Source organism: Mirounga leonina, unplaced genomic scaffold (genome assembly GCF_011800145.1).
Source record: "Mirounga leonina isolate KUSES-001 unplaced genomic scaffold, KU_Mleo_1.0 Mir_168, whole genome shotgun sequence".
NCBI lineage: Eukaryota > Metazoa > Chordata > Mammalia > Carnivora > Phocidae > Mirounga > Mirounga leonina.
The window spans coordinates 27,831,520-27,903,608 of NW_023270426.1; the positions used below are offsets into that span (position 1 = coordinate 27,831,520).

Genomic DNA, 72,089 nt, shown 5'->3' on the forward strand with positions numbered 1-72,089 from the left:
ACCGTATAAAACAAATGATGAGTTTCCCCCCAAACTTCCCAATTCTCATACATACTTTTAGTAACTACAATTTTAAAAGTGTTCTGTGTGGATTCAGCTCTCAGTTATGCTCTACAGAGGTGGTCTGCCTTGTGGATTATGGATGCCAGTTTTGTCTTCATGGCTAGCATGCTAGGCTTAGCTGGCTTGCCCCCGCTCTGGGGAAAGCATGTGTTTACCCAGGAAACAGTCACTCAATTTTCACATTGGCCTCAGTCAGCAAAACCTATTAGAAGGCAAATCCAGTGATCCTGAAAAATTAAAATCCGACTTGCACACCTTCCAAAAGCAAGCTGAAAAGGCTTTTGGATTATCCATGGTAGTGGATTATTCACACCACTGCTCTTCTATTAAGAAGCAGTTACTGAGAGTTTGCCATGTAGACCATCTCAGAACTGTCAATGGGCACTGTTGAAAGTCAGCTGGATACAAGTCAGAACATGCCCACCACATAAGTTGTGTGAGGAACTGTGGTTAGACTCCTGGATCCATGGTTCTCGAAGGCTGGTGTCTGACCAGCAGCAGCAACCTCACTTGGGAACTTGTTAAAACTCAAGAAGAAGGTCCTTTGCTTTTTTAAATAATCAGATAGGCATAATGAAAAAAAATTGTAATACATAAAATGAACTGCTTTATGAGGTGGTAAGTCGCCAACTTCTGGAAGTATTTAAACAGAGACTGGAGAAATTGTCAGATTCTTAGATTCCTGCTTTAGGTGAGGCATTAGATGAGGAAGTTGCTATTGTTTGCCACACTAACATTATTTGCTCCTATCCTCAGGAAGTGGGTGGTCAGTGAGTCTTACCTCGGTGTTGTAGTTTGGCTCTCCTAGATGGTTCATGCAACCATACCATTACTCCTTGCTTTCATGCCACTGCAAATCTTTTCCAGAGTTTTGCTGCAGTAGCTACATGTACTCCAAAAACGTGATTAGGAAATAATTTTACAAATGAGTCTTACCTGTGATCAGAATTTCTGAAGTTTAAAGACTTAAAAAAGTAACGAAAACCCCAAAAACGAACCTGTCTTGGGGATGAGATAAAAATGTTTTACTTGATGATTTAAATCCATGTATTTTTATGACAGGAAAGTAGTTATTACTGGCATAGTTAATGAAATTTTAGTCTAAATTGTCATGAATAGTAAGGAAATCACCTTTGTGAGTATTGTGAAGTTTGCACGGTACCTCCACACACCTCAGCACACTTTCTCCTTCTAGTGACCCTGTGAGCATTTAGGATTATTCTCATTTTTTCAAAGAAGAACCTGGTATTGGGGAGTGCAGTTGCTTATCTAGGATCACTTTTCTTTCCCCTGTGTCAGTGGTTCTTAAATGTTTTTGCCTCAGGTCCCCAGTTACTGAGAACCCTAAAGATCTTTTGTTCATGGGGTTTATCTATAGACACTAACCACTTTGTAATTTAAGACTGAGAAAATTTTAAGATAGTATTTCATTTCAAGTAACATTAATAGGGGTGTCTCGGTGCCTCAGTGGGTTAAGCATCTGACTCTTGATTTTGGCTCAGGTCATGATCTCAGGGTCATGAGATCAAGCCCCTTGTCATGCTCTGCACTCAATGGGAAGTCTGCTGGAGATTCTCTTTCCGTACTTCTGCCCCTTCCCCTGCGTGCACGCTCTCTTAAATAAATCATTAAAGTAACATTAAGAAATCAATCACACTGTAATTCAAATATGTATTTGTTAAAATAATTTCTAAAACAACAACAAAATGAGAAGTTATGTTTTAGCTCTCATCCTATACACAAGTCCTTTTTGAGCATAGTGCTATTTTCCCCCCTCGGTTTTGCTCTTTTTACTATGTTGCTGTTTAAAATGGACCCCAGGGGTGGTGGGTGACTCAGTCAGTTAAGCGTTTGCCTTTGGCTCAGGTTATGATCTCAGGGTCCTGGGATCTAGCCCCCATCTAGCCCCCCAGCTCCCTGCTCAGCGGGGAGTCTGCTTTTCCCTCTTCCTCTCTTCCTCCCCCCTGCTTGTGCTTTCTCTCTCCCTAGCTCTCTCAAATAAATAATAAAAAAATTAAAAAATAAATTGGACCCCAAGCGCAGTGTTGTCTAGTGTTCCTCATTTCAAGAAGGCTGTGATGTGCCTTATTGAGAAAAATGCCATGTGTTAGAAAAGCCTCATTCAGTTACGGGTTACACTGTTGTTGGCTATGGGTTCAGTGTTAGTGAATTAGCAGTATGCATGAAATAAGATTTCTTTAAACAAAGACATACAAAACAAGGTTACATATAGTGGATCAAAATGGTGTGACCAGGGGCTCACAAGAACCTAATCCTGTATTTCTCCTAGGAGAAATGGTTTAATATTTGCTGGTTCTAGATTTGTAACTATTTGAGAAAACATTAACTACCCTGAATAATGAGAATTTACTGTGTCATTATCCTAGGACCTTCTGTGGTCACTGAGTATGCATTCATGACCCTGAATTCTGGTGCTAGCTCTCCTACATACTCCTTGTATGTAAGACCAGGAGACCTTCCAAAGAAACCTAAGTATCAAATGGATCTCTGGCCAATCTTCTTTACTTCTACCCTGTGGTGGTTTGAATTGTGTTCCCCAAAACAATACATTGAAGTTCTATCTCCCCGGACCTGTGAAGGGGACTTTATTTGGAAATAGTCTTTCAAGATGTAATAAAATTAAGATGAGGCTATATTGGATTCAGGTGGGTCCTAAATCTAATAACTGGTGTCCATACGTAGAGAAAAAGAGGGTGATCTCGAGATACAAAAAGGCCCTACAGGAAAGAAGGCCATGTGCAAGTGGAGGCAGAGACTGGACTTGAGGATGCTACAAGCCAAAGAGCACCAAGAATTGCTGGTAAGCACCAAAAGCTAGGGTGGAGGCATGAAACACCTTCTTCCCCAGAAGGAACCAACCCTGTAGACCCCCTTAATTTTGGACGTCAGTCTTCCAGAACTTTGAGATAATAAATTCCTATTTTAAGCCACCCTGTTTGTGGTACTTTGTTACAGTAACCCTATGAAGTGAACACCCTTTCACCTGGAAGGTAGTTGAGATTCCGCAGAAAAGAACTGCAAACAGATCTCTGAGAAAAGGATATTTGATCAAATGCATCATGGTAGTTCACAATTAGCAAGTCCTCTGCTAATGAACTGGAAAATCTAGCCTCCGATTTTTAGGTAGCGGGTGTCCCTGAGAAGTAGGACGCTGGGGAATGAGCTCATGGGAAAGTTTCTGTGCGTGGCATTTCACACAGATCAAATGCTGTTTAAAGGAGGAATGATAAATATTAATGTGGCACCTGCTTCAATTACTTTCAACTAGCAGGAGCTGACAGAGTGCGGCGCACACAGCGAGACCCTGAGGAAGCAGCTCTTGACAATGGCAAACTCACTCTAGTGATCTTTCCTCAGCCAGACCCGGGGTGCCTTTCCTAATTGGCCCTCTGAGGTGGGAGGTTGCACAACAGCACGAAGGCCCTCGGCAACTGGAGGGCCCTTTGCTGGCTCTCGTGAGGCATGGGGGTTCTATCCATTGCCTCTTAGGTAGGCTCCTGGGGCAGGGAGCTGCAGACCAGATTTCTCTTTCCCACTCAGGGTCCTGAAAGATGGGCCTATGGAAGGTTAGCTGCTTTGGAAGCTCCTTTGTTAGTTTCTTTGGAAGTAGAACCGCCACATTTCCCGAGGATTTTCCCTGCGGTGGGGTTTGACTCGTTTGCCTCCACTTCCGGCTGCAGCTGGGGTCACGGGCTCCCAGGAAACTGGCAGGGTAGCTTCGAGGGGAGGTAGCTTCCCCATGCTCTGAGTTATTTATGGGGGCATCAGGGCTTCAGAATCCTGCATAGGAATGCAATAAACTCGGGCAGGCAGCAGTAAGTCCCTGTGCCCATGTCTGGGCCTGCTTCTGGCCACGTGAATTATTTAGAAATTGCTCAAAGTCGCCCTCAGTGACAAGCTTCACCGAGATGGTGGGAGGACTGACCGTCTAGTCTCCAGAAGCTGCATGGAAAAAAGAGTATCTCCAAGTAAAAGGTTTCAGCCATAATTTATAGAGGATTCTAGGTGTGCCAGCTGCTTCATGAAATGCTTAATAAGATTTAATTCTTTAAATTCTAGCAGCGCTAAGATGGAGCAACTATTGTTACCCTGACTGTACATAGAAAGACTCCTAAGGATAGTAGAAACGGGGTAAATTGCCCAGCTGACAGCTATTAAGTGATAGAGCCTGCTTACAAATACTGGTCTACTTGACTCCGTTTCTTTTTTTAAATTTTATTTTATTATGTTAATTACCATACATTACATCATTAGTTTTTGATGTAGTGTTCCATGATTCACTGTTTGCATATAACACCCAGTGCTCCATGCAGAACGTGCCCTCTTTAATACCCATCACCAGGCTAACCCATCCCTCCAGCCCCCTCCTCTCTAGAATCCTCAGTTTGTTTCTCAGGGTCCATAGTCTCTCATGGTTCATCTCCCTCTCCTATTCCCCTCCTTCATTTTTCCCTTCCTACTTTTTTTTTTTTTATCATGTATTATTTGTTTCAGAGGTACAGGTCTGTGATTCAACAGTCTTACACAATTCCCAGCACTCATCATAGCACATACCCTCCCCAATGTCTATCACCCAGGCACCCTATCCCTCCCACCCCCCACAACTCCAGCAACCCTCAGTTTGTTTCCGGAGATTAAGAATTCCTCATATCAGTGAGGTCATATGATACTTGTCTTTCTCTCATTGACTTATTTTGCTCAGCATAATATCCTCTAGACTCCATTTCTAATCTTACTTCCCAAGTGAATAACCCCTGATCAGAACTCAAAAAAATACATATGCCTATACACACACATACATTGTGTCAGAGCTTGAAATATACATACACATGTATATATACACATACAGCTATTCATATGTTGGATTCTTAGGTTAGGATGAAGTCTGTGCATGACAATACCGATTCTGATACCTCATGTAGATAGACCAGTAGGTGGACAGGTCTGTAAGGACAGGGACGATTTCTGTTTTACCCGTCAGTGCGTACCCTGAGAATAGGATGGTGCCTAACACAAACGTATACTCAGTAAATATTTGTTGAACGGATAAGTGAAAAGAATAGGTGGGCAGATACAACTCTTCTGTTTATTGCAGTTTTGTATCCTCTGTCAACTTTTTTCTTTTTTTTTAAAGATTTTTTATTTGACAGCACAAGTAGGCAGAGGGGCAGGCAGAGGGAGAGGGAGAAGCAGACTCCCCGCAGAACGGGCAGCCCGATGTGGGGCTCGATCCCAGGACCCTGAGATCATGACCTGAGCCGAAGGCAGACGCTTAACCGACTGAGACACCCAGGTGCCCCCTCTGTCAACTTTTTAATTCCCAGAACAGCCCCAGGAAATAGGCAGAATAAAACCCATCATTCCCACCTTGCAGATATGGAACTGGGACTTGCGTTCTCTGATTGCTGGGTTTTTCTCTCTCCACTCCATCTCTCTGATGTGGCAGAAGAAGGGTAGGGGACCTGTCAACCTTGGGGTCAGCTTTTACGCCATGCATTCTTGTTGCTCTCATAGACCTAATGTGAGGTACTAGACAGATGTCGCTGACTGCCAAAGAACAGGCCAAGAATGCCATGAAAATCCTCAAAGTTTCTACTTTTATACCTTAAAACAACTGTAAACATGCTGAGATCTCCTCTTAACTGGGGGAAGGGTAGCTGCTCCCATTTGAACAGTTAAGTTTGGAGCTGGCTACTGAGAACCACAGACATCATTTTATTTCTGGAACCAGAGACCCTGAGGTGAATCCTAAAACACAGTCAGGCCATACTTACCATTTTGTTGTGTCCTTGGTGACGCAGGGATCTTTCCATGGTTTGACAAATTCAAATGACTCAAGCACTTTAAGGAGTAAATCCCTGTTCAGTATTCTGGAAGAAGAATAAAGACCTAGAAGCACATCTCAAGTGATGAATAGAGAAAGATATATGGAAGCTCAAATGCCTCATGATTTTTAACTATACTCTGTTGTCAATGATACTGGAAATCAGTATTGTGTGAAAATTAAAATGTTAAATATATATGTTATTGCTCCTAGCTTTTCCTCTGTCTGCTCCACGTTGTCCACAGGCAGGACAGATAATTCTCAACCCCTCCTATGGGGATTTTCCCCTGTAGCTACATGTAAAGGGGCATGGCTGTGCATAACCTTCAGGCAACCAGATACCAAGAAGCTAAGCTTGGTCTTGTATACTTGCCAAATACTATAATGAACAGCCCAGAGATGGTAATGACGTACCAGAAACCACAGTGACTATTTTGGACCTGTTATCATTTTTTGCTTTCTCTGAAAAGCTAATAGATGCATATTAATTATATTAATAGATAATAGAAAAGCCTAATAAACCTATTTCCCCACTTTCCAGAGCAGAGTTTCATCTCTTGAAAGATGCTGTTTGGGTCCACCACAAATTTTTGAAGTCCACTAGCAGTCCTCAGAATCTAGCTAATTTTTTGACGTATGTATTGATCCTATAGACTCTTGTCATTGCCTTTAGTTTTGGTTCCAAATCACAATCAGGTTTTTTTGTTTGTTTTGTTTTTTTAAGATTTTATTTATTGATTTGAGAGAGAGAGAGAGGGAGAGAGAGAGAGAGAGAGAATGAGAGAGCACATGAGAAGGGGGAGGGTCAGAGGGAGAAGCAGACTCCCTGCCGAGCAGGGAGCCTGATGCGGGACTCGATCCAGGGACTCCAGGATCATGACCTGAGCCGAAGGCAGTCGCTTAACCAACTGCGCCACCCAGGCACCCTTGTTTTTGTCCTCTTAATGGTAATGACCTCTTCTTTGTGTTTGTCGGTTTGTTTTTTTCTTTGTCTTTATTTTAGTTTGAAGTTCTTAAATCTTTATTATCAATAGTCCTTCTTTCTCTTTATATACCATATCTGATGAGCTACTAAAACTGATAGATTTAGCTTCATAGATTCTCTTCTTTCTGTTTCTACTACAACCCCACCCTTTCATTCTCCTAGAGTGCATTTGTTCCCTATTTACAACTATTAAAATAAAAACTTCTCTTCAAACTCATCTGAGAAGCCATCACCTTGAAGAACCTTCTGGTAGTGCATCTTGCTCAGTAAAGTTTGATAGTGCCTTCTCTTTTTTTAAAGATTTTATTTATTTATTTGACAGAGAGACAACAAGAGCAGGAACACAAGCAGGGGGAGTGGGAGAGGGAGAAGCAGGTTCCCCGTCGAGCAGGGAGCCCAGTGCAGGGCTCGATCCCAGGACCCTGGGACCATGACCTGAGCTGAAGGCAGATGCTTAACGACTGAGCCATCCAGGCGCCCCTGATAGTGCCTTCTCTTGAATTACTACAGCATACCTATATCTTGTTAGGCATGTATTTTGTGTACATAGTATGACAGTTATCTGGGTCCTGTTTTGTTCTTTTTATTGAAATATGAGAAGCATCAGGCTTAGTTGCAGCCCTTCGAAACTGGCAGTATACAACACCTATTAGCTTTGCTTGTAATGGATAGTCTGATAGAGAAATTTATGGGTTCTGTAGTCAGAGTGGCTAGACTTGAATTCCAGCTTAGACACTGTCATGTATGACCTTAGACAAGTCCCTTAACTGCTTTGAACTTCAGTTCTTTCATCTAACAAAGAACAAGAACTATCTTTGAAGTGTGTGTTTTAATGTAAAGCTTTTATCAGTGTTGCCTGGCACATAGTGTTTTTCATTCAGTTCACTCACCTGATGTTTTTTGAGTACATACTCTGTGCTTAGCTATTGTTTTTGGTTCAAAAGATACAGTGGTGAATGAGACAGACAAGTGCCTTGCTTTCACAGGGTATAGATTCTAGTGGGAGGAGCCAGAGGGCTGATGTTAATCTGTTATGCAATATCATGGCTATACCAGCTCCTGTTTTCAGTGAGGTTTCCCTTCTGATGTAGAGGTTCCCATGCCCTATTGTTCGTTAAAGATAGTGAATGCAATTCTGGATACAGATACCTGATAAATTCTGTTGAAATGGAACTTTCGTTTGAAGCACCAGGATAGTAAAGACCATACTCCAAAGTGAAATGAGAGGTCACAATATACACAACTTAAAAGTGGTGGTGAGGGGCACTTGGGTGGCTCAGATGGTTAAGCGTCTGCCTTCGGCTCAGGTTGTGATCCTCAGGGTCCTGGGATGGAGCCCCGCTTCGGGCTCCCCGCTCAGCTGGGAGCCTGCTTCTCCCTCTCCCTCTACTGTTTCCCCTGCTTGTGCTCTCTCGACCTCTCTGCCAAATAAATAAATAAAATCTTAAAAAAAAAAAAGTGGTGTTGAAATCCACTTCCGTATCTGTTAAAACCCTCTTTTGGAATAAGCATAACAAAGTCAGCCTTGAAGATAAGAGAACAAAATTTCTTTTTAAATTTTTTTTAAATTTTTGCTGTTCAAATTCTATTAGTTTCTGGGGAAGATATATCTCATGAAATTGTATCACTTTCTTGTATTTAAATGGATTTAATTTTTTTAATTTTTATTTTTTTTAATATGTTCAGTTAGCCACTGTATAGTACATCATTCATTTTTGATGTAGTGTTCAATGATTCATTAGTTACGTAAAACACCCAGTGCTCATCACAACTTGTGCCTTGAGTGTCATTTACATAATTGACATTACTGATAGTTACTTGTCCTAGAATAAGTTAATTTTGAAAATGAATGCATGAACCATGTATATACGCTGTATTTTCTTTATTTAAATTCACTCAGCCAACATATAGTACATCTTGTTTTTGATATAGTGTTCAGTGATTCATTAGCTGCGTACATTTAATAGATACATGCTTCATTTTAGTCCTTTTCTCACTCTACTCAAATATATATATTGCTTTCTTTGCAATTTTGGGATGTAGTGTCTTCTAACAAAATTTCTTTGGAGAGCATTTGGGATTCTTTGAGTGCTACCCTAAGCATGGGAAGGGTGGGTTTGCCTCCTTCTTCCTTTTAAATTAAGAAAGAGGTATTTTAAGGAGACCATTCAGAGTTTAATAAGATCTCTTCTTAGTTTGGAGAACACTGTACCCTTGAGTCTGACTCCTTCTGGAAAATCCAGAAAGTGAAAGAGGTTGGCTGGTTGCTGTAGTAGTGGAGTGATGGAGTATTGAGTGGCCCACAGCCCTCAACTTTGTTGAGGAATATAATACTTAAATGTTCCTTGTGGATGTAGTATGCATGGAAACACAGGGGAGGGGTGTGTCTGAGAGGGCTACAGGAAGATTGAACAGACATCAGAAGAAAGAACTTGAGGTATCAGTGGAAACCTATGTCCAAGAAAGGAGTAAGTAGACAGCTGTAGTTGAGATGTGTTCATACTTGGCAGTAATCAGGATTGCCTGGGAAGTTGAGATACTTAAGAGTCTCTCTTTATACCTATATGTAAACAGAACAATTTGTGTGCTAAAAGCCATGAGAAAATAAGTTAGGACAATTTAATAGAGACTGACTAGGGTAAAGAAGAAGTAACTTGGGAGTGGGTGCTCAAGGGAGGTCTCTCAGAGCAGGTAATAACAGATTGGCCTGAAGTAGGCAGGTGGGCTCTGTTCTGAATACTGAGACTGTTCTATAGGAAAAGGGAACCGCAAATGCCAGGGCCACCGGGTAGGAATGAGGTTGACATATTTTAGAAACCCAAAGAAAGCCAGTGTGCAGAAGCTCTGTGAGTGGGGTGGTGGAAAAGTACTGGATGTCATCAGAGAGAACTGTAGAGACAGATCAAGTAGGGCCTTGCAGGGCATGGTAATGACCTTGGGTTTTATCTTCAAGAGAAAAGAAAGCCCCTAGAGAGTTTTAAGCAGGGCGTGATATGAAGTGATTCACAGTTGTGTGTGTGTGTGTGTGTGTGTGTGTGATTTACATTTTAAGACTATCCCTTTTACTTCTAAATTGACAGAAACTATGTACAGTATAGGAGTAATGTAGTGATCAGAAACCTCCTGGGGGAGATCAGACTTGAACTAGACCTGGAGTGTTTGGATTTAATTTAGAGAAGCTGGGGAGAAAGGATGGAAGCTGTTTGGAGGAGCATATACAGGTACAGAGGTGGGAAAGTATGACACACAGTCTCCCTCTAGCACAAACAAAAAAAACCAGTCATTGGGATTCTAAGCTATAGGTTGGTTGCTGGGATGGATGAATACTCGCCCAGAGGAGGGCAACAAGATACAGCGTCCAACAAAACCAAGTCAAGTGTCCAACTGTGATATCCAAACAAAGGGAGCAAGTGAAAAGACAGATTTCAGGAGTAAGGGAGCTGGATAAGAAGATTCCAAAGGATGGTTGGCTATAGAGTCTGGAAGAGTGTCTAACTGGATCGGATGTGGTAACAGGTGCTGTCTTGTCTGTGGCCATGGATGGAGAGGAAGCTATTAATAGCTATTAATAATATGGAGACAAAGCAAAGCTTTTATTGCTTGGCTGTGGGCAGCTGTTGTCACCTTTATTGGCAGTCCTGTGTGTAGAGCTCCTAAAATCTAAATGAGCCACTATCCAGCAACTTCTTGGCATTAGTCTGAGATGTCCTTTTCTATTTGTGGGATTATTTAACTAGCATCTGGTTCCACAACCAGACAGCTCAGTAAAACCAAGGCCTTTTCTAAGTTTGCTCACTAATCTATCCCCAGTATGGTGCCAAGCACGTCATAGTTTCTCAAACATTTGCTGAATGAATGGTTAATGCTTCACCTTCTAAACATTTCATGAGTTTGTCTTGCCTCTTCCAAATCCAAACAGACAACTACCCTTCTAGATTGTGAATGACACAAAGACACAGACTTTAATTTCTTTATTTATACATCCAAAAGATTTGATTGGCACCTACTATTTGTTACCCACTGTGAAATGTACATTCATTTAATGATAAGCAGGACCAACGTGCCTCCTATTTCTAAGGAACTTAACATTTAGTGGAGGATATTAAATATGCACAAGGTTATTAATTACAGTTAAAATATGTGCTAAGGAGGAAAAATACACGTTTCTATGATAGCATAAAACACATTTTCTACCCTCACAGAGGCAAAAAATATTATATTGAAGGAAGAAAGGAACCATAATTTTGGTTTTTACTTGTAATCTGTATGGTACTTAGAACAGGCTCATTCATAGTAATGAAATGCTTGTCAGAGTAGAAAATCAAAGCTGAGATATTGACAATACATGCTAACCATGCTAAGCAGTGTGTTCTATCAAAATAGTACTGAGATCATGCAATCCTTTTTCTTGTTGTCCCATGGGTATGGTGGTCAGGGAACGACAGAAGAGATTTTCTGTGGGGTAGGATATTAGACATTTCTCTTCCATCTGTCTATGCACCTAGAGATGCTGGTTCTTTCCCTGTGTCAGAAATGAGACTGGTTAAGTATAGAAGTGCTGGAACTAAATGTGTGCAGAGAATACCTCTGGTGATTATTAAAAGACTAGAGTCCCCTTAGAGATTTTAAATCGGGCCAGATGGTCATCTACTTAAAAGCACTGGAGAAATTCAGGGGGGGGGGAAAGAAAATTTAGAAACTAAGCAGATAAAAGTAGGAAAATAGAAATACCTGGGTGAAGATTTGGTGAGTCCAGAGGAAAATCATTTTGTTGGTTAGCTGACCAAGAAGCCATACTCCTTAGCGATATAAGCCAGTTCTTCACTTGCATTTGCTGTTCCTTCTTCTTAGAATGCTTTATTCCTGCCCCTGTCCCTATTTACCCTATATATGCACATGAGATCTAGCTGAAGAGACTTTCCTTGATGACATCTTATATATTGGAACCTCCCATTTACTATCTCATTGTCCTCTTATGTCCTTCATAGCATCATGAAGTGCATTTATTTTGTTAATTAGTATACTTTTAAGTTTGTATTTTTAATTACAATCTTTTTTAGGGAGAACCTCACTAAAATGTAAGCTTCATGAAGTCATCTATCTATTTGGTGTTAACTTTAAACTCACAAAACAGATAGGCAGGTCAAAAGCGCTACATAAACATTTATGAAGGAAGGAATGAATATTGTTTGGCTGTGGTGGGAATTATAAGGATGTCATTTTGTTGGTGAAAATCACTTGATTTTCCAGGCTTACAGAGAAAGAAACTCTTGAACTCTTTTCCTTATTTATTCCCTTATTTAAGTACTCTTAGTAGGAGGTTTTGTGTGTGTGTGTGTGTGTATCTCAGAGTGTACTTGTATTTTCTTCCCCAGAGCTTAATTAAGGTATAATTGACAAATAAAAGTTGTATGTATTTAAGAATAACATGATATCTTAGTACACATAAACATTGTGATAGGATTATCGCAATCAAGCCAGTTAACATATCCATCACCTCATAGTTAAAATTCTGTGTGCATGATAATACTTGAGGTCAACCATATTAAGTAGATTTTTAAGTCTGTAGTCCAGTATTACTAACTTTACTCACCATGCTGTTCTTTAGCACTCAGTCATCTCACACAACTGGATTTTTAAAACATTTTTTCCTATTTGAAATCCTCCAATGCTTAAACTGAAGCTGGCTGCCTATTTTTCTCCTCTACTGATAAGAAGCTTCATGTATTTCTTTCATCCTCTCAGTTTGCTCCTCCTTAAACAACTCATCTTCCCATCCCTCTTTTTTGAGGAAGTAGAAAGAGCCCTGGACTGTGTATCAGGGGAAAAAAAAAAAAAGGTTAATTTGCTATTGAAATTTTGGTCACAAAACATCCTTTGATTTATCATTTACAAATGAGCAAGTTGGAGTAGATGATAATGTAAAGTGCTTTCTAAGTCTAAGATGTTATGATTCATAGGTATTATTTTTAAATCTTTTATTCCTGCTTCCAACTAATCTTTCTAGAATTCAGGATTGGACAACAGATGCTAAAAAAGGGCTTGGCTGAAGCTCAAGTTAAGTGGAAGGTAATGTCAGTGTTAATTTAAGCCTTGACTTTGCTGACCTGCTCATACGGGGAGTTCCAAATTCTCTAAATCATATGGAAACCTTAATTACTAAAATTTGCTCATCACCATTGAAATGCTTAGACATAGTTTTCACAAGAAGTCATGACTTTGGCTGAAGAGAAAATGCTAAGGAATGACTTTTTCAAAAAGGAGAACTTTTGAAGAAGGAAAAAAATCCAGATCTTTCATGGTTTTTACCAGAATCCAACTTCTACTAGAAGCCTTTTTCTTTTTAACAAAACATTTTTGCCATTGATCTAGAAGGCAGAGAAAAGCAGAAGGGACATAGTGAAGACAGAGGTATGTAGTAGTTAAGAACTTATACTCTACTCTGGACTTAGATCAGTGTTTGGACCACTTAACTCATCTAAAACCTTGGGCAAGTCCTGTTAACATTCCCGAGTCTTGTGTTCCTTATCTGTAAAATGTTGATAACAATAGTACTGTTATTCTAGTTCTTGTGTTTTAAATGAATTAACACATAAAAAGTGTTGATCACGTTGCCTGTTTCATTATCAGTGCTCCATAAATACTAGCCATGACTCTATTAATATAATACTTACAATACCAAACCAGTATTTTTGAACAGCCTAAGTAATGAGTTGGAGTAGAGTCTCTCCCTACTATTCCAAATCCTTTCCTCAGCTTTACACACAGTTTGTTGAAACTGCAAATACTTTGAAAAGAAGGCATACTTAGCAACGTAACACTACACCAGCAATTTCCAACCTATTATGAATTATTTTTAAACTGGGAAGAGAGAGAACTTTTCACTAGTGGAATTCCCTCACCCAGTCTATTACCTAAAACTGTCTCCTTTACTTCTGGCATTAAAATGTATTCATTCATTATATTTAAATCATGCTGAATAAAATATGGACTTAATATTTTTATCAGTTCACTGGAGGTATGATAAGAATATAAGGTCCCATGTTACCCTCAAAGAGCCTACAATAGAGTGGTTCAGAGCACAGACTTCACATTATACAAACCTAGTGTAAAATCCTGGCTTCCTTGACTCCTACCTATATGAACATGGGGAAATTATTAATTGTGAGCTTCATTCCTTGTGTATAAAATGGAATACCTTCTTAGTTTTTATGAGTTCATGTAACGAACATAAGGTAATTGTTATAAAACAATAAGCAGAATTACACATAATAAGCACCTAATAAAGGGCCATTGATTCTAAAACATGCTATGGTGTACAATTCAAAAACATCCCATTTTGATGATCCCATACTTAGAATTATTGACATTTCTGCCCCCTTACTGAGTTAATTTAGGCTTGTAGGCAAGTCACAACAACAGACTTCAAATGTCAGTGGTATAATATAACAAAATGCTCTATCCTGTTGACCCAAAGTCTCTGCGGTTCCACTTGATCTTAGCCCAAAGGCCGAGAAGCGATGAAGTCTCTGTGGTTCCAGTGAGGCGTCAGAATTTTCCGTGGGTCCTAAGTGAAATGCGTATCAGGGAGTTCTAGTAATGTCTTTTACAACCTCCTTCTTTCTAGTAGCCTTGTAGGCATACGTATTAAAAGTCTCATGAAAGAGTTAGAGAAAATGCTGGCTCATAAAGAAAGAAAATAAAATGGAAGAGGAGGACATTCGTGGAGATGTTTTATCTTTCATGTTACTGTCAATTCATTATTTTGTAATTGTCCAGATGGTTTAGCTCAGAAAGTTAATCTTGATGAGTAGTCAAAATGCCTTCATCGTTTACCAATGTCTTCTGTAGGCACAGAATGCAGGAGTAGTGACACATAAACCACATTTTGACTATTCCTGGCTGAAGTAAGTATCTTGAGTCCAATTCTCCTATAGTTGTTATTTTGAACTATGTTTAATAAAAAATGTAAATGTGATTCCAATGCTATTTCATATTTTTCAGTCCCCACCTATTTTTCCTATTAAATTTTATTTTACTTATTTATTTTTTAAGGATTATTATTTATTTATTTGACAAAGAGAGACACAGCGAGAGAGGGAACACAAGCAGGGGGAGTGGGAGGGAGAAGCAGGCTCCCGGCCAAACAGGAAGCCCGATGAGGGACCCGATCCCAGGACCCTGGGATCATGAACTGAGCAGACGGCAGATGCTTAACGACTGAGCCACCCAGGCAGCCCTTTCCTATTAAATTTTAAAAGATTACAGATGTGACATTTTACTAGTAAATATTTCAGGACACGTCTGTAACTGATAAAGTTATGCTGACATCACCATCATGCCATTGTTGTGTATAAAGATAACAATAATTCCCTAACATTATCTAATTTCCAGTCCATGTTAAAATTTCTCTAATTATCTCATAAATATTCTCTTACAGGTTTTAAAATCAAACTGTAAACTGGGACCATTTGCAACATTTTCTTGTTAACGGTCTTTAGCCTGTTTTATCTGATAGGTTCTCATTCCCTTTTTATGCCACTGATACCTTAGAGAAAAAAGATCACTTGTCATGTAGAATGTTGCACATGATGTATTTACCTATTCCCTCATAGCTGGCTTATTTTCCTTTCTTCCTATAAGCTTGTAGGTGGATAGAGAGGTTTGATTATATTTAATGCTTATTCATTTGTGGTGTGTGTGTCTTTTATTTTTACTTTGCTCAGGTATGTTTAATAAAAGTTTCTTAATTTGAATAATGGTGATGTGTACCTAGACTAATATTTCTGCTATTAACAATAATAGATGTCAAACAAGATGTATATAAGAGTTATTTAAAAACAGCCGAGTGACACTGTGCTGGCAGAAATTTGAGTAAATATTTGAAAAAAGGGACATAATAGTTGGACTCCACATTTAAATGGTTTTTCCCTAGTTGCAAGAATGGCTGAAAATTGAAAGAGGAATCCAGTGAAAGAGAAAAGTCACGGGGCGCCTGGGTGGCTCAGTCGGTTAAGCGACTGCCTTCGGCTCAGGTCATGATCCTGGAGTCCCGGGATCGAGTCCCGCATCGGGCTCCCTGCTCGGCGGGGAGTCTGCTTCTCCCTCTGACCCTCCTCCCTCTCATGCTCTCTGTCTCTCATTCTCTCTCTCTCAAATAAAATAAATAAAATCTTTAAAAAAAAAAAAAAAAGAAAAGAAAAGTCACAGAGGGTGGAAGCTCCAAAACCTGCATATATATTCTCAAAATTTTGATAGATTTCTAAATTGGACGTGAATGGGGTGAGGCTTCAAGAAATTAAGAAATTGCAAGGGTGAAAGAAATGAAAACTGAACAGTTTGCTGGGGTTGGAAAGAGTTTGAGGTGCAATCCTCCTTGAGTTAGAGTAGTAAACACCTTGGGCTTTTGAGTAAAATCCCCAAAGGATCATGTTTTAGGATTAAGAACTACATGATAAAACTAAAGTCTATGCTCTAGGACTAAGGAAAAATCCAAAGCAGACCTTCACCAATAAAGCCCAATACCACACTTGTTAGAGGATAAAGGTAACCTATCATTAATTACCTCCTGGAACAAAACTCCACATGGTTCAAATGAGTCTGGAGTACCTACAATGCATCACTTATAATGTGTAGCACACGCGTGTGCGTGCGCACGCACACAATTCCTAGACAGAATAAAAGTCAACAGTGGACTATGGGAGAAATAAACTATCAATAGAAGCAAATCCACAGATTGTCTAGTAATTTCAACATCTGGGGTAAGACTTCAAAATAACAATATGTAACAATATCCATATTAAAGTAAGGTATGTGGGGCACCTGGGTGGCTCAGTTGGTTAAGCAACCTACTCTTGATCTAATCTCAAGTCTCGATCCCCTCTCAGGTCTTGATCTCGGGGTTGTGAGTTCAAACCCCATGTTGGGCTCCACACTGTGTGTGGAGTCTACTTAAAATGAAAAACAAATGTATGTGAATGTTAAGAGAGACAGAGAAATTCTAAAAGAGAACCAAGCAGAAATCCTAGAAGTAAGAAAATTCTGTGATTGGGTTTAAGTGCAGATTATGAAATTAAGAAGAAAGGATCAGTGAGTTTATAGGGCAGTAGAAATTGTTAAAGTAAAGAAGAAAATGTTGGCAGAAAAAACTCACAAAATAGTGTCAGTGATCCTGGAACATTGTTAAGTGATTGAACATACATGTAATTGGACTTGAAAAAGAAAAGGAAAAAGGGAGAATGGAACAGAAAAAAAAAATTTTTAAAATCTTTTAAACTTAATTGAAAATGTAATGAACAGATCCAAAAAGCTCAAAGAAAAAGCAGAATAAATCCAAAGAGAACGGAAATTGAATACATCATAAACAGCTGAAAACCTAATAAAGAACATTTTAATAATAAAAAAGGGGGTGGGAGTGCACTGACCTCTTGCCTAGTAGAAAATCTGTGTATGACTTTTGACCCCTCCAAAATCTAATGTCTAATAGTCCATTTTTCTCTTACCAATAACATAACAATTGATGGACACATTTTGTATGTTGTATGTATATATGCTGTATTATGATTAATGTAAGCTAGAGAAAAGATTATTAACAAAAGTATATGGAAGACAAAATACATTAATTGTGTATGGTGCTGTATTGATGGAAAAAAAAATGCATATAAATGGATTTGTGCAATTCAGACTTGCATTGTTTAAGGCTCAACTGTATGTCCTAAACTTTCCAGAGATGTGGAGTGAGCTTTCTGTTTAAATTTTTAGTATTTTTTAGAACTCTATTAGTTTTGGAAAATTGGGCTAGGATGCTGTAAAATGAAACTGACAAAGGACTTCCAATTCAGATATAAATTTATACCTTAATTCGTCTTTTTATTTCATTTAAGACATTAAATGAGCACTACTACATGAACTTGATTGTGGTATTTATGCAATTAATCATTTAAGGGAAATTGAAATGGGCTAGTACGTAACCAGTTTTATTGAATACCTACTATATGCACACACTAAGCTGGGCCCTGAGGATAAAGCAGTGGATGATGCAAGCATGGTTCCTATGCCCATAAAGCCACAGCCCATAATCTTCTAAAGGGACATCCTATTGAGGAAACTCTAGAAGAGCACCGAGAGAACTTTTATCCATTTTTTGCAAAAAAAAAAAAAAAATCCTGGTTATCAGCATAAGAAAAATGATAGTATCAAATGTGTCTTATTGAGACTTAATCTACTAACCATTTTAAAAACACATCATGACATGATGAATTTGGTACTTGAATTTTGGCAGAAAGACTACAATGGTAAATAGCAATAGAAAAAATCTAGAGCAAATACTTTGGAAAACAGCTGAAAAAGAACACTGTTCACAACAAGTAATCTCCTGGGATGACAGATGGGCATTTAGTTTCCTGGGACATTCAGAGATTGTCTGAAAAAAATATGGTGGGGATGCACTCATCATTCTACTGCAAATAGACTGAATTCTCTGTTCATCTGATTCCAATTTCTATCCTAAATATGAACTAATTAGTCTAGCTTTTTAAAAAATATATTTCCCCAGTGCCCTGGATTGTTTTTAAAAAGGTATGGACTTTTAAATTTGATACCTGGTGATTTTTACAATGGGAGAGAAGAATTTTAGAGGGAAGCTGTGATGAATGAGTGGTAGGAATCAGAATCTGGCTTTGCTTGTAATAATTTTACTCTGTGTATCTGTGTATCACACACTGAAACTGAAATGATACATGTTGTTTAGAGAGGATAACTTCTAAATGTAGCTGAGAAAAAATTGTAAATGCTTATACAAGCTGCATTTATGTGAGAAAATTACATTTAAAAAAAGAGACTTAAAGTCAAATATACCATCTAACATGTTAAGTTAGGGTAGATAGTCAAAATCAGCTGTAAAGTCTCAGTGGTCAAGCATGGTAAAGTTTGTCTCTCATGCACAGCGAACTGAGGGATCAGGATGATTCTCCAGAATAAGCGTTCTCTGAGAGATGACTTTGAAACTCAGACCTCTTGAGATACGACCATCTCAAAATATATTCCGTTAAGCATGGAAAACAAGAGAAGAGAGTGTCTTTTCTACTGAAAATGAAATGTTTTGGCTCAGAAGGAGCACGTATCAGTTGTGCTTACAAAGTGTTAGCAAGATTTGGTCAGAACTGTGGCTCTTTCTGCTATGGGTACCAATATATGTTTGGCTAGAAAGAGAATTGTGTATATGTGAGCCCTAGAAGTGCTAACCATGTATGGTCTGTTTTCCTCTACTAGAATGTAAATTCCATGAGGTCAGGCATGTTTGCCTGTTGAGTACACAGCTGCTGTATCCCCCAGAGCCTTGAATATTTTCTGGCGTAGAACAGATGGTCAGTGTGTTAAATTAACATAGGGAAAAAAAATCACCCGGAAGTTATTTCCTCTAGAAGGGGCTTTTGATATGACCGGCAGTTGGACTTCCTTCAAATGTGCTTCAGGAAGTAAACTGTGCAATCATAATATTAAACAGTAAGGAAGCTGGTTTGGCTAGTTCACAGGGTCTAATTAATCATATGACAACCTATAATCTAGGTTGCTTTTAGTATAACTGACAGACTAACCAAGTGAAAGAGACTTAAATATGATTTAATATTCCATTATATAATAAAAAAATTGGTTGAACAGTGATCCTAGATTGCTATATTGGCTCAGTAATCATCAAAGACCCAGGGGGTCCCCATCTTTCTAGTCCATTATCCTCCGTGTGCTGGCGAGGATCACATAATAGTGGTCATCCCATCCTTACCTAATGTGAAAGTAAGCATGAGGTTGTCGATAAAGTTGTCCTCATAGATCTCTCTTTATAAGAATAGAAATGACTTTGAAGAATTCCCCCTGAAAGACTTTGTTCTCTTTCTCAGGGATGATACCTCCATCACATGCTATCATCACCCAGCTGTGAGGGAGAATGTGGGCTGGAAGGTCAACATTCAAAATCCTCACAGAAATGACATTTAGTCGTGAGACTGGATGAGATCACCGATGAACTGGTGAAGTGCTGTTGATAGAAAATGGAAATCATCAGGATTCTTCATTATTAAGTATTGGGTGAAATGAGGTGCCAGTTAGTAGCTTGGTAACTTCAGGCAAGTTACCTAACATTTCCTAGCTTCCATCCTTTCAACTCCAAAGTGGGGCTAATAGTTAGATGGCCAGATAATTAACCCACAACTCCTGAAGTTACCTAGGCTTGTCTTTTCAATGTAACATCAAGGTTATAAGGATTAAATAAAATAATGCATATGGTACACATTGTAAGTACTTGATACATGTTAATTCCTTTTACTGTATAAATGAGAGTTGCCAAGAATAATTATTTTCTCCTGCTTAATACCTTCAATGACTTCCTGCTGCACTTGGAGTGAAGTCAACCTTCCTGTCACTACCATGGAACTCAGTGGTATCCCATTGTCTGTATATCCTCCCTTCATTTCACTCTTCCCTTGGTTCTCCACTGACCAAGATGGCTTCACATTCTTCTCAGCTTGACTAAACTTTAAATAGCCTTCTTCCTCACTCTAGGGCCTGACCTCCCTTTTCCTAAAACAGCTTCTTTAGAGAACTTGTGAATTCTTCTCTGATCCTTTGAGATGTAAGTTTTTTAAAATGTCTCTTGTTAGTTTGAAAACTGGACGGCCTTTCTCGGGGACCTTGAAGCTATTCCTTTGAAATAAAATCCAGGAAGATGCCATTGCTATCTCTCAGTTTCTGTGGGAGGGTAAGAGCACTTCGTCCAAGTTGTAAAACTACCTCCTCTTGTGAAAATAGCTGAAAGTTTATTGTTACCATGGGTAAGGCCAATTAGCAAACACAGATGATGTACAACTCCCCAACCCCAGCTTTTAAAAAATTCTTCTGCCCTTTGAGTGGATTTGAGTTTAGACCACCTAGTGGTCTCTCTTATCTTCTCTCTTTTCTCGTCATGTGCCATGGCCTTGAATCACGTCTGTCTTACCTATTTAACTCTGACCAGGGCAATTTTTGCTTTGACACTGCTATTCTGGCCTTTGTGATCCTGGAACACACAGAACTTCTTCCCATTGCAAGGTGTTCACACATTCTGTCCCCTTTACCAGGAATTTTCCTAACAGTGGTCCATGGGCATCTCCTTCTGCTCAGTAACATAACATCTCAGGTGTCTCCCCCTTAGAGACCTTATACACTGTATATCCTGTTTCCACTCCATGCAAAGTCACTCAGTCGTAACACCCTGTTTTATTATCTCCATATTTCTCTTTATCTGAAAGCTTCTTAATTACATGTTACTTATTGGCATAGTTTTTTCTCATCACCAGAATATGAGTTCCATGCAGCAGAGATCTTGTCTGTCTTGTCTGTCTGGCTCCATGCCCAGTACCTAGTAGAGTACCTATTTAAAATAAAATCTTTAAAAAAAAAAAAAAAAGAAAGCAGTATATACCATCATCTGAATAGGTCTGTTCTTCAGTGCCAGGGAATGCTGGCTGACTGATTTCTGGCTCTGAGCACTGGTTATTTCTAGTCACATGAAGTGGAGAAAGCAAGCAATTCCAGGTCGCCCAAACACTTTATCTGGAACAGCTAAATAATTAACGGGTTAGAACTGCTTTACATTTTTTTTTCTCATTATTTTACTTTTTAAAAGTTTGTATATATGGAGCTTAAGAAAATGCCCCAAGGGCGCCTGCGTGGCTCAGTTGGTTAAGCAACTGCCTTCAGCTCAGGTCATGATCCTGGAGTCTCAGGATCGAGTCCGGTATCAGGCTCCATGCTCGGAGGGGAGTCTGCTTCTCCCTCTGATCCTCCCCTCTCTCATGCTCTCTCTCTCATTCTCTCTCTCTCTCTCTCTCAAATAAATAAATAAAATCTTAGAAGGAAAAAAAAGAAAATGCTCCAAATATGGCAGATGAGAGACATGGCTCTTGTTTGGCTTTGTAATTATCAGAAAAATGAATTGTTTCATGGTATCAGTCATCATTGCTATATTCAGAGGCTGAAATCCAAAAGTAACTTCCATTGATTTGTTAAATCACTGAGTTATGTCTCTTACTCGTTCCCATCTCTGGTGTCCTGTTCACTGTCTCTTTCCATTAAGGCCAAGAAGAGAGTCAAGAACTTATCTAGGAAATGTGATTAATGGTGACATATTTCAGAACAAAATCCTACTTCATTATCAGTAGCAGTTGTTGCTCTTAAGTTCTGGAGCTCCTGAAGAGTTGTTTCAGCTCATTCCATTTGTCCTTTGAAGTCACAGGGAAGCAATTTGATAAGAAAAATCTTCCCCAGGGGATGCATGTATATTAGTTAAGAGAACATCAATAGAATGTCTTCACCTTTCACATCATTGGCCTCTTAATAAAAATCTCCTGGAGCAGGAGACTGCAGAAGATCAAGTGACATTTCATGCAGAAAAACAGAATAGAGAGTAGTAGCTTTAGCAGGAAGAGGAAGCTGGAGTCTCTGAAAGGTTGGGGAACAGAGACAAGAAATCCACCGTAACAGTGGCCAGCTGCATCTTTCTTCAGTTGGTCGGAAATAGAAGGGGACAAGAAATGTTAAGTGGTGAGTTCAAGGCAAGTGGTGCCAGGGAAAGCAGTTATCCTTTTCTTTTTAGTTTTACAGAGAAGTGGAGAAAGGGGTGGGAAATGATTTGAAAGCCTAAAGGATGATGTAGATTCAATACAAGAGAAACGAGGACATAGGAATCATAAACAGAACACTTTTTATTTGTGATAAAGTCCAAAGGAGAAAAATCCAAACGGACCATCAAACAGTATACAGTATTGTTGCTCAAACCTTCCTTTTTTACTGATGGAGCCACCAGTCAGGACACGCCCTCCAGTTGCACAGTAAGTGGAGGGTAATGTAAATTAAAATACCACTTTGTAAATTTATAGTTTTTAATGTAAAAGCCAAGAGTTTTCATAAACTTCATTCATAGCCTGATGTCCTCCATACCATGCAAAGAAATGAAACAAGGACCCAAGCCATCCCTGATTATTCAGACAGGTTTTCACAAAAGCCTTTTTTTTTTTTTTTAAAGATTTTATTTATTTATTTGACAGAGAGAGAGAGTGAGAGCAGGAACACAAGCAGGGGGAGTGGGAGAGGGAGAAGCAGGCTTCCCATGAGCAGGGAGCCCGATGCGGGGCTCGATCCCAGGACCCTGGGATCATGACCTGAGCCGAAAGCAGACGCTTAATGACTGAGCCACCCAGGCACCCTTCACAAAAGTCTTATAAGTTACAAGATAACAGTAAAATCCCAAGAGCTCTCCCATCAGTCCCATCTTCTACATACAACCTAATGATTTTATTCTAAACTATGTCACATTACTCTGCCTTTTTTTTTTTATTCCCTTCACAACATCTGCAATATCAGGCACCTTGTACATACATTGGTTGTCTGCCTCTCTGCACTAGAATATATACTCCTCAATGTCAGGGACTTTGTTCCCTGCTGGTTCCCAAGACTCACAACAGTGCCAGGCACAGAGCTGGGATTACTATAAAATGGTGTTTAATAAACAGTTGTGTAACTAATATTCCCTTCATTTTTCCAGGACCTTTACTTTTTCCATTTGGCATCATTACCTGGAAATTCAGCCAGTTGTTCTATGTATAATTATTCCATTCCTTTTCAGAGCTGAGTAGTATTCCATACTATGGGTCTTCCGTAGTTGAATTAATTGTTCACCTTTTTTTTTTGGTAATGATTTTATTTTTAAGTAATTTCTACACCCAGCGTGGGGCTCAAAATCACAGCCCCGAAATCAAGAGTTGCATGCTCTGCCAACTAAGCCAGCCAGGCGCCCCTAATTGTTCACCCTTTGAAGGTATATGGGTTGGCTCCAGCTTGGACCTACTAGGAATAAACCTACTTTTATTTAGTTTTTGTGGAAACATAAGTTTTCCTTTCCTTGGGATGAATGTTCAAAGGTACAATTCCTGGAACCTATGGTATAGCTGCATGCTTCATTTAATAAGAACCTAATAAACTGTTTTCCAGAGTGACTGTAAGATCTTAACATTCCTACCGGTAATATATGAGTGATTCAGGTTGACTACATCCTTGAAAGCTTTTGGTGTTGTCCCTATTTTTTTTTTTTTTTCACTTCAGGTATTCTGATAGGAGTGCAGTGATTTCTTCTTCTTCTTTTTTTTTTTTTTAAAGATTTTATTTATTTATTTGAGAGAGAGAATGAGATAGAGAGAGCATGAGAGGGGGGAGGGTCAGAGGGAGAAGCAGACTCCCCGCTGAGCAGGGAGCCCGATGCGGGACTCGATCCCGGGACTCCAGGATCATGACCTGAGCCGAAGGCAGCCGCTCAACCAACTGAGCCACCCAGGCGCCCGGCAGTGATTTCTTCTTGTGGTTTTAATTTTCATTTCCCTGGTGGCTAATAATGTTGAGTGTCTTTTCAGGTTCTTATTTACCATCTGTATGTCTTTTTCAGTGAAATACCCGTTTATTTTCTCCACTCGTTAATCATACTGTTTTTATTGCTGTTATTTTTGTCGTTGGGTGTGTGTTTTTGGTTTTTGGGTTTTTCGGTTTGTTGGTTGGTTTACTGTTGAGGTTTCTTGAATGAGGAGGCTTGATCTATTTGGGTCCTCCTTTCAGTTCTGCCCACCTCCTCCTTGTCTTTGGTGGGGATGAAAACCTTGGCTTGGCCACAAAACAGAGCAACTTCCTCCTCCAGGCTGCTTGCTGAGACTGGTCCTTGTTTCCCATCCCACCTGCCCCAACCACTGTCTCTGGGAGGAGGATGGGAGTTTGGGGGCCTGAAGGGACAAAGTGGCTCTGCAGACTGTGCTGCTTCGTCTCTCTTACTAAGTAGTATTTGCCACCTGGGTACCACTTGGCAAAAAGAGGGAATCTCAGACCAGGATGAGAAGAAGGGTACTTTCCCAGGATGCTAATTTTTGGTGAGACTCCTAATGGATCCCCCTTGCTATTTGGTTCAGGTTTGCCTGACGTCATCAAGGGACTGCCATTCCATCTGGGGGAGGAATGAGCCCACATGGGCTGCCTTCTGCTGAGTGAGGGATTGGGGAACCACAGGTCTGTGTGCTCTACTGTTGGATGGGGCACCAACATCCCCTACCACAGTGCTGCTCCTTTACTTGTGCTCTCCCAAACCAGCTCCCCTTCTGAGCTCTACTCAGACTACCACCTGTCTTTTCTCTTACACCATTTTTAGGGTGTGCAGTTGTCACTAGTGAGGAGTAGCGGGGTACAAATGGGTCTATATACTATAGCGTCTGGACCGAAGGTTCCAATTTACTTTCAAAAAGATCTCTCTATTTTGAAATAACTAAAGATTCACAGGAAATTGCAAAGAAATGTATAGGGAGATTCTGTGACCCTTGACATAGCCTCCTGCCATGGTAATATTGTGTATAACTCTACTACAGTATCAAAGCAGAAAATTTGACCTTGGTACATCCTAGCCCTTACTCAGATTTTACCATTTACATATGCATTCCTTTGTTAAGTGTAGTGTGTGTGTGTGTGTGTGTGTGTGCATGCGCACACGTAGTTCTATGTAGTTCTCTCTCCCATGTGGCTTCATGTAATCCACACTGTAGTCAAGATACTTAACTTTGCCATCATCAGAAGAGTCTGCATCTTTTATAGGCATATCTACTCCTCGCTCATTCCTAACTCATGGCAGTCACTGATACGTTCTCCGTCTCTACAATTGTGTTGTTTCACAAAAGTTTCATCAATGGAATCATGAAGTATTTATCCTTTTGAGGTGGGAATTTTTTTTCTTTAACTCAGCAAAAGTTTCTTGAGGTTCATCTGAGTTACAGTGTGCAGAAAGTGTGTCCTTTTTTATTGCTTTGTAGTATTGCATAGACTGAATATACGGATTGTTTAACCATTCACCCATTGAAGGACACTTGCATAGTTTCCAGGTTTTGATTGTTATGAAAAAGGCTGATAGACCTATTTGTGTACAAATTTCTGTGTAAAAATAAGTTTTAAATTCTCTGGAAGATTGGATCCAAGATTGGAATTGCTTGCTTGTATGGTAAGTTCATTTTTAGTTTTAAAGGGAACTCTGTAATTACTTACCAGAGTGACTTTACCATTTCACATTGGCAGTGTATGAGTGATTCAGTTTCTCTGCATCTTAATAGTATTTGGTATAATCACTATTTTTAATTTTAGTTTTTTGGATAGGTATGCATTCATATATCACTGTGGTTTTACTTGCATTTCTCTAATGACTGATGATGTTGAACATATGTTCATGTGTTTGTCATTGGCATATCCTCTCCAGTGGAATGTCTTTTCCTGGATTTTGCCTATTTTCTAATTTTTTTTTTTTTTCAGTGTTGAGGTTTGAGAGTTCTTTATGTATTCTAGATAAAAGAACTTTGTTGGCTATTTGATTTACACATATTTTCTCCCAGACTGTAATATGTCTTTGTATTTTCTAAATTGGATCTTTAACAGAGCAAGAAGTTTTGATGAGGTCCAATGTTTAAATTTTATTCTTTTATGGATTACACATTTGGTATCAAGTATAAACTCTTGACCTATTCATAGATCCGGAAGATTCTTTCCTATGCTTGTGTGTGTGTGTGCCTGTGTGTAAACTTTAGTTTCATATTTTACGTTGAAGTTTATGATCTATTTTGCATTAGATTTTATATAAGGTGTGCTGTTAAGTCAACTCTTTTCTCTTTGCCTATGGATATCCAATTTGTCTAGCACCACTTACTAGGCTACCCATCCTTCATTGAATTGCTTTTGCTAATTTGCTGATTTACTTTTAGTGCCGTTTTTCACCTGTCACTGCAGGCCTCTCAGGCATTAGCTAAGGAACCAAACATCCTGGCCCACTGCTGATGATGGGTCTGTAAATAGATCCTCTCTTGTTTGAACTGAGGGTATTGTGGGGTAACAGAAAGGAGAGAGTTGGTGAAAAATGCAGCCCCCTTTCCTTCAATAAGAGTTGGCAAAGAGGGGTGCCTGGGTGGCTCAGTCAGTTAAATGTCTGCCTTCAGCTCAGGTCATGATCCCAGGGTCCTGGGATCGAGCCCCGGAGCCCCGCATCGGGCTCCCTGCTCAGCGGAGAGCCTGCTTCTCCCTGTCCCTCTGCTGCTCCCCCTGCTTGCGCGCGTGATCTCACGCGCTCTCTCTCTGTCAAATAAATGAAATCTTAAAAGAAAAAGAGTTGGCAAAGAGTATTCCATTACCCTCAGGCAGAACTTGACTGAGACCATTAGTGTTCAGCTCAGTGAATAGTTATTTCTCTTGATCTTTGTCTTTTTGTTTATAAATTTCTGGGATATTCAAAGGGATTTAACCCTGGTCACTCACTGTATTTTCTGTCTCAATGTAACAGACATTATTGTCAGATTAATAATATTAGACTAGATTATTCACAGAATTTGATTTTTTTGTAGCTATCTTTATTCATCATTTTATTCCATTTGCTTATGGATCTTGGGACAAGTGGCCTAAGTTTTGTTTGCCTAATTCATATGTTCTCTTTGGCTCTGATTCTTGATGTGTGTGTAGTTGGGGAAATAAGAAGCAGTTTTGTTAGACTTTCTTTTTGGCATTTTTAGTAATACAAGGCAATATTGTAAGATTATGAAGTGGCTAGCTAGTACAATCCTGAAATTGTAATTTGAAACCATTTCTGTGTCTAAAAGAGATGAGATGATAATACTGGGATCAGTGGGAACTTGGAGAGCATTTTAGAGCTGCTTTTCTTTTGACCACCTCTAGAGAAAAAGAGCACTTGGGTGAGTCAGTATGAGGATAGCGACAAACATACAGACACATGTTAGAGTTTTAATTTTAGAGGTTTTAAGAGATAGCATTTAAAATACCTGTTAAATTCAAGGATTTTTGCAATGAGGTCAAGTTTATTCCATAAGCAGAGGATTTGGCTCTTGTCAGGATACTAATGTGCCCTTACATATTTCTGAGTTGGGGGAAGTGGGATATTATAATTTTCCTTTTGCCTATTTTTCGACACTGACTCTGTCCCAGAAGCTGAAGGGGGGGTTATGGTGAGGGGTGGCCTGAGTTGACATACTGACCTGGGATCAGCAGAAGTGCTCTACCCCTGCCACAGCCTGCTCATGTCAAGGACTTAGGCTCAGCCAGATTATCTTCCCAGTTCCACTCTTTTAGAATCAGTAACTCAGTGAGTCTTTCATGCACCAACTTTATACTACTATCTTGATGCTCATTTTATAGGTAATTACTCTCACTATGTATAGAATATGTGCTATATATAATTATGAATAATAAGCATATTCTATAGTTGTATAATTTTTAGTCTACTTCTGGACTTTAGATTCCTTTAGAAGGACATCCGTGTCCAATATTAATTTTCTATCCTTGCTGCCTGGCATAGGGCTTGACTCAGATGATTTGGAATGAATGTATCCAATGCATATTATTTTCTAACAATTCTAGTTCATGGGGGAATGTTGGCTTCTTTCAGTTCTTACAAAAATTATTGACCATACCACAAATTCCCATTTCTTCTTTGGCACTCCCCTGTGTTACTTTACAATGGTTGTCGTGATAGTCACCTACATAGGCAGACAGATTCCACCCACGATTTGGTCTGGATGTTGAGTTTGCTCTATGGTTGTGTATTTGCAGTATTAGCTTCTGACTTGGTAGTGGGGCGCACTCTCTGAGATGTCTCTTTTCCTTGCTCTGTTAAGCCATTTTAAACCTGCCTTGAGAGGGCTTCCCTGCTTTCCCAAGGGACTTTAATTACGTCAGTAACATTTTCTTACCTGTGTGTGTGTGTATGTGTGTGTGTGATCATGTCTTGATATCAGAACCATTTCTGTGGGTGAGGGTATGTATATCTTCGCAGATAGCCCTAACAGTTACTTATTTTTGTGTTTGAATATTGTATCAATATTATCATGGTTCATTCTGTCTTTGCAAATAATAGCTACCTTTGACTGAGTATCTGTCATGTGTTTGCTTGTTTTACATGACACATGCAAAAGTTTTAAAGCATTAAGGTGTTGTTTTTTTTCTCCCCTCTCCCCATCTCACTGAATCTGTTGTACCTTGAGATATTTTCTGCCCTCACAGTGAACAGTTAAGTGAGCTTGAGTACCCCACTAGCAAGGCAGGAGCTAACACTGCAAATGTACAGTTATCAATCAAACGCATGAGCAAAACTCACTGGGTTAAGCAAGTGACAAAGATGTAAATTCAAAGAGAGGAAGAGGAAGAAAAATCATATGGGAGGAGAAGGTAACATTTTGAGACTCCGTGTCCCTGGAGCAAGGACTGCCCCTTTGGGGGGAGTTAGGAGGAAGGTGTGTTTGCACCAGATTGTTCTTCTTGAGACTTTCCATTGAGTTTCAGTTGTAACCACTGACCAGCTAATTACCCAGTAGATGCTTGTTTTTTGCCCGTAAATGGTTTGCAGTCCCTTATCTGGCATATCCCCTTTGAACAACCTCCTTTCCAAGAGCCCAGAAAATTCATAAATGTTTCTCTACCCCAGCTGGGATTAAAGACTTTCAGGAGTAACCTAGATAAGAGAGGGGAAAAGTGAAGTTTTACCCTGTCCAGAGTAGAAATGAGCCAATATATAAAAATATATAAAAAGGCCCTTAAAATAAATTATTTCTCATGGTCACAAAAATTCCACACACTAGATACTATTAGCCCCAGTTTCCAGATGAAGAAGTAATTACAATAAAGTATATCTGATTGCTAGGTTCTAATTACTACACTGACCCTGCATAATTTTTATGTGTCCTTCTGTTTTCCCATTTTTTTCTCTTTCTAATCTCACCCTTCCATCTTTTTTTCCCATCTTCCTTTCTTCCTGTCTGCTTACCTGTCACCCTTTTTCTTTCTGCTTTTTTTCAGTCTTGTCATGTACTGATGATTGGTCATGTTTGTGTGTCCTTAATGTTAGAGACCCCAAGACAAATAAGAGACAGGCATTATCCTCAAGGGTGTCTAGTTTATTAAACCTTAGAGAAAATAGAATTTCCCTTATTATGGTGTGGAGGAATTTCAGAGTCTGAGTAACAAACCCATTACCCTCTTCAGCATCTTCCAGAAGCAGGGAGTGTATTAGAGTGGGGACAAATTTTTTAAAGCTACAGTATGGCATCAGCTTTTCATCAAAACAACCTGATGCTCATGATCTGCATTCACTTTTACATATGCTGACCACAAGGAGGGGTGAAGTAGCCACTGGTTTCCCTCAAGTCCATTTCCTATAGAAACCTTCCCTTGGGTGAAAGATTAGTGTTGGGAGGATCCATTTAAAAACTTCTGCTAACATTTTACCCATGGTGGATAGAAAAAAAACTAATAAACTAACTTCTAGACCCCAGGGTCTTCAGTCATAAAACTTGAATAAGGACCCTTTATAAATTAGGTCTTGAGCAAGTTCTTTGACCTTTGTGCTAAATGTCACTTCCATTTACTTTCTACCATTTTGCCGCTTTGGACAGTCCACTCAGAAGCTACCACAGTGACCCCATGCCAGTAAAAGCACAGACTTTTTAGTTCTGAGAAATATGCTTCATTCAGTTTTTCTTTAGGATGCAAACTCTGTAAGAAGCCATTCCTTCATTAAGAACAGAAGTCATATTGGCCCCAGGTACCATTAACAGGATGTGGAAGCTATAAAGTAATCTATTCACAAATTCTCTAAACCCAAACATTAATTCCTTTTGCTAACATCTAAATAAAGCAGTGTCTTTTACATATTAAAGCATTTTTTGCACATGCGCAATTAACTTGATTAAGCTACCAAATGTGCAATTATCCAATTATGAAGAAGGGGGGGAAATTAAGATTAGATACGGCTTTTTTCTAGAAGGTAATTAAATTGTTTTATCAAGGAGACAAGGATGATATTTAAATAAGAAGCAGAAGAGATGGGAAATGTTTTACCACAAATAAAGGAATAGAGATGGGAAGGAAATGAGCTGATAAGCCTGGGACTGGGGGAGAAAGACAGAAAAGACAGAAAAGAGGAAGGGAAAGGATATAGGAAAGAGGATGGAAAAACTTACTTTAATATAACATAAAGGGATATAATTGGAACACTCAATAAAATGTATTGCCCTAAGTTTTGTTTTGTTTTGTTTTCTGGACAGTTTAATATATTAGACAAATAAACCACTTCCTGGATGAAATCCTGGAGAGGATTTTATGGAGAACAATTGTTTTAAGACAGATAATCAAAGATAGTAATTGATCCTGCATGCCTATTCTTTGTTTCCTTTTGAGTTACAAGCAAAAGTAAAAAAAAAAAAAGGGTGTGGAACAGCTGTATTTTTCCCCATTTTATGGGGAGATGGTGAATCATGTAGGTGAGGATTATCTTGGGAAAACTTTCAGCCTGTCTTTTTTCTCTTTGTGCATTCATTCAAGCAATATGCTTTAAAAACCTACTGTACGTCAAGTGCCAGGATGGGCACTGGTAATAGATAGTGTCTAAGGAGATCAGCGTTTTCTTACCTTAATGGGGTCCCACCTTTATCCTTGCATGAATGACTTCTCCCTTCCCTTCCCAATTTCTAAAGTAGCTCAGGTCATAGGTTTTAAAAAACTGTTTGGATTCTACAGAAAAATAGAAATGAAACATTTAATATTATGTTTACCTTGAGGATTTGGTCCAAACCTCTTTTTAACAGTCACCTTTGTTTTTAAAAGCCTGTGCTTTTTAGCAACTGTGAAGAATTTCCTGATACCTGAAACTTACATTCATTTATAACCTTGAAAGGTTTAGCTTTGGGACTCTGAGTGTTTTGTTTATTTTGTATTTTCTTTCTAGCAAAGAAGCCATCCTTTTTTTTTTTGTTCCTCCTCTTGGCACATCTGAGATGTCATGGATTACCTAGTAGGACATGTACTTTCAGAGACCGTCCACATGATTAAGGACTTCATTTCCAGAGAAACCAAGCTATCACCAGAAAGTAGGTCAACTGTTCTAAGCCCCTTTGACTCATGTGGGAAGATGAGGCAGCAGTACCTGAGGCAGAGTTCTCCAGGAAGATGGAGGTCAGGAAAGGAAAATTCTCCAGTGATACCAAGTAATGGTTGAAAAATCATTAATCCACTTTGGAAATGTGGAAACTAAGATGTGGATAAAAGTGAATCTAATTGCTACTTGGTAGCAAGGAAATGTGCTAGTAAAGATCCCAGGGTAAAAGGAGGAAACATTGATAGGCTTTAGGTTACTGATGAAGTTCAACTACAAATTTGGGTGGATAACCTTATGTAATATTGGTAGATTTCAAATATCTGAGTTCCTGGGTCTTTCACTGGGTGAAATTAAAAAAAAAATTCTGCGGAATTAAGTTACATGTCAATCTATCTAAAGTCATTGCTCTCCTCCTTAGGTTTCATATTTACTATTAAGAACTAAATCAGATTGTAGGAAGAATGATCCATTTATGGAAGGTCCTCCTGTGGTAGCTGCTGAGCTTAGCATTGCAAGGGGAATATTGGTTTATTGACCCCAGTCAAATATTAGTCCATATTTGTTGAACACATCTGGGAAATAGACTTTTAAAGTCTCCTTTTTCACCCTCCACAATACAAGCTTCTATTCAGCTGGCTGATTTGGTTACCTTTCTACCCTGACCCACGTTAGGGCTTTTAGGTGATCAATAAAAAAGCCACATCGTTTTACATGATTATTATTGCTGCTGTAACATTTTTGGTGTCATAACTTCACATGCTTGTGAAATTAAATATCATTACCCTAGGTTTAGCTAAGGCCAAACATTGGAGTTAGACACCGGTAAGTTAGTAACACCTATTAAACACACGTCACGTCTTTGGTGAATCTTATTTCCTCTATCCTAATCTCTGCAGTAACCCCATAGAGAATAAGGTTGGAGTGGGGAAAAATTCCAGAGACTTCCACTTCTTACCATGGTAACTCTTACTCAGTGGGTCAAGGAACAAAATTGGAAGTTGTATATTTTTTCCACTCTAAGTTCTTGGATGAGAGGGAAAAAACAACATCAGTCAGTTTCGCACTGAACCCACTGTGAGACAGTTTTGGGTCAATAATCAATCACCTGACTTCCATTAAGAATGGTAGATTATAGTTGTGTTTTAGGGTCTTGGGAATCAATTTCAGTACAGAGTTGATAACGAATAACTCTGAGTCGGATAAATGTCCACAGAATCCTTTTAAGGAAGATTTGTATGAATATTTATAGCACAACTCAATGGTCACTTGCTTGAGATTGTCCTCAGAGGGAGGTATCTTCCACCAAGATCAAGAGAGTCTAGATTTTTGAATTAGCTTAGGTCTAAATCCTGTATTAAAGTTCATGATTAGCCCTAAAGATGCGAGTTAGATTTCTTACCACATCACCAATACCTAGAATTTTCTTACTCACATATATAAAGTAGAACTTAGAAAACTGCCCATTTTTTTTAATGCCTAATGATATGATAGCCCATTAATCATTGCCATTTTTTTTTCCTATACATCAAAACCCTCAAGTGTATGTTTCCCGCATACATTATAATAGTAGTTATTTCCTATAACCTCCCTCTACTCCTCCAGGACCCCATTGTTACCACTGAGGTCAGGAAAGCAACTTCCTTTGCAATACTTCTAGTCATTTCTAGCCTAGGAGCACAGCCAATATATCATTTTCAAAGGAGACCAATGCCCCCTTATGGATGCATTTTTAAAATATTTTAGTGAAGGGAATGTCCCCTCGGGTTATGGTGGTTAGGGCATGGTTGAGGAGCTTAAATACAAGGTTTATTCTGCCAATGCCATCTCCCTGAGTATTCTGAGTCCTTCACCTACACATATGCCAGGGAAGATCTGACCTCTCAACTTCATTAGCTTTAGGCACTTCTTGAATCACAGTTGAATTAGCCAACCAAGCACAGTCCTACTTTTATTTCCTGTGAGGTGATGGTACTCTTATCAATAAATTTGCCCCAAATGAAGTTTCATATTTTGACGTAGTTGGTCTAACACTATTAGTGTCCACTCCCATACATGCTACCCCAACTTACTACTCTTTTATATAAATTGGCAATGTCTCACGTTTGGTTTGGTTTGGTTCGGTTGTTTTTGACACACATGCTATTTCTTCCCGGACCAGGCTTTGAATTCCTGTCTTGGCTATGCTAGGAGTCACCTTTTCTTTTCTTTTTGTTTTATTTTTTTAGTATGTATGTATGTATGTATTTGATTCAGGATCCCTGTTTCTGTCCAGGAGACTCAGGGATGCTGGATTCTTAGCCTCGTCTTTGTTCTGCCTCAGTGTAGCCTCTTCATGTAGCATGGTCTCCCTGCTTCTCCATTAAAGCCATTACATACAAGATCTGGTGCCGTTAGGCATTTAACTGGCATCCCAACTCAGTGTTACTTGCAGTCAGTCCCAGACATAGCAGCCCTATGACCACTGGAGAACGCTACAACCCAGGTATCATCATGGCTTCCTGATCTTCCACTTGAGTTATGAGCTGGGCAGTTAAAGAGCCCAATTTTTCCTTTCTCAGGGCATCTGTTAGCTCGCCGGGACTGTCCGAAGCAGCTAACCAACCCCCAAAACATTCTAAACCTAGAAACTGAGTGCCACAGCCACTTAATCTCCCAGTCTCTTGCCTTCTATTTGCACTTCATGCCAGGCCGTCTTCAGTTATATAGACCTCAAACAATGACAATGCCACTGTGCCACATGGAATACCGGTGTTTTGTTTACCACCTACAAAGAAAGTCTCTATGCTCTTCTTAAATACTTGAGCAACCTAATCTCAGGATTCCATCAGGAGGGCTTATTTCCTCAGGCCCTTCCTAGTGTACCAGCTATGGTTTTGGTCTTGGCAGGAAACCAATGAGACATTCCTACAGACTAAAGACATTTTAATAAAGTGACTATTTACTAAACTGTGATCACAACTGAGAGAAGATGAACAGGGGGTGGTGAAGCACCCTAACTATTGCAAATAATTATTTGCAGTATTTGTAACCTCCTCTAGACCTGCAGGGGTGAGGAGAGGGAGTTGTTAGCAGAACCCAGAGAGTGTTTGTGATTATAGGAGAAGGGCACTTAACTGGAGCTTTGACTTGGGCAGTGAGTAACAGAGAAGCCCTCCCTACTAGGGAGGGATCCAGAGGAATAGACCCCACCGCTGTTCATCTGTGCTTGCCACTGGACACATCTAACCGGAAGTTAGATTCAAGGTAGCCTGTTGAGCGGCTCCACAGAGTCCTCTTCTGAGCTGAGAGCAGGACGGGCAAACACGGAGAGCAATTGTGAGGGGTAATAGAAAACAGCTAGCACAAACATGGTCTTATTCCCATCTTATAGATAAGAAAACTAGGGTTCTGAGGGCAGGAGTCACCTGCCCCAAGTCATTCAGCTCACTGCCTGGGATTTCAGCAAAAATGAACCAATTCTAGTCACTCCTAACTGCTATGGAAACTGCCACAAAAAGCAATTGTTTGGCATTTTATTCTACAGAGAACTTTCTTCCTAAGTAGTTCGTTTTGTTTATCACTAAACATGCTTCTGAGATAGGAATCATTATAATTTTATTTTAGAGACCTAAAAGCTGGGTCCTGGAGAGTTTCAAATCTGTTCCTAAGCTTTACCCTTGTAATTAGCAGAGAGGGTACTGAGACCGTAGGCTTGCTGGTCTCTCAATACCATGTACAAGGCACCATGTCCACATTCCAGGGTTGTCATTGTTGTCCTCCTCTTCCTCCTCATCTTTTTCCTCCTCCTCCTCTTATTAATTCTCTTCCTCTTCTTTTTCTTCCTCCTCTTTCTACTCCTTCTCCCTTTGCCCCTTTTTACTTTTAATCTAACCATAAACCCATTTTTTTCATCAGTTTTTTAAGGGCTAGCTATTGGGGAAATTGTAAAAATAGGTAGGTTCTCTTCCCACATTCCTTTGACAGTCATGGCCACCTTGGTGCCCTCCTATCCTGTGGGGTTGGCCATCTCTAGGCACTTAGGTCTGATCTCCCCCTGCTTATATCATTGAAATAGGAAAGCAGATAATTCGCCTTTTGCTTTGTTGGGGCAAACATTTTAGCATCAGCTCTGGAATATTCGATTTACTGGGTTATAAATAGCATTGATTAAAAAACACAACAAAACTTTTCAAAGGCTTAGGGTTTAGCATTTTATCAGCAGGGGAAAAATAATTAGTGAAAAAATGGGACAAATGTTGCTGGAGTATCTATGTAACCTATTTAAGGAATCGTTAAAGTGATACTATTCTCTAACATTATTTTATTTTTGGTTACTTTACCCGTGGGAGTTATATCACAATGATTTTTCCCTGTTAAGATATTCTGGCAATCCTATGTAAAATTAGTGAGGAAATTAGCTGACTTCTTTTGAGACAGCTGAAAGTTTCCATGATGTTGAACTGAGGATGTCTTACTTGCAGGTTTATTTCCTATTGATTTCAAGTCACTATTATCACTTCCTTTCCTGTCACATTATGTAAAGGATGAGTTTTCATTTAGAGTGTCAGTAACTGAGCAAGTTGTGCATCTTGCTTTGCCTTTTTTTAATTTCAGTGCCCTAGATGTGATGCTCAAATGAGGATACAAATAAAGTTCTGAAAACTGTGTTTAATTAGGGGATATCAAGGAACTGGCCAGGTTATGTTTTTTTCAACTGTACGATTTTATAATGCATTTAACACATTTTTATTGAGGATTTACCATGTACTAGCATTATAACATGATCCAGAGACAGAGGCTAGGGTGGCTGGAGCAAGGTGTGTAAAGAGGAAAGGTTTTAGGTAATCCAGTTTCTTGTCTCAATAGTGAATGTTCCAGTAAAACAGATGTGTGGGAAACAAGGAAGGCTGGTTGCAAAGCTAGTGCAGAACTGGGCACGAAGCGTGTTTTTCTACTGCCATTCAATCTTGAAGTAGCCCTTTCCTTGACTTCAAGCTATAATCAGAGCCAGCCAAGGCCAGTGCCTATATTCACACCCAAATACCTCAAGGGGTGAGGCCTCAGAGACGTGGTGACCTTCCCCCAGTTAGACTTCTGGAAGCATGCATTTCCTCATTTGCAAAATGAGAGCAATAGTTCTTTCCTCATGAGAATGTCATGAGTATTCTGTGAAGCAATTTATTTCAAATGTTCGTCTCAGAGACTTGCACATATTAAGGGCTTAATAAATATTTGCTATTGGAATGATTATATAATGATTCTAAAGGTTTTTTAAAGCATTGCTCAGGGCTATTTGGAAAATGACATATACAGTCATTTGACATGCAGATGTATGGGGTCATTTTCTGAGAAAAAGATAATCAGCTGTAGGGTTGATGATAATTTAAGTAGAGAATTTCCCTTTTAAATAATATTCTTGATCTTATTCCAAGGTATTCTTCAAATGCATCTTTTCTTTGATCCCCAAAACATTAAATTTGTATTAGCTAATGAAGTGAATAATGTTGCTGATGGGCTTGACATTTTCTGACCAGTTGAAAAAATTAACCCTGCTGACTATAAACAGCCAGGAAATTGGTGACCTTTCAGCCATTAGCATCATTATGAAGCATAAAAAGTAAAGAGAAAATGATTTATGCCTTGAAAATGTATTGTGGAGTCATTCATGCCCATAAACACAAGACTGTATTTCCAGAAAGGCAGTTTTCTCAGCTGCTGTGTAACTGCAGAAAGCAAAATATAGATTAACATGTCGTTATCTCAGACATGCAGGTTTTTTTTCTTTTCTTTTTTTTTTAAGATTTTAAAGTAATCTCTACATTCAACATGGGGCTTGAACTCACAACCCTGGATCAAGAGTTGGACACTCTAGTGACTGAGCCAGTCAGGTGTCTCTAGGTTTTTGTTTCTGTTTTTTTTTTTTTTTTTTTTTTAACAGTCTAGCTGTCACTTCTAAAAGCAGCTTTATTGAGATATAATTGATCTACAAAAGTGTGCAAATATTTAATGTGTGCAATTTGATGACTTTGGACAGGGGTAAACACTCATGGTATCGTCACCCCAATCAAGGCAGTAATAGACCTTATCCATCATCTCTCAGAATTTCCTATGTCCCTTTGTGTCTGTATGTGGTAAGAGCATTTAACATGAGATCTACCTTCTTAACAAATTTCAAAGCGCTAGATACCATATTGTTGCCTCTAGACGCTCTGTTGTATTGCATATCTCTAGAATTCATTCTCTTAACATAAGTGAAACTTTGTACCCATTGAATAACAGCTCTGTGTACTCTCCACCTTCCAGTCCCTTGAAGACACTCGTATATTCTCTGCTTCTATGAGTTTGACTCTTTCGGTTTCCTCTTATAAGTCAAATCAAGCATGATTTCTGTGACTGGCTTACTTCCTTAGCATAATATCCTTCAAGTTCATCCATGTTGTCACTTAGGGCAGGATTTTCTTCTTTTTTTTTTTTTTTAAGATTTTATTTGTTTATTTGAGACAGAGAGAATGAGAGACAGCACGAGAGGGAAGAGGGCAGAGGGAGAAGCAGACCCCCCGCCGAGCAGGGAGCCCGACGTGGGACTCGATCCCGGGACTCCAGGATCATGACCTGAGCTGAAGGCAGTCGCCCAACCAACTGAGCCACCCAGGCGCCCAGGATTTTCTTCTTTTTAAGGCTAAGGAGTATTCGGCTGTAAATACATACCGTGTTTTCTTTATTCATTCTATTGATGGGCAATCAGCTTGCCTCCATATCTTGGCTATTGTGAATGGTGCTGCAGTGAACACTGCAGTATGGATAACTCTTTGGTCTTAATGTCTTTATCCATTGCAGCTTGGTCCTGTGGATATCCTGTGCTTTCAATGATAGGCTGCTATTATTAGTCCCCTTTTTCCCACTTCAAGGATGTTGCACTTTATACTTTTTTTCTGGCTCATTTTCTTTTGGATTTTACCTTGCTATGTCTTTCTTACATCCAAGTCTTAGGATTGTTCAGGTATTATCTCTGCTGAGAGGTCTTTCTTGATACTCCTCTCGGGCAGTTTTCACCTCTGTTCATTCACTTTCATTTTGGATTTTCTGCATAGCATTTTTCACATTTATTTGCATTTTTGTCATTTATCTCTCTCCCCCACTGGAATGTACAGTCAGTAAGGCCGAGACTCACCTATCTTGTTCACTGCTGAATCCCCAGGGCAGTGCACACAGTAGGCACTCGGTAAACTTACTGAATGCGCCAGCGAATACTGGAGTGAGGAGAAATACCATGGGAGCAGGTGCTTCTGATACCTCCATATAAAATTTAGTTTCCTAGCATATCAGTTATATCTATACTTGAGAATTTGTGCCGGAAGCTGGGAAATGTTAAAAAGCCAAAACAAGAGCTAGACTTTGCTCAATTATCAGAGGCTGTCTGACACTCTAAGGGAAAATGCATTCCTGGCATAATAGGATAGCAAAGAAAGCAAAGTCCTGACTTGGAATCAGTAGGAACTTGGCCTCCAGTTTTAGCATAACACAGTTCACTGGGGACACCTGGAAAGCACCATATGAAATTTCATGGCAGTACTCATTTCTTTTCTAAGTTTACATAATAGTTCTAGAATATCAAAACAGGATACTGATACTATAATATACCCAGAGGAATACAAAAAGTGGTATGACAATAGAGAGCAACATGTAAGTAAACTGCAAGCCTAGAGGTGCACTCTCAGACCGTAAGGGTCATCTGTTTCTTAACATATGCTCACTCCTGCTCTCTGTCTCTGGCTGTCTCTCTGTCTCAAAATTCTCATGGCTCGGCTTCCTGATTTGGCTCACTTACAGAAAATACCTCACCTGATAGAATCGGATATTTTTCTTCTCACCATGGGAGGCCTAGGTGAATGAGCACAACCAAAGACCCTGATGTCCCTGTAAGAGGGTTAGCTCGGTGCATGGTGGAGCGGTGGGTGAGAGCGTGACTTGCTAATATGTTCTGTGACTGTAAGTTTAATCATAGTTAACACTTTGTAGAATCTGACCATATGTTAAGCATATGGTTCCATACCTTTTTAAATTATCTCATTTTATTTTCAAAATAATATTTTAAAGTAGGTATTGTTGCAATCCCCATTTTAAGGTTGAGTAAAATGAAATTCGGAGAAATGTTCGGTATCATTCAGGCAGTGAGTGGTAGGGCCCAAATGATGCCTACATTGTTGTCTCTGGGGCTCATAATGTTGAGATGTGTTCCGGTACCACGGATCCCAGGGCATCATATCACAATGCTATAGTAATGGAACTTAATAAAGCCTTTATTACATATCTGGCTCTGTTCAAGATTCTCCATATAATTCAACTCCTTTACTGCTCACAATAACCTATCAGGTAAGTTCTTCTTTTCCTCCTCCTTTTTTTTTTTTTTTTTTAAGATTTTATTTATTTATTTGACAGAGAGAGACACAGCGAGAGAGGGAATTCAAGCAGGGGGAGAGGGAGAAGGAGAAGCAGGCTTCCTGCCGAGCAGGGAACCCGATGCGGGGCTCGATCCCAGGACCCCGGGATCATGACCTGAGCCGAAGGCAGACGCTCAACCACTGAGCCACCCAGGAGTCCCTCCTCCTCCTCCTCCTTGTTATTACGTTCATTTTGTAAATTGAAAAGATCATGTCCAGGAGTAGTTGAATAGCTTGCCCAAGCCCTCTCATCTGGTGTTACTGGTGGAGGCTTTCAACCCACAGAGTCTGGATCCAGAATTCATGCTCTTAAAGCATTATGCTGTGTACTGACCGTATACTGTGACAGTATAGAGGCTATGGTGTTTTTCTGTCTTTTGACTCCAAAGTCTCATGACTGTTGATTTGGAAGGAAAACCCCTCATGACTGAACTCTGTGCAGGGTGCATATCGTCAGCCAGTACCAGGAGAACGCAAGCCAAAATAGTTCATCTTCTCCGGTGAGAGCCCTGCAGTCTGAACTGACCTGATGCTTAATGGTTCCAGGACACAGCTATTTGACTCAGAGACCCCTTTTAGAAAAGCCCAAAGTTTGGACCTCATTTCCTATGGGACTATTAGGGAGGGAAGGAGGGTCTATTGGTTGATATTAGTTGTGCATGTGTTTGTCTCTTTCCTGTCTCCCCTTCTGGCATGTAAATTTCATCAGAGAGGTACCTAGTCCGGCTTATTTAGTTTTGCATGCACAGTTTCTGATCCTAGAAAACTAGTAAGCATTTAATAGATATGTGTCCGAAAAATTAAATGAATTCGTGTGTAAAGGATTTCCAGGAAGTAGTGGTAAAGTGTAAATAGCATGAAAATTTTGGAGTCAGACACAACCGAGTTTGGATCTTGGTTTTCCCATTCTATAGTAACGTGACTGGAATCAGACAGAAGCAAGTTCTGTCCTGGCTTCCCATTTTATAGTAACGTAACCTTGGTCAACACATATAACCTTCAGAGCCTCAATTTCTTCATATGGGAAAAGGAGAATAAACATTCTTACCTCAAGGGGTTATGATTGTGATGAGTTCATGAAAGTGAAGTCCTTAGTAAAAGATCTTACTAATAATAAATATTAGATCCCCTTTGTTCCCTTTTCATTCCTCATCTGTAGTTGCTTTTAGTGGTAACTGTAGTATTAGCACATACCAAAAGCATCAAAAGACTCTTGTTTTCTTCATTTGGGAATCCTTAACTTTTCTTTTTTAACAAATTGGAATCTATATGGTAAACCTTCTGCTTTAGGATATGCAATGATAGGCAAAGATATTTTTGTTATTTCAGTGATTATGTAAGAGCCACAGCACAGGATTCAGAGTGTGATTTCACCTCTGTCTAAAGCACACGTATGTGTTTCTATGGTAAAATTCCAGAAATAGACAAAATGTTAAAAGTGGTACTTGTAGTGGTAGGATTATGGATTATTTTCTCTTCTTTCATTTTTCAAAAGTTGGTCCTATTTTTTACATCTTCCACAACGAACATGGTATTTTATAGACAAAAATATTGTGCTTCAAGTTACATGGCTTGGCTAGTACAGCAGAGGGAAAAGTCTTCTACATATGGTTGGGACTTTATTTTTCAACTAAATTCAGAGGGAAAATGAGGAAGATCTCATATAGGACAGAAATAATTTTCTTTATGCCTCCAGATGTCCTTTTCTAAAAAGATTAGAGATAAAGAAGCTGGAAATTCTGTCCAAAAGTAGCATAAAAAGATCTAATAGAGCTTTTCACTCATGTACAACTGCTGGAGGAAGGTAGAAGATGAATGTTCCTTTACTTGAGATGCTGGTATCCACCAGAGGTTAACACAATCTGATAAAAAGTGGTTGTAGCCAATGTGGGGTACAGACACAGTTAACTCTCAGTTCAGATATACTCATCCTCTGAAATAGATGTGCATCTAGAATGATTGGTAGGGGCACCTGGGTGGCTCAGTTGGTAAAGCATCTGCCTTTGGCTCAGGTCCTGATCCCAGGGTCCTGGGATAGAGTCCCCCAAGTAGGGCTCCCTGCTCAGTGGGGAGTCTGCTTCTCCGTCTCCCTCTGCCCCTCCCCCTGCTCGTGCTCACTCTCTCTCTCTCTCTGTCCCTCCCTCTCATGAGCGCTCTCTCTCAAATAAATAAAATGTTAAAAAAACAAACAAACTGGGGGGCTCCTGGGTTACTCAGATGGTTAAGCGTCTGCCTTCGGCTCAGGTCAGGACAAGCCCCGCATTGGGCTCCCTGCTTGGCGGGGAGCCTGCTTCTCCCTCTCCCTCTACTATTCCCCCCTGCTTGTGCTCTCTTGCTCTCTCTATCAAATAAATAAATAAAATCTTTTTTAAAACAATTGGTAGGCATCCTACTTCTATGAATTGAATTGTTGAGGGAGCTACTATGTCGATTCATTCTGTTCAGAATCCTTATAAAAGATAATTAGCTCCTCCTCTTCCACTCCAATTTCTCTTAATAAACGTTTTTTGGGAACTCATTCAGTGAAATAGAAAAAAAAAACATTTGTGTATTATTAACCATTGTATACCAGCATTTTTTAAAAAAAGATTTTATTTGACAGAGAGCTAGAGAGCACAAGCAGGGGGAACGGCAGGCAGAGGGAGAAGGAAAAGCAGGCTCCCCACCAAGCAGGGAGCCCGATGAGGGGCTCAATCCCAGGACCCCGGGATCATGACCTGAGCCGAAGGCAGACGCTTAACCATCTGAGCCACCCAGGCACCCCGTATACCAGCATTTTTAATATTGATTCATATTCCATTGAAAGGGTGTCTCAAAATTTGTTTAACCAATTTCTAATTGCTCAATGTTTAGGTTGTTGCTGGTGCTTGCTGTTATTTATAACATTTTACATCATGGGTAGTTACGGATTTGAATACATCCATAGGTTATAGATTTCTAAAGGATATGTTTCTGTGACTCTAGGTAACATAATGCAGAATGGCTTCACAGAAATATTTTACTGCTTATACCACCAACATAAGATAATTTGCATTTCTGACTAATTTTGGCTGTTATTACAACGTGCCAGTTTGATAGTTGAAAGTGGTCTCTTAAGTTGAGAGAATTTCCATTTCTTGACTTACTAATGTGATTGAAAAATTTTCCCTCAAAACCTTACACACTAATGCTTTGCCTTTTGATTCTTGAAGTGGATCATAGTATGAACATGGGAGGCAAAATTGCTTGGGTTTGAATTTAAATTATTTCATTTATTAGCCAAGTAACCTTGGGCAAGTTACTTAGATTCTCAATGCCTCATAAAATGGTGGTAATAATGGCACCTATTCCAGAAGATTGATGTGAAGATTAAATATGTTAAAATATGTAATATTCTTGGAGCATTTCCTAAGTGCTTAGAAAATGGAAAGTATTCGATAAATATTAAATTATTGTGTGTGTTACCCATTTGGTGTCTTTCTCTGGGAGCTACTCTTTAAGAGGACCATTGATAAGCTGCACAGAATACAAAGGAGAGTATCCAGGATGACATGAGATTTAGAAAACACATTCCATGAAGAGTAGATAAAGGCTCCTGATGGTGTCTTGACTAGTGAGGACTTAGAGTAATACAGAAGTATGAGGGATATTGTCAGATACATGAAGAACTTTATGCAGAAGCAGGTGTAGATAACCTCTCCATGATTCCACCAGACAGAGCTAGGACAAATACATGTAACCAGTAAGAAGATTTCACAAGAGTTCTCTAGTCATGTAAGTATGTAGACTTTTTTTTTTTTTTTTTTCCTGCCCAGTACCCATTTCCCCTCCTTCTGAGAATAAAAGCTCCCTGAGTTATCTCTGAGACTAGCTCTTCCTAACTAAATCCAGGTGGTTTGGATGGGATAAACTCTCCTCATCCACCTTCAAGGTGGGCACTTGACTAGGGCCAACTAATTAAATTACTTTATCCTCCTCAACCCTGCCAGTAGGACAGGAATAGAAACATGGCACAGATCAGTCCAGTGAAATTCAAGTGATGAATTTTGCTGAAGCTTTGCATCTGAGGTGGGTAGAGTGCAAGATTGGAACTACTGACAACCATCTTGCCAACATGATAAAAGATCCTGCCAGAGAGTGAATCTAATACAGAGAAAGCCCTGCTTCTGATTATGTGGTTTGAACCCCTGGATTCAGCTTTACATGAATGCCACACAAAGAAGTGTCCCAGTTAGGTCAGTGGTCGAAATTGGATATCTGTCACTTGAAACTTAAGGAATCCTGTCTAAGTTAGTGATAAGCAAATTCTTGATCATTTTAGATGGTCACACCTAAGGATGTTTGAGACCACTTTGTTAGTATTGTTAGCAGTAACTCATGCTTTAGATAGGGGATAAAACTAGACCTCTAAGCTTACTTCCTCCATTAAAATTCTATGAGACCCTTTTTCATTACTCAGCTAAATGCAGGATGAGTAACAGTTGCCCATGATTTATATTTGAAAATATGTCAGCATATGTCTGGTCATTTTAGTCAGGGTGGGTGTGCTGAATATCTTCCATTTCCACTCTAGATATTCCCTCTGCCCTCATCTACCGTGCTCTGTCCTTTGGAAAGACTCACCTATGTAGATGACATCAGTGGGTTCTCTTTCCCTCTGGCTGATGCCAAGAGCTGGTAAGAGACTGGAGGCCTGAAGGATATGGTGCAGGTATTCATTTCTCTGGGTTCATCCCTGCGACATCACCATGACTTGACTGCTTCCTTTAACCAAAGCTATAGTGCTTTCTACAGAGCTCTTTATTTCCAGATTCTGGGAACTGCTCACTTACACTTTAGGAATGATAATAATGTAATACTTTGTGGTTTCCCAATACCCTGCCTGTGTATGACTCTCCTTAGATTACCCAATTTGTGTGTACCATCTGTTTCTAGGATTCCAAGTGATGCGGAGATGTGTATTTTTACACTCTTGCTGGTTGTCTAAGGCTATAGCGTTCAAAGATTCAACCCTTGGATTTTGGCTCAAGAAATCTAACCACATTTCAAATAATATCTCTGAACTGATAGGCCTGGAAGAAGCCATTTCAATCCAGGTAGAAGTTGTTGGTAACCCAGTGAAACACATCATAGTAAAACTGATTAACAAAAATAGTAAATAATCAGGCAAAAGAGTCAATATTGGAAACTTACTAAATACGTATTTCTTAGGCTTTGTTTTTCCTGCATGCTGAGCTTACATGATGTTCTTCTCAGTGTTCATGTAGAAATCTTAGGGTCATGGGAATCATGCATGTAAGATAAAGAGCACTAGTCTCTGGATAATTGTTGAACATTTTATATTTTTTGGAACTAGTCTACATGTTAGCTTAAAGTATGGCCTCAGACACCACAATATCCTGGGTTTGATTCCTCAATCAACTTCTAATGAGCTCTATGCCCTTGAGAAATAACTTCTCTAACCTATTTCCTCATTAGTAAAATAAAGGTGATAACAGTATTCATTATGCATTGGATATAAAGAATTTAGTTAAGAGTAAGTGCTCAATTAAATGCTATCTGTTATGAGTTTCATTGTGACTACTCTGGTATTTTCTCCATGAATAGGCATCATTTTACCATCCATATCTAAGGCTCATAAACTCAAAATTCTGTGGGGTTTGAGTAAGTTTGGGTGGGCATAAGGAGCCATGTTGCCCTCTTAATCCTTTTTACAGTCCTACTTTTGATAGAGAAAGATATTTCTCTACTCTGAGAAAAACAGCCTTGTAAGCTTAGTGACAAATCCAAGTGACTCTGAGTTAGTTTCTTAGGGAGTATGGCAGCCACTTTACAGTTTCTGTTGCTTGTTGCCTTATAGAAATATAGGCCAAATACTGCTAAGCTTTTTTAAAGAGAAAAACTGCTTGATTTTGGAAGAGAACTAGTTTGAGTGGTTTGTGAAGCTTCTTAGTTTTTCTTATTAAGATAATTTTTTAAAGAGCAGTTGTAGTTTCACAGAAGTGAAGGGGAGGGACAGACATTTCCCATATACCTCCTGCTACCCCACATAGCTGTCCCGTTATCAACATTACCCACCAGAGTGGTTTATTTGTTACAGTTGATGAACCCACTTTTACAAATCCTAATCACCTATAGTTGACTGTAGTTGACCTTATAGCTCAATCTTGATGTTGCACACGCTATTGTTTTAGACAAATTTATAATGACATTCATCATGGTATTTTCACTGCCCTAGGTATACTCTGTGCTCTCTATTCATTCCTCCATTCACCCCTAATGGCAGTCACTAATATTTTTTACTAACAGCATAGTTTTGCCTTTCTCAGAAAGTTACGTAATTGGAACCATACAGTATGTAGCCTTTTCAGATGGGTTTCTTTCACTTAGTATTATACATTCAAGGTTCCTCCATGTCTTTTCATGGCTTGGTAGCTCAGTTCTTTTTAGCACTGAATAATATTCCATTGTCTGGGTGCGCTACAGTTTCTTACCCATTCACCTCCTGATGGACCTCTTGATTGCTTCCAAATTTTGGCAGTTATGAATAAAGCTTCTATAAACATCATATTCCAGTTTTTGTGGGGACTTAAGTTTTCAAATCCTTTGGGTCAATACCAAGGAGTACAATTCTGGGTCATATGGTAAGATTGTTGTTAGTTTTGTAAGAAGACATAAAATTGTCTATTAAATTAGCTGTACCATTTTGCACTCATTACTACCAGCAATGAATGAGCATTCCTGCAGCTCCACATCCTCACTAGCATTTGGTTTTGTCAGTGTTCTGTTTTTTGGCCATTCTAGTAGGTGTGTAGTGATATCTCCTCGCTAAAGTAGTGCTGGGGGCAAAGAAGGGGAGTTAGGAATATGATATCCTCGAAGCTCTTCAACAACATCTCGTTGTTTGTATTTCCATGATGATCCATGATGTGGAGCATCTTTCATATACTCATTTGCTATCTGTGTATCTTTTTTGGTAAGATGTTTGTTCAGGTTTTTATCCCATTTTTAAATCAAGTTGTTTATTGGGTTTTAAGAGTTCCTTGTATATATTGGATAACAGCCCTTTATCAGAAATGTCTTTTGCAAATATTTTTTTCCCCAGTCTGACTTGTCTTCTCATTCTTGACATTGTCTTTCACAGAGCAAAGTTTTTAATTTTAATGAAGTCCAGTTTCTCAATTATTTCTTCCATGGACTGTGGCTTTGCTGTTGTATCTAAAAAGTCATTGTCCTATAAAGTTCATTGCCAATGGACAGGTTTTCTCTTACTCTATCATCTAGGATTTTTATGGTTTATAGTTTTAGGTCTGGGATTCATTTTGAGTTAATTTTTGTGAAGGATGTAAGGTCTGTATCTAGATTGAGTTTTTTTTGTTTTGTTTTGTATGTGGATGTCCAGTTTTAGCATCATTTGATAAAAAGAACTTCTTTACTACATTTTAATGTCTTTGTTTCTCCATTAAAGATCAGTTGCCTATATTTTTGTAGGTCTATTTCTGGGCTCTGCGTTCTTTTCCATTGTCCAATTTGGTTTTTCTCTTTGAATATTTGTTGGCTGTTTAGGGTCTTTTGTCTTTCATTTAAACTTTGGAATCAATTTGTCAATATCCACAAAATAACTTCATGAATTTTTTGCTGTTGTTGTTAAAGATTTTATTTATTTGACAGAGAGACACAGCAAGAGAGAGAACACAAGCAGGGGGAGTGGGAGAGGGAGAAGCAGGCTTCCTGCTAAGCAGGAAGCCTGATGTGGGGCTCGATCCCAGGACCCTGGGATCATGACCTGAGCCGAAGGCAGACGCTCAATGATTGAGCCACCCAGGCACCCCAACTTTGTGAAGTTTTGATTAGTATTTGGTTGAAACCATAGATCAAATTGGGAGGAACTGACATCTTGGCAATATTGAGTCTTCCTCTCCATGAACATGGAATTTCTCTCCATTTATTTAGTTCTTCATTAATTTTATTCATCAGTTTTACAGTTCTTCATATAGATCTTCTACAGATTTTGTTACGTTTATACCCAAGCATTTCATTTTGTTGGAAGCTAATGTAAATGGCATTGTTTTTAATTTTAAATTCAATTGTTCATTGCTGGTATATTGCAGAGTGATTAACTTGTATATAATCATGTATCCTGTAACCCTGCTGTAATCACTTACTCGTTTCATGAGGTTGTTGTTGTTGTTGTTGTTAATTCTTTGAGATTTTTCTAAATACACGATCCTGTCACCAGCAAACAAAGACAGTTTTATTCCTTTGCAATCTGTATGGCTTTTATAACCTTTTTTTTATCTTACTGCATTAGCTAGAACTTAAAGTACAATTAATAAAATGGGTGGTGTGAGATAAGGTACATCTTGGCCTTGTTACCTGATCTTAGTGGGAAAAACCTCTCAATTTGAAAATGATGGTTCAATATTTTAAAAGACAATATCAGGAAAACAAAATACTTCTGCCCACTAGTTTGAGAGCATAGGGTACTAATGGGAGTTCTGACCTAGAAGATTAAAATCACTTGCTGTAATTAGTTAACAGAAGCAGGAGAGTCAATGGTTAATTCAGCTTACACATAATTGAATTGTCTTCTCTCATGAAATTCAGAAAAAGACAGTACTTGAGAAATTAGTGATGAACTAGATGGAGTTTCTCTTTCCTGACCCACCTCCCTTCTATCTCCAAGTTTTATTTCCCTGATCCCAGTAATGACAAATAAAGAAGATAAGTCTAGCAATGAACAGATCCTTAATGTAACACCCATGTCCTATTGCCAAAGAAACTAAGAAGGGGAAATAAAGACTCTGTACCTTAAGTTTTTCCTTATCTCTTAGCTCTCACAGTTAAACCACACTACTAAAGGGGGAAACAACAAACAAACAGAAAACAACAAATCTTGGCCTGACCTCCTTTCTATGTTGCTTTTCTACTTGCCTGTGGGCTTCATTAAATGTGCAGGAAACAAGCTGGTCTACAGAAGCTTGTAGCTAGGAAGCCAGAAAGCAGTATTTAAAATAGGCACCCTCATTCTACATAGTCAGTCCTTGCTAAAGTAGTGCTGGGGGGAAGAAGGGGAGTTAGGAATATGATATCCCTGAAGCTCTTCAACATTCCAAAGAGGAGAGAAAATGACCCAGTAGTGTGGTCTTGTGGTTAGTGGAAAGATGGAGTGCAATCTGATTCTGAGTTCTTTTGGAGGGATTTAATTGTTTCAGTGCCCTTCACAGCTCTAATCTTTCTGCATATTCTCCTTGTTTTCTGCTCTCACTTTCCCCTAGATTCTTTAATTCATTTAATGACTCTACTCTCTCATTCATTGTTTTTATTAAATATTATGTCCTAAATACTGTGTTGTGCACTAGGAATACTGTAAAAACTAAGAAACTATAAGAGGAGATGAGATTTTAAACAACTGCCACAATATCACTTTGACAATCCCTATGGGAATGGGAGTGAGCTAGAGAATGATGATAGTGAACTACCTTTATTCTTCTCCTTCTCCATATATATATATATGTGTGTATATATATAGATATAGTATATATCTATATATATATGGTTTTCTACTACTTTGCACTTCAGAACCCATCTTACAAATACTTCTTAAATATGTCCTATTTAAGTCTGGAGTGAAATTATCTGAGTTTTCACATTCACTAGCCGCATAACTTTGAGGACATTACTTAACTTTTTGTGCCTCAGTTTGTTTACAGTTTACAACAATTTGAGACAACCACAACAGGGCGTAAAATGAGCTTGGCAAATACTTGGCTCATGGTTAGTACTCATTACACTACTTGCTATTAATAGTGTACTATATATAGTTTCTTACATTATTTATTTTCTAATGACTTAAGTATATAGATCAGAGTGAGCAAAAGACTCTAAAACCAAAAGACTTAGACTGTATGGAGGATTGAGATAATAAGTATAATTGCAAATATAACAAAAAACCAAAAGTGTATGTAAGAATGGGAGTTAAGGTTTAAGTTTTTAAAAATAGCTATAATGTTGGAGTGCTAACTTAATGTGATTTCCTTGTTAATTTAATTACTACTGATAATGAATCACACCCCAGGTTTTTATAAAAAGATCTATGTAATTGCTTAAAATTTATACTTGATTTAGCCAGTATTAACAACCAGTTCTAAAATGTTGAATGTATGAGAGAGGATGCTATTGGGTACAAGTGACAGAAATTGAACATGAATGAGGTTGATGTAGGTTTGTTTAGGGAACTGATATCAAGTATAAGTAGGACTCAGTCAACATGATTCCCTCTCTTTGCTCTGCTGATCTCTGCATATTAGCTTTTTAATCTCTTCTACTCGGAGTATATGTTCTCTACACAGGAGCGGCCATGACTTCATGTTTCTGTCTGTTTAAGGACAATTTTCCCAATTCTGGCTTGATTTTGAAAAATCTGGGCAAAACGTTTGATGGACTTGGTTTAGATAATTGGAGCAGTAAGTGTGATGAGAGAAAAAGAATATACTGTGATCCCATCATTTGAAGATACCTGGAACCTTGGGTTTAAATGTATTATCAAAAGTAACCAAAGGGAATGGGGTGGCCGCACAGGACTGGGAAATGGTGTCAAAGAGTCAGCCATCTCAATCTGTGTCTGCTTCGTGAGAGCTAGAAAACAGTTAATAATCTTTCCTTACATGTATTTTTCATAGAATAGGATAACTATTAGATTTATCCTAAAGATATTTAAGCTATAGCGAATCTTTAAAATTTTTACTCTAAATTCATTTTTTTTTTTAGTGCATTACATTGGACTTCACCTTTTCTCAAACATACATCCTAAAATATCTCATTAGTCCATTGAAATCTATCCAGGAAATTCTACCAACTTCAAAAGGATTCATAAATATTACCAACATTTTAATGTGTGTATTTTATTGCTAAGACCCTGCAAGAGAGAAAAGAAAATACTATGTTACTGACTTTTATAATTTCATATATAAAATGTGTACAGAAGTGTTCTTTAAATGGGATAGGGGTAAAACCCAGCCTCCTGTGTGTCATGTAGTACAATGTTGGTGTCTGTATATTTTTTTCTTCTGCACTCTTTCTTCTGATGAAGGCTTAGAGCATTTATAATTCAGGTTGCATGCAAAGCTGTAGTCACCGGAATACGTGTTTCACTTTGGTTTTTACACTGTGCAATAGTTATGGCATGAAAATGAGGATTCCTAGACACTGACAACTCAAAAGTATTTTTTTTCTTCATGAAGAGCTTTTTCACATTTCCTCATCCCAAATCTCACAACTCAAACACTTGCTCTCTTAATTGGAAAATGGAAAAGTTCCAATTTATTTCAAGACTTATTTTCTAAAGATATAATAGTCATAAAAATTCATGCAGGTTAGATGCATATTTTTCAAACATTTAGGGCATAACTACCTGATATGCACGTGATGAAAATTAAGTTGTTTGATGATATGTTTCTATATTCCAATGCTGCAAGAAATATTTGGCTGATGAGAGGCTATCTATCTTAAAACAAATTATGATTCTACTTTACAGCCAGCTTTTACCATCATCTTTGAACTGTGAGGATGAGGCATTTAAATTTCAATTAATAATCAAGAATTTTATGTCTCCAATGAAATGCTTCCCTTGGAGAGAATTCATTGAGTAGCGACTGTAAGTGGAACGCTGCACTGGTAGAATAAGATTGAATGCAGAATAACTCTATTACCCTACCATCATTATCATTGTGAGACCAATAGCAGATTTAGACTACTGTAACAAATGTCTCCACAGAAAATACAGTTGAACTGCAATTTTTATCAGTATAATTTTAGATTTTACTAATTTTCTAACTAACCTGAGAAATAGAGCAAGTGGCTTTTCTGAAGTGACATATGAGGTTCACCTAGTTGAATCCCAGACTGTGTGTTTCCAGTCTTCCCCGTAACCTATGCCTTATGTCAATGGAAGAATGGTATTTAATGTTAGGGAAGACTTAAAAATAACCCTCTTTCCCTCTTTTTTTTTTCTTTTCACTGTGAGGTAGTATGGCTTGTTGATTGAAAGCAGATGTGTTCAAGGATCTATTTTTGATCTTGGAATTCAGCTAGAAGTTGTATTTTCCTTTGGTTGTGCTCAATATTTGCATTTAAAATATGTGTTACATGTTGTGAAAATACTCATAAATTTTTGGGAAAAATTCCCAGACCTATTTACACAAACATAAAACAAACTACCTTGCTCACTAAAAAAACCCAAAAAAACAAAAACAAAAATAAAAACCCTAAAATGGAATATTCTGCCAGGATAATCAACTCTTGATTATAATTAAATATTAAAGTATTTCTGGGCTTGGAATGAGTTTAGATTTTCTTTTTTCTCTTGGTGTGCATTTTGAACTAATTGTTAAGCTGATTGATTCATGTACTTTGGGAGAGAAAAAATGACATTTGAAATTAACATTATAGAGTATCAATTAGGTAAAAATAACTAGATTACAAAATTCTTCAGGGCAAAGAATAAGTAATACATCTTTTTAACTTCTGTCAGAACCATTAGTACTTAGTGTCTTGCTCATGATGGATATTCAGATAATGTGTTGTAAATGAATGAATGTGAATGTCTAAAAGCAACATATTAATAAAGGAAACAGAGCTATTTTGAATATTGACTTAAAATAAGAGCTCAGGAGAGTGTGTTACCTGCATACAGCCACAAAAAAAGAAGGAAATCCTGCTATTTACAACAACGTAGATGAATCTGGAAGACATTATCTAAGTGAAATAAGCCAGTTACAGAAGGGCAAGTAGTGTATGATTCCACTTACATGAGGTATCTAAACAAACTCATAGAATTAGAGAGTAGGATGGAGGCTGCTAGGGATTGGAAGAATGAGGAAATGGGAAGTTAATTTTTAATGGGTATCAGTTTCAGTTAAGTAAGGTAAGTTCTAGAGATTTGTTGTGCAACACAGTGCCTAAAGTTAACAAATAGTATTGAGCACTTAAAAATTTAAGGTTGATTGGGCGCCTGGATGGCTCAGTTGGTTGGGCAACTGCCTTCGGCTCTGGTCATGATCCTGGAGTCCCTGGATTGAGTTCCGCATCGGGCTCCCTGCTCGGCGGGGAGTCTGCTTCTCCCTCTGACCCTAACCCCTCTCATGTGCTCTCTCTCATTCTCTCTCTCAAATAAAATCTTTAAAAAAATATTTAAAAAAAAATTTAAGGTTGATTATGTGTCAAGTATTCTCACTACAACCACAACAACAAAAAATGAGAGCACAATATAGATACTTGAATGAATCCATGCTCATAGTTGGTCTTGGAAAACAGCTTCATGGACAGTAGGAACTTAAGCTACTGGAGCTTTATGGGTAATGATCATCCTGAAATTCAAAACCTCAGTTACAGCTAATTCTACATTCCTCATGTTGATCCATTTTCCAAATTGGTGTTCATGGAGCATTTTCCTCCATGATATTAATCAGGAAGCAATGCAGACTTTCATGCTTTCTAAGTTTGGAAACGCTGAGTTAAATGGAAATAAACACAAATGTACAATTGTCTTTTTGCAGATTTCTTAGAGTCCCTCGTTTATGAGATACTTTCTTCAAACTTCTTTAAACATAGAAGTTTGTTATGTTTGTTTTAGAATTTTTATTTGTGATGCATCTACTGATATCTCCTAAAATCAGTTACATGTAGAACATAAACCCTGAGAAACTCTGGCCTAGAGAATTAGAGTTAAATTTAGCCATTTAGAAAATTCATCCACCTTTGCAAATGGCAGCAGGATTAATTTATCTCTTTGATAGGTGAGATAGCACAGCTAGTGGAAGAAGATGAGTTTAGCACGGTGATGAGGAGGAGGATGGCAATTAAAATTAATTGAAGGTTTGCCATATGCTAAGCATGTGGTATTATCTCATTTATTCTTAATCCTATAAAAAGAGTTGCAAATCGAGAAACTATAATGGAAATTTAAGTTCCTCATCCAAGGCCATAAAGTGTAGTTAAGCCAAGTCCTACTCCATGTTACTATATTACATGACCTCCTTGGAAGTGGACCTTTACAGCTAGCACAAAGCATGGTAGACTTTGTGCTGGATGACCGCTCTCCTACTTCCCCACCCTCCAGTCATAAATATTTATAATCAATATATTTTAAGTTAATTCCAGTTAGTTAACTTACAGTGTTATATTAGTTTCAGGTATACAATATAGTAATTCAACAATCCCATACATCACCCAATGCTAGTCACAAAAAGTGTACTCCTTAATCCCATCACCTTTTTCACTCATCCCCCCCACCTTCTGATGGGTAACCATCAGTTTATTATCAGTAGTTATGAGTCTCTTTCTTGATTTGTCTCTCTCTTTTTCCCCCTTTGCTTGTTTCTTTAATTCCACATGAGTGAAATCATATGGTATTTGTCTTTCTCTGATGGACATATTTCCATTAGTGTTATACTCTATAGCTTCATCTATGTCACTGCAAATGGCAAGATTTCATTCTTTTTTATGGTTGAATATTATTGCACTGTACATATATATCACATATTCTTTATCCCATCAATTGATAGATAATTTGGGTTCCATCCATAATTTGGCCTTTGTAAGTAATGCTTCTATAAACATAAGGGTGCATGTAACCCTTTGAATGAGTGTTTTTGCATTCTTTGGGTAAATACCCAGTAATGCAATTGCTGGATATCAGGGTAGTTGTATTTTTAACTTTTGGAGGAAACTCCATACAGTTTTTCACACTGTCTGCACCACCTGGCATTCCCAACAGCAGTGACAATGATTATGATTCTCCCCATCATCGTCGACACTTGTCATTTCTTGTGTTATTGATTTTAGCCATTCTGGTAAGTGTGAGATGATAGCTCATTGTGGCTTTGATTTGCATTCCCCCTGATGGTAAATGATGATGAGCATTCTTTCATATGTCTGTTGGCCATCTGTATGTCATCTTTGGATAAATGTGTGTTCATGTCTTCTGCCCATTTTTAATTGGATTATTTTCTGGGTGTTAATTTGTGTAAGTTCTTCCTGTATTTTGGATACTAATCTTTTATCAAACGTGTCATTTGCAAATATCTCTCCCATTCCACACATTGCCTTTTCGTTTTGTACATTGTTTCCTTTGCTATGCAGGGGCTTTTAATTTTGATGTAGTCCCACTAGTTTTTCTTTTTGCTTCACTTGCCTCAGAAGACCTACCTGGAAAGAAGTTGCTATTGCTTATGTCAGACAAATTACTGCTTGTGCTCCCCTAGGATTTTTATGGTTTATGGTCTCACACTTAGGTCTTCAATCCATTTTGAGTTTATTTTTGTGTACGATGTAAGAAAGCTCTCCAGTTTCATTCTTTCACATGTTGCTGTCCAATTTGCCCATCCCCATTTGTAGAAGAGACTGTCTTTTGTCCATAGGGTATTCTTTCCTGATTTGTCAAAGATTAGTTGACCTTATAGTTGCGGGTTCATTTCTGGGTTTTCTATTCTGTTCTCTTGATCTATGTGTCTGTTTTTGTGCCAGTACCATAGAGTTTTCATTACTACAGCTTTGTAATATAACTTGAAGTCTGAAATTGTGATGCCTTCTGTTTTGCTTTTCTTTTTCGAGATTGCTTTGGTTATTTGGAGTCTTTGTGGTTCCATACAAATTTTAGGATTATTTTTTCTAGCCCTGTGAAGAACGCTGTTGGTATTTTGACAGGGATTGCATTAACTCTGTAGATGGCTTTGGGTAGTATAGACATTTTAACAATATTTTTTCTTCCAATCCATGAGCATGGACTGTCTTTCCATTTCTTCATGTCATCTTAATTTCTTTCACGAGTGTTTTATAGTTTTCAGAGTACAGGTCTTTGATCTTTTTTGGTTAGGTTAACTCCTAGGTATCTTAATATTTTTGGTGCAGTTGTAAATGGGATTGTTTTCTTAATTTCTCTTTCTGCTGCTTCATTATTGGGGTGTAGAAATGCAACAGATACCTGTACATTGGTTTTTATCCTACAAATTTACTGAATTCATGTGTCAGTTCTAGCAGTTTTTTGGTGGAATCTTTTGGGTTTTCTATATGTAGTATCATGTCATCTCTAAGTAGTGCAAGTTGTACTTCCACTTTGCTGGTTTTGATACCTTTTATATTTTGTAGTTGTAGTTGTTGTTGTCTGATGACTGTGGTTAAGACTTGCAGTACTATGTTGAATAAAATTGGTGAGATTGATATCCTTGTCTTGTTCCTGACCTCAGAAGAAAAGCTCTCAGTTTTACCCCATTAAGGATGATGTTAGCTGTGGGTTTTTCATAGCTAGCCTTTATTTTGTTGAGGTTTGTTCCCTCTAAAACTACTTGGTTGAGGGTTTTTATCGTGAATAGGTCTTGTGCTTTGTCAAACACTTTTTCTCTGTCTATGGGAAAGATCATGTGGTTTTTACCCTTTGTCTTATTGATGTGATTTATCTCCTTGATTGATTTGCAAATATTGAAACAACCTTGCAATTCAGGAATAAATCTCACTTGATTGTGGTGAATGATTTTTTTTTTTTTTTTAATGAACTGTTGAATTTGGTTTGCTAGTATTTTGTTGAGGATTTTTGCATCTATGTTCATCAGGGATATTGGCTTGTAGTTCTCCTTTTCAATGGTGTCTTTATCTGGTTTTGGTAATGATGGTATCCAGGTAATGCTCTCCTTATAGAATGAATTTGGGAATTTTTCTATTTTTTGGAATAGTTTGAGAAGAATAAGTATTAACTCTTCTTTATATGTTTGGTAGAGTTTTCTTGTGAAGCCATCTGCTTCTGGACTTTTTTTGATTACTAATTCAATTCCTTTGCTGATTATCAGTCTGTTCAGATTTTCTCTTTCTTCCTGTTTCACTTTTGATAGTTTATATGTTTCTAGGAATGTATCCATTTCTTCTAGGTTGTTCAATTTGTTGGCATATAGTTTTTCATAATATTCCCCTACAACTGTTTGTATTTCTGTGGTGTTGGTAGTTATTTCTTCTCTTTCATTAGTAATTTTGTTTATTTAGATCCTCTTTTTTAAAAAGGAGTCTTGCTAGAGGTCTATCAATTTTCTTCCATCTTTTCAAAGAACCAGCTCTTGGTTTCATTGATTTGTTCTATTTTTTTGTTGTTGTTTTGTTAGTTTTTTTTTTTTTTAAGATTTTATTTATTTGAGAAAGAGAGACAGAGAGAGGATGAGTGGAGAGAAGGGGAGAGGGAGAGGGAGAAGCAGACTCCCCACTGAGCCAGGAGCCTGATGCGGGACTCGATCCCAGGACCCTGAGATCATGACCTGAGCTGAAGGCAGATGCTTAACCGACTGAGCCACCCAGGTGCCCCAGTTTTTTTAGTTTTTATATCATCTATTTCTGTTCTAATTTTTATTATTTCCTTCTGCTCGTTCTGGGTTTTGTTTGGTGTTCTTTTTCTAGTTTCTTTACATGTTAGGTTAGGTTATTTATCTGAGATTGCTTCTTGACTTAAGCCTGTACTGCTATAAATTTCTCTCTTTGAACTGCTTGTACTGCATCCCAGAGATTTTGAGCTGTTGTTTTCATTTTCATTTGTTTCCATGTATTTTTTTTTTTTAGTTCTTCTTTTATTTTCTGGTTGACCCATTTATTATTTAGTAGCATGTTATTTAACCTCCATGTATTTGTGGTCTTTTCAGAGTTTTACTTGTGATTGACTTCTAGTTTCGCAACATGGTGGTCCGAAAAGATGCATGGTATGATTTCATTCTTTTTAAAATTTGTTGAGGCTTGTTTTGTGGCCTAATATGTGATCTGTTCTGGAGAATGTTCCATGTGCACTTGAAAAGAATGTGTTTTCTGCTGGTTTAGGATGGAATGTTCTGAATATATCTGTTAAATCCATCTGCTTTACTGTGTCATCTCAAGCCACAGTTTCCTTGTTGATTTTCCACTTAAATGATCTGTTCATTGATGTAAGTGTGGTATTAAAGTCCCTTAAAATTATTGTATTATTATTTATTAGTTTCTTTATGTTTGTTAACTGTTTTATCTATTTGGATGCTCCCATGTTGGGCACATAAATATTTACTTTTAAAACTCCAGTCTTTAAGCCCTGCTAGTTTGAAGAACTCAAAGAGATTGGTTCCTCTCAGTTTCCAAGTCAATGGCTATGGTGGTTCATCCTACCTGTGTGCTAGTCTGTCTCTCACCCTTCTCCACAACCGCTATTCTCTCCCTGCTGTGGCAGCCACTATCCGTTTCTCTGCCAAACTGGGTCTCTCTACTTCTACCTTCTTTGGTGTTGCCTCTTCTCTACCTTTAATGGTGGGGTTTGTTCTGCCAGTTTTCAGGTCAATTGTTGGGGTATTTAGGATTATTTGATAGTTATCTAGTTGTATTCATGGGAGAAGATGAGCCTAGAATCCTCCTACTCTGTCCCCATCTTCTACATTAACCTATAATCAGTATTTTTGAATATAGAGTAGATGGAAGTACAAAATTATCACCCATATATTCACCTCCTAGGTTTAATAATTTTCCACTTATGTATATGGATCTGTGTGTACATGCATTACATGTGTATGTGTGTATACATATATATATTTACTGAAGTATTTTAAGATAAAGAATTCATAACATCTGCCTTCTAAATTAATCACTGTACATCTCTAAAGACAAAGACATTTTCCTGTATAACCTAAATACATTTATATTTAACAAAATCATATTTTCATAATTATCTCTGAAATGACTTCTTCACCTTGATTATTCCAATTAGTGTGTAGTCAGTGATGACACACTGCATTTGAATAATATGTCTCTTAAAATTTCAATGTAGCACATTCCCTCCCACCTTTTCCATCCCCCACTCAACAAAATAGACTTCTTGAAAAGGTTAGTCCTATTATCTTTTAGAAATGTCCCACTTTCTGTACTTGCTTGACTATTTCCTTCTTTTCTCATCTTATTTTTGCTTTTACTGTAAATTTAAATTAGATCTAGAGGTTGTATTAAATTTAAGTAAAACATTTTTGTTGGAAATGTTTGTAGGAAATTCTATTAATTTCATAATGTAACACATGAGAAGGCATATAGCACATGGTTTTCCCACTAGTAGTAGTTATAAGATTGTGCCCTGCATTCAGGTGGTAAAGGCTATGTCCTTTTATTATAAACTCAAATTTCCTACTTTGACACCAGAAAGATGATTGCATTTTGTGAATGTGTAATTCTCCAGTAACTTCTTATTTAATTGTTTACATTCATCAGTATTCTTTTCTGGAATTGATTATCTTATTAGGCATTGATTTTTTAATACTACCCACACTTATCAACTATAATTCATCTGTGATGATTTCTTCCTCCAGATACTAGGGCTGTTTGGTTACCCTGAATTCTAGTATCTATTATAAAGGCAAGATAAACAATGATTTTCATTTAAACATAACTTTTTAGAGTAATGGTTGGTAACAAATGAGGATTTTTGTGCATTTCTTTCAATTTTGGTTTTTTTAAGTATAAACATAGAATATAAAGGATTTTAATGTATTAATATGTTCTAATAAACTAGTGATTTTTTTTCTTAATACTCACTTACTTCATTTGAATTATCTCCTTCCTTTTATCAACTCTATTCTTTTAGTTCAACCAGATTAGTCTCTGAAAATATTACTGCTTTCAGGCAAAAGATGTCCCTGTTACATCTAAGACCTTTTACTCTCTTCATAGCTGAAATCAACTATTTCTCCAAGGAGCTAAATTTCTATGAATAGGGATGGTGCTTAGAGACCAAATTCTGGTGTCGGAATAGCATTGCCTTTAGGCTTTCTTAGTGGACAAAACTAAAATATTTAATATATATACATTTACATATGCATATGTATTTATGTATTTAAAAATAATTACATCAGTTTTGAGTTTTTAGTCAACTACTCGGATTTTACACTTGTGTCTCTGTCACTTTTTCTCTTGTTTTGAAAATCCATGATTTCTAATTACATAAACATTACTTACATATTCCTACCATGTCTGTAAAACATTTTTAGGTTACAGTTAAAAATAATGAATTTTATTTTTTGCAGTTCTGTTGGTTCTTAGTGTAGGTCTCACTCTATATGTTCAGTTCAAGAACTATATTCTAAAGACCCGCAAAATGATTACTTCTCTCCCTCTGTTATGATATTTTTGTTCACTATTTCTTTAAATGAATAAAATACATGGTTCAAGGTTTAAAAACTATATGAAATGGTACTCGCAGACAATTCTCATTTTCTTTTCTGTTCCCATTACACCAATTCTACTACCTCCTATAAATAACCATTTTTATTAGTTTTTGATTCATCTTTTCAAATTCTTTTTCCCATTAATAGCATATATGCATACATGCTTCCTCTCTATTCTTACCAACATAGTATATTATGATTATAGATTTCTGCCCATCTCTTTGGTTTAAAAAATGGCATTTTAGTGGATTTTAATTTGCAGTTCTATTATAAGGGATAGGATAGAATGTTTTTTTCTGTGAAAAGTCTCTTTGTGTCTCTTGGCCATTTTTTTCTGTCAGATTGTCATTCTTGATTTTTAGCTAAAAGCTTTTTATATATTAAAGAGATTAGTTGCTTATCTATACTATAAATTTCAGTTTCCCCTCCCAAGTTTGTCATATGTTTTTCCCCTTTACTTGTAGTGTTTTATTTTCCAAGCAAAAGTTTAAAGATATTTTTATAATTAACTGTTTTTTTCCTTTATGGCTCCTAGATTTTTTTTGTTGTTGTTACAAAGTTTTTCCTTACTCCTAGAGTTTGGAGGTATTTATCATGTTTCCTTCTAGTCCTATTAATTTTAAACCATCTAATGTCACCAAATTAACAGCTGTGCTAATTAGAGTTTCTTCTAACTTCATACAATGCTGACCTATTTCAAGCTCATTCTCTGAAGGCAACTTCTTGTTGGAGAAGGTACAGTGTGCTCTTTCCTACAGGCTGCTGAGAGAGGGAGAGACAGAAAGGCAGAGAAACAAATAACGGAGGGACCCCAATCCAACACATGGATTTCTTTCCAGCAGAAGCTCACATGTAATTTTTGAGATCCAGAGTGTCAGTTCCCGTAGAAACACTGTCAAACACGATGGTTAGGTTCTTTTACATCTCACCAGCTTTGATTTACCTGCATCACAGAATAAATCACACTGTGTTTAGGGTTCTTTACTACCCATTCCTGTTACCATCTCCAGGTCTGAAGAAGCAGGGAGAGAAAATAACATTACTAGTGCCCTCTGGGAACCAGTGTAGAAGGCAAGCCACCTAAAGGAGTTGAGGTCATGAAGGGATGTGCCCACTGTTAAAACACAGTGCTCAAAGAAAAAGAGAACACAGGAGAAGAAATATCCCAGTTGCATCCTTTGATATTCTGTCATTTCCTCTGATTGGTCAGACTCCAGGGAGGTCCAGAACAAAGGATCCCAGGTGATTCAATCCATAAAGGTCCACACCCAGTACACAGAGAAGAGGAGGAAAGGGTGCACAATGATCAAAGGGTGTAAGGAGAGAGTTACCTTATAGTGAGAGACTCCAAAAGTTTAGGGGAGAATTTCAGGATCTATATCATCATGAATATTAGACTACTTCTTGGTTTGGATTGCCTCCCTAATCTTTACTTCTAGACAAGGAAGATCTTGAGGATGTCTATATATCCTTCCCTTAACTCCGGATGTAAAATGTGAGAGCAACACAAAACACATTGATGAGTGTGGAGCAACTGACAACCTATTTTCCTCTTCAATGCTTCCCGATTCTCATTTTGTTCTGTGTTTTTTGTTTGTTTTTGAAAGTGGTAAGGAAATCAGGCTCTGGAGTTACACAGCTCTCAAACTGCTGGCTCCTACTTAACAGGTTTGTACACTTGGGCAAATTCTTAAACTCTTTGAGGTATTGTTGCTTTATCTATGAGATGGAGATAATAAAAGTACTTAACTCAAAGGTACTTGGAGGATTCTTTTTTTTTTATTTTTTTAATTTTTTGGAGGATTCTTGTGAGAATTAAGAGATAATTTGTGTTAAGTTCCTACTATTTCATAAGTGTTCAAAGATATTAGGGGAAAAATGGACCAATGACCTAGATATAAGCTCTAACAATAAGTCTACTAGAAGAAGAAAACATAGGGATAAATCTTCATGCACTTGAATTTGACAACAGATTCTTACATATGTCATGAAAAGCACAAGGAACAAAAGAATTCCAAGGATACTAGGATTCAGGTCATTGTAAATGGGAGAATTTTGCATAAACTATTACATAAAATATATTTTAAGATATATTTATCAAAATTAAAAATTTATTTCAACAAAGAGCATTATCAGGAAAAATGAAAAGGCAGCCTACAAAACGGAAAAGAGTATTTGAAAATGATTTATGTGATAAGGTGGGGAGTGGGAACGACAGAATTGCTCTCGGGGTGCTGTAAGTGTTTTAAAACTAGGTAGAGGTGGTAGCTGCACAACATGGTGAATGTCCTAAATGCCACTAAATTGTTCACTTTAAAATGGTTAATTTTACACTATGTGAATTTTGCCTCAATTAGAAAATACAGAATAAAAAACAGAGAAAGGAGGTAGGTGATGATATAGGTGAAAAAATAGTGGCCATGATTTGATAATGGGCAAATTAGGATTCATATACTACTTTGACTTTTTGTGTGTGTGTTACAAATTTTCCATAAAAGTTAAATGAAAGAAAATGCACATATACGTACACACACACACAGACACGCAGAGCAAAGTATTATTTAGCCATAAAAAAGAATAAAATCTTCCCATTTGTGACAACATGGGTGGACCTAGAGGGTATTTTGTGCTAAGTGAAATAAGTCAGAGAATAATAAATACTGTGTGATTTCACTTATATGTGGACTATAAAAAACAAAACAGAAACAGACTCATAGATAGAGAAAACAAACTTGATTAGCAGAAAGGAGAGAGGCTTGGGGAGGGGGCAGTGCAGAGAGATAGGTGAAGGGAATTAACAGGTACAAAATTCCAGTTACAAAATAAATAAGTCATGGGGGTCTAATGTACAACGTGTGGTGTATAGTCAATAATATTGTCATAACTTTGGTGATGAATTGTAGCTAGACTTATTGTGTGAGGATCATTTTGTAATGTATAAAAATATTGAAGAATTAACGTATACCTGAAACATACGATATTGTATTTCAATTATACATCATCGAAAAAAATAAATGAAAGCAGTATTTAAAAAAAAATAACTACGATTTAACTTTGCATCTGATAGTTTTTACATAATTTAACTGACTCATTGCAGAGCAAATTGCAGCTTCAGAGATTTCCCTCTCTCTATTTTCTGTCTTGGACTCAACTATATAGCTTTTACAGATTTTGTAAAAGGGATTAACCACACCCACTCTCCAACTTACCCTAACCCATCCACACCAAGTAATTACGAAATAATTACCTCACTCTTGATAGCTGCATTATGCTATTTTTCTCTCATACCTACTAAGACGAGGTTCCACATTTGGGTTTTCAGGAACATGCTGATATAAATGAGAATCTGAAGGGTGGTTCAGCTTCAGGCATGGCTTCATCTAGGGGCTTAACAGTGTCATTAGGACTGGCTCTTGCTCTCTCCATCTCTCTGCTCTGTCTCTATCTGCTTTGCTCTCATCAAGCTTTTCTTGTGTGGATATTAAAGCAATTACATATCCCCTTTTGGCCTAGGTGGTAGGGCAATTCCCACCCACATCACAAGGATAGAAATGGAGGGAAGATGACACCTTGAAGGAAAACTAATGTGCTACTACCCTATTTATAAAATAAAGGGAAATGGATGCTGGACAGGCAAACATAACAAATGTTTGCTGGGAACGCTGATGATGGATCTTCACAGGGACATAAAAGTAAGGTAGATGGAGATCTTCTCATGCTTCTTGACCCCTGGGATTTCCTTTATTAGGAAGAGTTGGAATTAAGAGCCTGAAAGCCCTCTAAGTGGACAGGGAAGCAAAGATTGGAGTGAGGGCAAGAGTTGGGGTTTTGCCGGCAGCATTAGTATTGGTGGAAGAGCCGAGAAGAAAGGCAGAGAGTTCTGGCTGAAACTGTGGATCTGGCCAACATATAGAGAAGTGCTGACAGTGAGTGGAAAGCATAGAGGCCCAGCAACAACTCAAAAGGGGTGAAAGGAGGGAAGAAGGGGATCTATATTTAGAAACAGGTGGGAAGACAGTCACGGAGACATATTCTTTTAGTGGATGTGATTATAATACCAAAAATAACCACTTATTAAGTTTTTCCTATGTGCCAGGCACTGCCCTTGTGTGTATTATCTCCACTATAAACTCCTATGAGGTGGGTATTATGATCCCCATTTAATTTGTGAAGAGACTGTGTCTCATTACGTTTATATTGCTTGCCCAAGGCTGTAGTATCTGATTACTAAGCACGTTCCCTTTGCCACTTTCATTGCAGAAAGCCTCCTTGGGACCAAAGAATGCGCTGTACTGATAGCATGTTGCTTAAGACTCTGAGTCTTGCCTTTACAAAACATGAGAGAGCCTTGCAGAAGCTAGAACTGAAAACCGCTATGTATAAGTGCTGTGCTAAGAGCTTTCTGAACATTACCTAATTTTATCCTTACAAGAACCCTATCCCCATATGACCAATGAAGGAACTATGAAATCTAATTTCCCAAAATAACACTGGGAATCCAGAAAGTTTGATGCAAGAATCTGTGCTGGTCATCACTCTTTGGGTCATAGAATCATTAGAAACAAAACTTTTGGATAATTCCCATCCCAGTGAAATTTTGGGGCACTAACTTATCTTTGCCCATAAGGAGATCTTTGTACACTGGTTTCACCCCATTAAGCATGCAAATTATCAGGTCTGTGGGAAAAAATTCTATAAAATATTTTTAAATTGGGGAAAAAAATTAGTTCTGGTTCTTATTTTGCCCTGAGGTTTTCACTAGTTTTTCTTTATTAAATTTTCCCCTGATGTCAAAAGTTTGATGTTTTCCTCCTTTTTTCTCTTTCTGGAGATGACTTTGATACTGATGTGTTATTTGATTTCATTAGCTGGATTCTTCCTGGTTTGTTGATTGGTGTTCTGTCTAAAACCTTGGGGATATGCATCAAAAGACAACTGCTTGATTTTCACCTGCCAGGGAAGAGAAAATGAGTCTCTATCCCCGAGGAACAGAACTTCTGATGTCAAAAATTGTCTCGTGTCCCAAGCAACTTCTCTTTGTCACTATTGTCCTTTAGGAAGGTAGAAAGTTAGTACAGAGCACCATTATATGTGACTACTATATGATAATATTATCAATAATAATAAGTATTAAACAAGTATTTATTGAATACATGCTATATTTCCAGGCTCTTAGAGTATATCAATGAACCCTCAGAGATCTTGCATTTTAGCAGGGGGAGACATAGACAGAAATACTATGTTGTTTAGTGGGATTAAGACATTAAAAAGCAGGGGCAGGGCCACCTGAGTGGCTCAGTCGGTTAAGTGTCTGCCTTTGGCTCAGGTCATGATCTTGGGGTCCTGGGATCAAGCGCCCAGTTGGGCTCCCTACTCGATGGGGAGTCTGCTTCTCCCTCCGCCTCTGCCCCCTGCTTGTGCTTTCTGTCTCTTTCTCTCTGTCTCATATAAATAAATAAATAAAATCTTAAAAAAAAAAAAGGGGCAAAGTAAAGCAGTAAGAAATAGGAAATATGGGGCAGAGGTTGGCGGCAGTATTCAATGGAATAGTCAGTGCAAGCATCCCTGAGAAAGTGAGGTAAAAACAAAGATGGAAGGGTGGTGGTGAGGGAATTGCACACATAACAGTTGGAGGAAGAATGTTCCAGGTGGAGGGACAACTAGTGTAAAGGCTCTGAGGCAGAAGCATGCCCAACAAGTTTTAAAATCAGCTGAAGCCGTTGGGGCAAAAGCCAAGTGATGAAGGGGGAGACCAGAAGGAGATGAGGTTAGGGAAAGCAGGGAGCGAGATCACACAGGGTTCATAGGATATTGTAAGAGTTTGGGTTTTTATTTTGATTGAAGTAGGATTTTAAACAGAGGAGGGATTTAACCTTTCCTTATTTTAAAAGAGACACCCTGAGGTTGGACTATAGAATGGCAAAGTTAGAAGTGGAGAAATCTTAGATTATTAGAAATCCCAGACATGGCTCAGACTGCGGGGATGGGGGGTAGCAGTGGAGTTGGTGCAAAAAGGTCGAGTTCTATGTAGATGAACATTTCCTGACAGATTTGATGTGAAGTGTGACAACATCATGGCTTTCTACTGAAACAGGGAACACTATGAGTAGAGCAGTTTGGGGAGGAAGATCTGGAATTCTCCAAATGAGTTCGTTTGTTTATTTTATCCATTCATTTTTCATTCAGTCATTCAATAACTTGTTACTGAGTACCTAGTATGAGCCAGGCATTCTCATTAATGGTCACTGACTATTACAGATGAGAAACAGAGGCACAGGGAGTTTAAGCCATTTGTCAGAGTTCATTCTGCTAGTGATGATTAGTGTTGTAATTCTAGTCGGAGTCTGTATTTTTACCTTCAGTACTTCTATCTTGTCACATGTGGCTTGATTACACAGAATCAGAAACATAAGGAAGTGATACTCTTTTACTTAAATATTGTTAAATACCAGATAATACTTTTTTGTAAGTTAAACATTTCTGCCCTATCCTGCATCATCTTTTTATGACACACTAGCAAGACTATTACTTTTTAAGCCCTTTAGAATATCCCAATGATAATTTAGGGCATACTTAAGGGTGTTCTGCTTTTCGGAAGAGGTAACAAAGATATACCTGGAGCTTCTCAATATTTAGCATTTTACTGTGTACTAAGCTCTATATCTCAATATTTAGGCAACGTTTTAAATTTCATGACATTGGTATGAGATAACGTCAGTCATTTCTTGGTCAAGGATATAAAACAGTAGTGAGGAACCCAAGCATGTTATTAGAGTAAAAATTTTCCATGAATACTTTTGGCAAACAAAAAACAAAAACAAAAAAATCAAAAAGTTTCAGTAGCTAGAACTGTATCCCTTTGGATATGAACCATAAGATCAAAAGGAAATTTTTTTTTCCCCTGGAAGTAAGCTTTTAACATCTCTGTGGGATGCTCCTCTGGCCTGAGGCTCTATTACTTCTTCCTGCCTCCCAGAAGAGAGTACAGCTCCCCTGAAGCTTTCCCCCTGCCCCTGGAATCCTGGTTTGGGGCTACGTTAATGCTCCTGTTATTCTTGACTGGCTCTGTGGGAGGCAAAAACAAACAAAACATAAAAAAACCCAAAAACCCAGAAACTTTTTGAGCCATAGTTGGAGGGGTTAAAAAAAAATCCCTCCCTTTTTTCCCCTATGCACTCCTGTTATTTTACATTTTAGATATCTATTTAATAACTTACTTTACTTGAGCAAGCCTCCAATTGTAATTTTGAGGCTATTACTTTTTTTAAAATGTTACCTGTTACCATAAAGATGCTCTTTTACTGGTGTACGTAGTTTGTGGACTTTATTTTCTATTATGTGTGAAGAAAGCAGCACTTGCTTCATCCCACCATTATGCTGCATTTATTCCCCTAGGTACAATTTTGAATTTAATAAAAAGGGTACAGCTCACAGCTATGAAAAAAGAAGTATATGCTCACAGCATGATCCCATACCTCCCATCACCATCTGAAGGAGAAACAGAGGGAGGTGTGGAATGAGAGGTGAGGGAGGATGGAGAATTAGTCATGAATACAGGCAAGTAGAACCCACCAGCACCCGGGGGCCCATTGGAAAATAATAGCAGCATTCATGATGCACAGCCCAGAGTTGTAAATAAGGCAGAGAGATTATCAAAAGAATGGCAGGGTTGGCTGACTCAGAACTGCATTCTGCTCTTACCCTGGGAGCTGGGTATATGGGCAGAGATGGAGTCCAGACAGATGGCTCTCTTCCATCAACCCAGGAGCAGTTAAGCCATGGCAACAGTGATGATGCCTCCCATATTCCCAGTGTTCCTCCAATGACATTTGGCCCGTATGCTTGCAGACCATTCTGATAGAATGCCTTTAGAAGTTTTGAGTTGCTCTGAATGGCTGTTTTAGTAGTGTCAGAAAAACCTCATTATTTTATACCAAATCAACTCCAAATTCATGTTAAATGGATAGGAATAAGTCTGAAATTTATGTTTTTGCAATATTTTAGGAAATGAATTGATAGATGAGAAACTGTCTAACCCACCTAAAAATTTTGAGGACTGTAAACTCTCTAAACTTTTTGGTTTCATGCTAAGAAGTTAACACTCATCTTTGACTTTTGCTTTCTAATTATTAAGAGTTGTATTGTATGGCTGCTGTAACAAATCCTGCAAAGTTAGTGCCTAAAACAACACAAATCTTAAAGTTCTTTGAGAATTCTGATGTGTGTTTCACTGAGCTAGAAATCAAGGTATTGACAGCAATGCATTCCTTTCTGGTGGCTCTAGGGGAGAAGCTGTTTTCTTGACTTATCCAGCTCCTAGAGGCTACTGCATTTCTGAGCTCACAGCCTCTTCCATCTCTAAAATCAGCAATGTCCAGTCAAGTCCTTCTAATATCCTGTCAGTCTGAGACTAACTCTTCTGCTTCCTTCTTCCACATTTAAGGACACTTGTGATTATGTGGGGCCTAATGGATAATCCACAATAATCTCCCTATTTTAAGGTCAACTCTTTGGCAAACTTAATCCCATCCTCAACTTTAACTCTCCCTTATCATGTAACATAACATAGTCACAGGTTCTGAGGATAGATAAGGTTATGGACATTTTTTGGAAGCCATAATTTTACCTATCACAGGAAGTCCTTTTGGAGGACATTAATTAGATGCCGCTGAATTAGCCCAGACCTTGGAAACTAAATGTTTTTGTGCCCCAGTGCCTTGTCCTCTGTTTGTAATAGACATTGCTAATTGTTCTCAGCATGCTTTCTCATTGAAGCCAGGTATAGCCTCAGAATCCTTCTGAAGGTAACTGCTCTAAGCATACCTCTAACAATTGACCCTAGTCAGTACAGTTTGACTTCAGTCATGGAATTACATTTATTCATATTTGCTGTATGCATATCCTTACATTGAATAAGAAGGTTTAAAAAAACTGACTATTCCAAATGCTGGTGAAGGTATAAAGATGTAGGAACTCTGATTTACTGCTTGTTGGAATGCAATATGGTACAGCCACTTAGACAGTTTGCAAGTTTCTTACAAAGCTAACCAGACTCTACCATATGACCCCAAAGCATATTCCTAGTTATTTATACACTTGAACTGTAAACTCAGGTTCATGCAAAAAGTAGGTGTATATGTTCATAGAAATTTTATTCATAATTGCCCCAAATTGGAGGCAACCAAAGTGTTTTTCAATTGGTAAATGAGTATATATCTATACAATAAAACACTATTTAGCAATAAAAGGAATGACCTATTAAATCACACAACAAACTGGATAAATCATAAATGCATTTTGTTAAGTGAAAAAGCCCAAATCCAAAAAGCTACATATTATATGATTTCACTTACATAATACTCTGGAAAAGAGAAACTGAAAGAATAAAAAGCAGATCAGTAGTAGCCAAGGGTTGGAGGGAGGGAGAGTGGTTGATTACAGAGGGGAAACAAATTTTAGGGTGATGGATCCATTCTATATGGTATTGTGGTGATGAATGTATGACTATATGAATTTCTCAAAATCCACTGAAATTTACAGTACAGAGAGTAAACTTGAATGTATGGAAATTAAATGAAAAATCAGCCAGGAGGTTGGGGAAAATCCTGGAATGAAATGTTGGCTGTGATAAAAGAATGTATGTTACCTAAGTATGACATAATCTTACTGAGGGACATGGGGAAACAGGAGTTGACCTAAGTAACTCTTGAAAAGAGATATTTGGAAATTACAGAGCTAGACAAAATGAACTGAACATTAACTGTGTGCTCTAGTTGGAAAGGTTGTTTATCAGTGAGATACAGGTTAGCAATTTTAAAAATGCCATGTATACTGAGGTCAAACAAATAATTAAATGGATATGGGTGGTGATAAGAGATAGGCTTCTCCTTGTTGGATAGCAAAGTTAGAAAGCAAGGCGGTGGAGGGGAGATGACTAGAATTAATTATATGGTACTGGATTAGAGTAGAAGATATTAACATATGTTTAAGTTACCATAGATACAAATGAAGAGACCCAGGAATAATTATAGATATGATGTATACATGGGTTAATGGCCATACATAAATGTCTTAGCTGTGTCCACCAAGGGAGCCTAGAAACAGTACCAGTCCAGTAGAAATGAGAATAGCCAGGGCTCAGATCTTGGTTTCTATATACCGTGCTCTAATAAAAGGTACCTGGGTTTCTTGGAGAAATTGTTGATTCCAGGGCTAGAGAAGGGAAAATGTAACATGAGCCAAGAGCTTCTTGTAGTGGTTAAATGTAAGAAAAATGGTCAAAAATCAAAAGGATGAGGGCTTATCAAAATGACACAAGAGCACACTTGAAAGAGCTCACAATGGCCAAAGCTGGAAAAATTTAAGTAACAAAATTAATAATGTAACAGATTGTAACACAAAGTAAAAACTAAATGGTTGAATAAATAAATGAGGGAGAAGAGATAAGTCGTCCTTACAGAAGAATTCTAAGTAATATATGTAAATATTATATTGCTCCTGGCCTTAAGTGCTCTGGTTCATTTTGTTCACTTTTTTTTTTTTCTCCCAATGCTTCCATTTGGATAATCTTCAAACTTCTTGATCCTTTCCTATTATGTCCAGTCTTCTGTCCCATAGACATTCTGATTTTTAATTCCTTCTTCCCATTCTTTTGGTGTTTCCATTTGGATATTTGGCTTTGACCAGTCTTCAAATTGTCACTTTTTTTCTTTCATTCTTTTTTTTTTTTTCCAAGTTTTCACTTTTTTTCTTTTGTGTCTGGTACTAAGCCTACCAAATGAATTCATTTCAAATAGCAAAATTTTAATTTCTAGCATTTTTTTGTTTTTAATAGTTTCCACCTGTTTCTTCTCTATGAAGAACTTATAACTTTTCTTTGCATCCTGAGCTGTCTGATGGGTTTTTTATAAACTACAATTTTATAGCTTATTGGGTATATATTGTTAAAGTGAGGATGAAAATCTCTTGTGATATTTTTTCAACACTAACAGTAATGGAAATTTGTATATCATTTTGAAGGAAGAGTTTGTGGGACTATTGCTTTTTCCCTCTATGGGACACAATAAAGTATGAAATTGTTTTAAGCACACTCAAATAGTAAGGAATTGGCCAACTTTTCTCAAGGTGATCAAGGTGCAGTTTGCAGCTGGTATCTCAAAAATAAACTGTATGTATACTTGACCATTATGTGGGATGTATCATCAGAGGTTTTACAGGTGATGGATCCTGGTGTTTAACTTCCCTTAGTCCAACAAAATTCTCTTTACTAATCTAAGGGGAGATACTTATCTCTGAATTTGAATGACTGGAAGGCTAACTTTAGAAATGCTTATAATGATGTGTGGGCTTTGGGAATCACTTCAATTCTTACGCTTCAAGAACCACTTGCTAACCAGGATAATACAATTAACTTATAACACATAATGCATTTGTATTTATAGCAATGGAATGATAAAGTGATTTCAGCTGTTATGGTCAATAGCAACGAGACTGCATAACTTCGAGAAAGCAATGATAATAAAACACAGTTCTTTAGCCTTTAATTTACACAAACATTCATAATCTCAAGAGGCAGATACTATTATAGTCATTTATATTTTTGCAAATATGATAACTGAAC

General features: G+C 38.0%; 1 long non-coding RNA gene across 1 annotated transcript; it reads right to left on the minus strand.

The window, feature by feature from the left end:
- Positions 1 to 5,508: 5,508 nt before the first annotated feature.
- On the minus strand, positions 5,509 to 44,973 carry LOC118016770. The gene is made up of 2 exons (XR_004680904.1): positions 44,892 to 44,973; positions 5,509 to 5,954 (listed from the first exon to the last, which is right to left on the minus strand). It is a non-coding gene; the product is annotated as an uncharacterized LOC118016770 (long non-coding RNA).
- Between the last annotated feature and the right edge of the window lie 27,116 nt (positions 44,974 to 72,089).